This window comes from Gossypium hirsutum, chromosome A12 (assembly GCF_007990345.1).
Source record: "Gossypium hirsutum isolate 1008001.06 chromosome A12, Gossypium_hirsutum_v2.1, whole genome shotgun sequence".
NCBI classification, from domain to species: Eukaryota; Viridiplantae; Streptophyta; class Magnoliopsida; order Malvales; family Malvaceae; genus Gossypium; species Gossypium hirsutum.
Genome location: NC_053435.1, coordinates 5,724,087 through 5,796,175, shown reverse-complemented (window position 1 = coordinate 5,796,175; position 72,089 = coordinate 5,724,087). Strand labels below are relative to the sequence as shown.

General features: G+C 36.3%; 4 protein-coding genes, 2 long non-coding RNA genes and 2 other non-coding genes across 8 annotated transcripts; 3 read left to right on the top strand and 5 right to left on the bottom strand.

Annotated features, from left to right (window-relative positions):
* Nucleotides 1–12,839: 12,839 nt before the first annotated feature.
* On the top strand, nucleotides 12,840–14,539 carry LOC121211337 (uncharacterized). The gene is made up of 2 exons (XR_005906655.1): nucleotides 12,840–14,012; nucleotides 14,119–14,539. It is a non-coding gene; the product is annotated as an uncharacterized lncRNA (long non-coding RNA).
* Nucleotides 14,540–17,750: 3,211 nt separating this feature from the next.
* On the top strand, nucleotides 17,751–17,857 carry LOC121211521 (small nucleolar RNA R71). The gene has a single exon (XR_005906745.1). It is a non-coding gene; the product is annotated as a small nucleolar RNA R71 (small nucleolar RNA).
* Nucleotides 17,858–27,208: 9,351 nt separating this feature from the next.
* LOC121211355 (uncharacterized) lies at nucleotides 27,209–49,261 on the bottom strand. Its single transcript, XM_041084108.1, has 2 exons — nucleotides 48,827–49,261; nucleotides 27,209–27,592 (listed from the first exon to the last, which is right to left on the bottom strand). Exons 1-2 carry the CDS (start codon nucleotides 49,259–49,261, stop codon nucleotides 27,209–27,211), a joined length of 819 nt encoding a protein of 272 aa, XP_040940042.1.
* LOC121211335 (uncharacterized) lies at nucleotides 35,935–38,575 on the bottom strand. Its single transcript, XR_005906651.1, has 3 exons — nucleotides 38,282–38,575; nucleotides 37,731–37,814; nucleotides 35,935–36,339 (listed from the first exon to the last, which is right to left on the bottom strand). It is a non-coding gene; the product is annotated as an uncharacterized lncRNA (long non-coding RNA).
* A 977-nt stretch (nucleotides 49,262–50,238) lies between the features above and the next one.
* On the bottom strand, nucleotides 50,239–51,081 carry LOC107921297 (uncharacterized). Its single transcript, XM_041084107.1, has one exon. It carries the CDS (start codon nucleotides 51,079–51,081, stop codon nucleotides 50,239–50,241), a length of 843 nt encoding a protein of 280 aa, XP_040940041.1.
* Nucleotides 51,082–54,760: 3,679 nt separating this feature from the next.
* On the top strand, nucleotides 54,761–54,867 carry LOC121211520 (small nucleolar RNA R71). Its single transcript, XR_005906744.1, has one exon. It is a non-coding gene; the product is annotated as a small nucleolar RNA R71 (small nucleolar RNA).
* A 9,463-nt stretch (nucleotides 54,868–64,330) lies between these two features.
* On the bottom strand, nucleotides 64,331–65,149 carry LOC107888102 (uncharacterized). The gene has a single exon (XM_016812255.2). The coding sequence runs from the start codon at nucleotides 65,147–65,149 to the stop codon at nucleotides 64,331–64,333; it is 819 nt and encodes a 272-aa protein (XP_016667744.2).
* A 5,796-nt stretch (nucleotides 65,150–70,945) lies between these two features.
* LOC107888100 (uncharacterized) lies at nucleotides 70,946–71,590 on the bottom strand. The gene has a single exon (XM_016812253.2). It carries the CDS (start codon nucleotides 71,588–71,590, stop codon nucleotides 70,946–70,948), a length of 645 nt encoding a protein of 214 aa, XP_016667742.2.
* Nucleotides 71,591–72,089: the final 499 nt, after the last annotated feature.

Genomic DNA, 72,089 nt, shown 5'->3' with positions numbered 1-72,089 from the left:
CAATTAATTTAGCTATTTTCAATGTAATAGAGTGGGGTTAGGTATGTGATTTGGTAGTCATTTTGACTTGTACACTTCATCTTTAGTTTTCATATGTAATGGCAATATGCTGATGATGACTTATGAAATACATATCATTTTTCATCAAGTTTTTCAACTAATTCCATTGCTTCTTCTTCCGTTTTCTTTCTTCTTCTTTTCTTTTTGCTCGATTTCTTCTTGCTTGTTCAGCAAGAATCGTGACTTGCTGCTAAAGCTAAAGCAGGACCAGTTCCTTGCACGCTCATTGACACTAACAATTGGTATCAGAGCCTTTGTCTTAGAAGACCTGTGGTGTGTAAACCATAACTTAAATGGTTTCCTCAAGTTTTTCTCCTGTACGTCCACCAGTCTTTAATAGAGAAGGCTTCCATATTTGGCTGGTCAAGATGAAAACATACCTTCAGGCGTTCGATCTGTGGGAAGTGGTGAACTCGGATGCTGAGCTTGCTCCACTGAGGGCCAATCCCACTGTGGCTCAGATGAGGCAACATGCAGATGAGAGGACCAAGAGGCACAAGGCCATGTCATTCAGAACTGTGTTTTTGATGTGATCTTCACTAGGATCATGGCATGTGAGACCCCGAAGCAGGCTTGGGACAAGCTGAAGGAGGAGTTCCAAGGCACTGAGAGGACTAGGTAGCAGTAGATTCTAAATTTGAGAAGGGATTTCGAGAATTTGAAAATGAAAGAAGAGGAAACTGTCAAGCAATACTCTGATAAGATAATGGCTGTTGTAAACAGTATAAGGCTCCTTGGTGAGCAGTTTGATGAAGCAAGGATAGTTGAGAAGGTTTTCTTTACTTTACCAGAGAGATATGAAGCAAAGATATCCTCCTTAGAGGACTCGAGGGACTTGGCAAGGATCTCCCTGACTGAGCTTATCAATGCTTTCTATGCTCAAGAGCAAAGAAGAGCCAGCAGGATAGAGGAGCATCAGGAGAGTGCATTTCAGGCCAAAGTCAAGCCTAACTTGAGTAATGCTGCATATAAAGGCAAGAAGAAAATGAGGGATAAGTCCAAAACAGATGCTCCAAGAAAATGGGATAGACTGTGCAGGCATTGCAAGAAGCCTGGTCATCTAAAGGAAAAATGCTGGTTCAAGCCAGATACCATATGTCAACATTGCAAGAAAAGAGGCCATGTTGAAAAGGTTTGCAAAGAAAAAGATAGACCTGGGCAGAATCAACCACAACATAAGGGTGCTGAGGCTCGTGTAGCTGAACAAGGCAGTGATATTGAAGAACAAGTGTTTGCAGTCTCATGTTTAGCTGCAAAAGGGAAGATTAAAAAAGGGTGGCTCATTGACAATGGCTGCACCAACCACATGTCACCAGATGCATCTATCTTCAAATCTCTAGACAGAAGCTGTAAGACTAGAGTAAAAATTGGAAATAGACACTGTATTCAGGCAGAGGGCAAAGGTAATGTGATGATATGCACTCCATCAGGTAACAAACTCATCTCAGATGTATTGTTTGTACCTGAAATCGATAGAAATTTGTTGAGCATAGCTCAACTGTTTGAGAGAGGATATACAGTGCTCTTTAAAGGAAATGAGTGCCAGATTAGTGACCAAAAAGGGTCCATACTCATGACAGTAGCCATGACTGACAAGAGTTTTGTTGTGGACTGGAACAAGGGTCTAGATAGTGCCTATGCTACTTCCATAGAAGAATCCAAGCTTTGGCATCAAAGGCTTGGTCATGCCAACTTTAAATCAATGGCTCGAATGATCAGCAAGGATATGGCTAAAAATTTCATCAAATCAGTCCAAAATGAAGATGTTTGTGAAGTTTGTCAGTTGGGAAAACAAGCCATGCTTCCATTTTCTACAAGCACAGCTTGGAGAGCCTCAGAGAAGCTTCAATTAGTGCACATAGATGTGTGTGGCCCCATAAGACCGAGTCTAAAGTAGTTCAAGCCTTCCTGAAGTTCAAAACAGCAGCTGAGACAGAGACTGGCTGTACACTAAAGTCAATAAGATCAGACAATGGGACTGAATATACTTCAGCTCAGTTCCAAGACATTTGTGCAAGAGCTGGCATCAAATATCAACTAACAAATGTGTATACACATCAACAAAATGGGGTAAGTGAAAGAAAAAATAGAAGGCTACTAGATATGGCTAAATGCATGATATTTGAGAAGAATTTGCCCAAAAACTTGTGGGCTGAGGCAATTAACACTGTTGTTTATGTTCAAAACAGACTTCCAACTAAAGCCTTTGAGCAAAAGACTCCATTTGAGGCCTGGTTTGGATTCAAGCCATCACTGGCGTTTATGCTTTTCACAAATACCAGCTGTTAAAAGAAGTAAGTTAGACAAAAGAGCACAAGCAGGCATCTTAGTAGGCTATAGCTCAGAGAAAAAGGGCTACAGGATTTTGGATCCTTCAACGAACAAGGTATTTGCAAGTAGAGATGTTATGTTCAATGAAAGAGCAAGCTGGAATTGGGACAAGAATAAACCTGAGGCTGTCTCTGAAGAACTTGTATTTGAACAGACTAAGCCAGAACAAAATGATCCAGATATGGACTTTGATGATGTACCAATCAGAGGTACCCGATCTTTGGCTGAAATCTATGAGAGGGCACATGTAGCCTTAGTAGAGCCAACCTGTTTTGAAGAGGCTGCAATGCATGAAGGATGGAAACAGGCAATGGCAAATGAAATTGCCATGATCGAGAAGAACCAAACTTGGGAGCTGGTTGAGAAGCCTGCTAATAGGAAGATTATTGGAGTAAAATGGGTCTACAAGGCAAAGCAGAATGCTGATGGAAGTTTGAAAAAACTGAAGGCTAGGCTGGTGGTAAAAGGATTCAGTCAAAAATATGGACTGGATTACTTTGAAACATATGCTCCTGTTTCCAGACTAGATACGATCAGGCTGATTGTTGGGTTTGCAGCTCAAATGAACTGGAATATACATCAGCTCGATGTAAAATCAGTTTTTCTAAATGGAATCCTTGAAGAGGAGATTTATGTCGAGCAACCAGAGGGATTTAAAGTACCTGGCAAGGAAGACTTGGTTTACAGACTAAGGAAGGCCTTATATGGCCTAAAACAAGCCCCCAGAGCATGGTATGCTTGAATTGACTCTTATCTGCTCAGTTTGAAGTTCGAAAGAAGTGCTAGTGAGCCAACGTTGTATGTCAAGAAAAACAAAACTGAAACTCAGCTTGTGGTGTCATTGTATGTTGATGACTTATTGGTGACAAGAGGAGATGAAGTTGATTTGGCAGATTTTAAGACAAAGATGAAGCAGATGTTCGAATGACTGACCTGGGACTGATGACATACTTCCTAGGAATGAAAGTAAGCCAGAAACAAGGAAGAATCTTCTTGAATCAGAAATCATTTGCCTTGAAAGTGTTGACAAAGTTTTCAATGCTGAATTGCAAGCCAACTCCTACACCTATTGTAGCTGGGTTAAAATTATCAAGCTAAGAGGCTCATGAAGAAGGTTGTGAAACTACCTATAGAAGCTTGATTGGTTGTCTCTTATACTTGACTGCAACGAGACCAGACATCATGTATGCAGTAAGTTTACTTTCTAGATTCATGCACTGCTACAATGTACAACATTTTCAAGCTGCAAAACGAGTACTGAGATACATTAAAGGTACTCTAAGTCATGGTCTCTTATTTAGCAAGGCTGAAGAACTGAAATTGAAAGGCTATACAAATAGTGATTGGGCTGGTTCCAAAGACGATATGAAAAGTACATCAGGGTATGCCTTCATATTGGGGTCAGCAATGGTCTGTTGGAGTTCAAAAAAGCAGTCTTTAGTGGCTCAATCGACAGTTGAGGCTGAATATATAGCTGCTGCTAGTGTAGTAAATCAAGCCATCTGGCTAAGGAAAATCTTAACAGATTTGAACCTATTTCAAGAAGAAGCAACAGAGATACTTTGTAACAACAAGTCTGCTGTTGCAATTGCAAAGAACCCTGCCTTCCATGGCAAAACTAAGCACATTGACATAAAGTTGCACGTGATAAGGGAGATGGAGCAAGCTTGTGAAATAAAGCTAGTTCATTGCAATTCGGAGGATCAAATCGCTGACATTTTGACCAAGGGTCTTTGTGCATCAAAATTTAACAAGCTAAGAAGACTTATGGGAGTTTGCAGCATGGAGCTCAAGGAGGAGTGTTGAAGCTGATCTCCATGCAGCTGGTATGAAGCAAGTGCAGCTGGAAGTTGGCCATGCAAGCTCGTGACAAGCATGCAGCAACTTTGGTTTCTTGTTGCTGTTGGATTTGAACTAATGTTTTGTTATTTTGTAATCAAGTTTGTTTCTTCAACTTAGTTGGTAATATTTTTGATGTAATCCATTGATTGATTGACTGAAATTTCAGCAATACAACCTGGACAATTAATTTAGCTATTTTCAATGTAATAGAGTGGGGTTAGGTATGTGATTTGGTAGTCATTTTGACTTGTACACTTCATCTTTAGTTTTCATATGTAATGGCAATATGCTGATGATGATTTATGAAATACATATCATTTTTCATCAAGTTTTTTAACTACTTCTATTGCTTCTTCTTTCGTTTTCTTTCTTCTTCTTTTCTTTTTGCTCGATTTCTTCTTGCTTGTTCAGCAAGAATCGTGACTTACTGTTAAAGCTAAAGCAGGACCAGTTGCTTGCACGCTCGTTGACACCAACACGGGAGTTGGTGACATTTTTCAAATATATTAAGGAAAAACAGACAACCAATTCATTATTTCCACGTGTGTGTTAGCACTTACCATTATTTTTCATGCAATTTGATAACCAAGTAAAGAAGGGTCTGAAGTTGAACAAGATCCACTTTCTGATGCTTGCTTCCTTTTCCCCTAACATAAGAAAATTTTATGATTAACATTGAAAGATTTCAAGAGAGCTTTGAATAAAATTGTACTTCTCTTATTAACTAAAGAATTGAACTTAAATAGAGGAAAAAAAAGTCCTAATCCTAATTGGGAAAATAGTTCTCTTATTCTAATAAACTACTAAAACATAAAAAGAAAATAGTTCCCTTATTCTAGTAAACTACTAAAAGATAAAATAAAAATATTTCTAGAATATGAATAAAATTTATCTATGCAAATAAGATTTATCTACCTAAATAAATTTAAAATATATACATATTTCAACACCCTCCCTCAAGTTGGTGCATATATATCAATCATGCCCAACTTGCTTACAAGAAAATCAAAGCTTGTCTTAGAGAGTGCTTTGGAGAGTATGTCAGCAATCTGTTGTTTTGAAGGAACAAACGACATGCACACTTGGCCTTCTTCAATCTTTTCCTTGATAAAGTGTCTATCAATCTCAACATGTTTAGTTCTGTCATGTTGGACTGGGTTGTGAGCAATGCTAATGGCAGCTTTGCTATCACAGTACAACTTCATTGGTGAAGTTATTGGTTTCCTCAGCTCTTCCATAATTCTTTTTAACCACACCATTTCACAAATTCCTTGAGCCATTGATCTAAACTCAGCCTCTGCACTACTTCTTGCTACAACAGTTTGTTTTTTTCTTCGCCAAGTCACAAGGTTTCCCCAAACAAATGTACAGTATCCTGATGTAGATCTTCTGTCTGTTATTGAGCCTGCCCAATCTGCATCTGTATAAGCTTCAATTCCTCTTTGTTTGGATTTCTTAAAGAATAAGCCCTTTTCCGGTGAACTCTTCAAGTATCTTAGAATTCGAAACACTGCTTCTTCATGTTCCTCTATTGGGGAGTGCATAAATTGACTCACTAAGCTTACTGCAAAAGCTATGTCTGGCCTTGTATGTGATAAGTAAATTAACTTACCAACTAATCTTTGGTACTGCCCTTTATCAACTAATCGACCTTCTTTATTTTCAAATTTTACATTTGGATCAATTGGTGTGTCAGCTGGGTGGCAACCACTCATCCCAGCCTCTTTTAAAAGATCAATCACATATTTTTTCTGAGCGACCACAAGACCCTTCTTTGATCGAGCAACTTCCATTCCAAGAAAGTATTTCAAAGGACCCAAGTCTTTGATCTCAAACTCCAATGCTAGATGCTCCTTGAGACGTCTTATTTCATCCACATCATCTCCTGTAAGAATGATATCATCGACATAAACTATAATAACAGCTATTCTACCTTTTTGTGAATGTCGATAGAACATTGTGTGATCAGCTTGCCCTTGTGAGTAACCTTGTTTTTTAACAACTTGAGTGAATCGTTCAAACCAAGCTCGAGGAGACTGCTTCAGACCGTATAAAGATTTCTTGAGTTTACATACTCGAGTTCCAAATTTTTCTTCAAAACCTGGAGGAGGATCCATGCAAACTTCTTCTTCAAGTTTTCCATTTAGGAAAGCATTCTTCACATCTAGCTGCTGTAAAGACCAATCTAGATTAACAGCAATTGATAAAAGAACTCTGACGGAATTTAATTTGGCCACTGGAGCAAATGTTTCAAGATAATCTATCCCGTATGTTTGAGTGTACCCTTTTGCTACCAACCGGGCTTTGTATCTATCTAAAGATCCATCTGGTTTGAATTTGGTTGTGAACACCCATTTACAGCCCACTGTTTTTTTCCCTATAGGTAATTCCATTGTTTTCCATGTACTTGTTTTTTCAAGAGCACGCATCTCCTCTAAAATAGCCTCCTTCCACTTAGGAACCTGTAAAGCATCTTTCACATTTTTTGGTATTTGGACAGTATCGAGACACGAAACAAAGGTTGAGAATGTCGAAGATAAGGCTTTATAGGATACAAAGTTAGACATGGGATATTTGACAATATTTCTAGCACCTTTTCTTTTGGCAATTGGAATATCTAAATCAGAAAATTCATTGGCTGGATTATGAGCTTTACCTGGGCTTTTGACAGGATCTTGCGGGTCGGATTCTTGGTGATGAATCTGGTGGATTCCACTTTCTTGATTTCGATTTCTTCTTGAGTAAACAATTAACTCCTTTGTTTGTTCTTTATTTTCATGATCAGACTCTACACCTTCATCCTCCTTTTCATTAACATTAACATCATTAATTTTTGTGTTAATTATAAATTCGCCTTCCTTATTATTAGAATCCCTATGTTGTATATTCCTAGTCTCTTCTTGATCAATTATAGAATCTTCTTTAGTATAATTCCCTCCCTGAAGATTAGAATGAAAATAATATTGTGTTTCAACAAATGTGACATCCATGGTAACTATAATCTTCCTATCAATTGGATCATAACATTTGTAACCCTTTTTATTAGAAGCATAACCAACAAAGACACATTTTTTTGCTCTAGAATCTAGTTTACCTTGGTTGTGAAGATGAACAAAAACACTACACCCAAAAACTCGAAGGGATAAATCTGTAATCAATTTAGAGTTAGGAAAGTTATCTTTAAAGAGACTAAAAGGAGTTCTATAATTTAGAATTTTACTGGGCATTCTATTAATAAGATATGTAGCTGTTAACAAGGCTTCGCCCCAAAGATAACGTGGTACTTGACTAGTGAACATCAAGGCTCTAGTTACTTCCAAAAGATGTCAGTTTTTTCTTTCTGCAATCCCATTTTGTTATGGTGTATTTGTACAAGAACTTTGGTGGATTATTCCATGTTTGGTTAAGAAAATACCTAATTGGTTGCTAAAAAATCCCCCACCATTGTCAGTTCGAAATACTTCTATTTTCACACCAAATTGTGTTTTCACCATAGCATAAAAAGACTGAAACACATTTTTAACTTCGGACTTATCTTTTAATAAAAACACCCAACAAAGTCGAGTATGATCATCAATAAATGTGACAAACCAACATTTTCCTGAAAAATTCGAGACTCTTGAAGGTCCCCAAACATCACTATGAATTAACGAAAAAGGTTTGGAGGCTTTATATCTTTGAGGTGGAAAGAATGACCGATGATGTTTAGCCAATTCACAAAATTCACAATGATATGAAGAAGGACTTTTATTTTTAAATAGATTAGGTAACAAATATCTTAAATAATAAAAATTAGGATGTCCAAGCCTATAATGCCAAATCATAACCTTATCAAAATTAGAAACAGAATTTAAACATAAAGTAGTTGTTGGTTGACTTAGATGGTCGTCTTCAAGAAAGTAAATTCCACCAAATTCTTTAGCATTGCCAATCATCCTCCTCGAGACCATGTCCTGAAACTTACACATAGAGGAGTCAAATATAACATGACAATTTGAGGACTGGGATAATTTACTGACCGATATGAGATTACAAGCTAGATTTGGCACATGTAAAATGTAATATCCTGAATTAGGGCTTAATCAGAATAGTGGTTTCGTGACCACAAATCCGAGATAAAAATAATTATTTTACAATGATTTTGATGTTTATGATATGATTGCATGATTGTGTGAAAATTTTGTGATGAAATTCTATGCCTAAAGTGCTTAAATTGAAAGTAGGGACTAAATCGAATAAGTTGCAAAACTTGCATTCTAGAAGTTTTTAGTATGAAATTGTTTTGGAATATTAATGAGGAGGTCTTAAATAGCAATTTGACCAATTTTAAGTTCATGGACAAAATTAGGACATGGAAGGAATTTTTGGAAAGTTTAGTAGTAAGGGTATTTTGGTCATTTAGTTATTAAAATGAATTAAAAACAAAATTAAAAGCCAATTTTTGTCCATCTTCTTCATTAGGCCGAAATTTCAAGGGTTCTCCATAGCTAGGGTTTGTTTCAAGCTTCCAAGCTCCATAGTAAGTGATTCCAAGCCCCGTTTTTAATGTTATTTACGTTTTTGGAATCCCGGAAGCTCGATTAAGCTCATGCTAGCAATAATTCAACCTAGGGTTTATATTTGGAAAAATACCCATAGGTGAAATTTGTGTATTTTGATGTTTTATGATAGAATATGGGGTTTTAAATTATGTTAGACAACTTGTGCTGCTCGGTTTTTAGTGAAAACGAGTAAAAAGGCTTAATCGGCAAAAATACCTAATAGTCACAAGTATATGTTAGAGAGAGAATTTGATGTTGCCATAGAAGGGAAAAGTGATCAGCATGTTATAAAACATAAGAATAAGGAATAAAGTTTAATTCCCGAGCCTAGGGGTAAAAGTGTAATTATGCAAAAGTTTAGGGGCAAAAGTGTAATTTTTTAAAGTTCGTATTAAATGCTATTTTGATGAATGTATGTATTAAATAAGATTAATTTGGTATTATAGATCAAGAAAAACGAGATTCAAGTCGTGATCGAGGAAAAGAAAAGATTGTGGACTAAATTGCAAAATCTTTATATTTTGGTACCAAGGTAAGTTCATGTGTAAAAAATGTAGCATAAATGTTATTTTTAAGTTATTAATGTTAATTATATGATATGCTGATTTTTAATCATGAAATATTATGCTTTGTGGTTAATGTTGAGTAATATGCAAATTATGTTTACTACTTGATAAATATGAATTGCTACCGAGTATCGGTTCTGATATTCCATGGAAGACGGCAAATGTGAGATCGAGGGAAAAAGCCCATTTGAACCTTAGGAATAGATTAGGATACAAGTGACATGTCACTAGGATGGTTGAGCATCCGAACTCGTTGAGTTGAGTCCGAGTTCACTTATGGATGCAAATGTCCGAACTCGTTGAGTTGAGTCCGAGTTCGTGAGATGTAACTAGGCATCCGAACTCGTTGAGTTGAGTCCGAGTTCATTTATGGATGTGAATGCCCGGGCTCGTTGAGTTGAGTCTGAGTTCACTTAGGGGCGGGTTACATGATTTCTTGATTACATATGTGGCACTTATGTGCAAATTATCCATGTATCCGAGTTATATTCCGATGTGTTCAACGGGTGAAATTTCTAGTTTAATGGAAGAGCACTTAAGATATAAGTGACGTTTTGGGTAAGTGTTGTGCAATGGACACTTTGGACAGGTATGTTCTTAACCCTCAGGTTGAAAATAGATACAACAACGATAAGGTGGTAAGATGATGAATGATGTTTAAAGATGTGATATATGTTTTGGTGGTACCATGCTAAAGTTGTTTGGTATATTTGTATTGTTATGTTATTTGTTATTTACATATGAACTTACTAAGCATTTATGCTTACTCCTTCCTTTTCATTCACTGTAGTTTTGAACAAGCCGGCTCAGGAATCGGGACAGGTCGAAAGTTCGATCACACGATCCAAAGGACTTTTATCTTGGTAAATGGCTTGTACAACTACTTAAGTATGGCATGTATAGCAACATACTTATTTTGTGTAAATAGTTTTATGATATGGCCATGTTTGGTTGAGAAAATGTTTGATATTGATAAGTCATGGTGATGGCTAATTTAGATCATGTTTGATATCATGGAAGTTTAATAGGTTATCTAGTTCATAAAAATTCATGGAAAGATGAAACTTGCCTTAAAACAGAATATTGCTGCAGCAATGACATGAATTTGAAAAATCACTAAAAATAGTATAAATGGAAATAAATGATGAGTAAGTTATGAAATTGAATCTTAATGAGTCTATTTTCATATGGATTGAACAAAACAGGAATATAAATTATATTTTATGAGATATTTAAACTTTTGCGAAACAGGGCCAGAGTGATTTCTGGATCCCCTGTTCTGACTTTAAAAACTCATAATAAATTTTACTAAAATAATTAGAAGTTGTTATTTATATTTACAGATTCCTTATTGAGTCTAGTTTTAATATAAACAAACCTCATAGTCATTGAAATTTTGTATAGAGATATATCTGATTCGTAATACACAGAGGTCAGAGCAGTCGAACCCCGAAATAGGGGATACTTTAATTAATAAACTGTACTAATTGGCCCAATAAAAAAAATTGTAGAAAAATATTAGTAAATAGATATATGAGTATAGATTCAGGTAAAATTTACGGATCTTGATTTCGAGTTTCGTAACTCGAGATATGATTTTTCTTGTAACTGTGACGCGAGTAGCTAGAAAGCTGTGAATGTAGAAACAAATGATTTGAAGTTCTTAAATTGATAAATTATGTTCGGTAACCCCTCAAGCTCGACTCCGGTGATGGTCTCAAGCATGGGGGCATTACATAAAACATCATGTAAAACCAAGGAAGATGAAATTTTAATAGTGCCTTTCCCGACTATTGCCGAGAAGGACCCATCTGCTACTTTGATCTTTTTGTTTCCTGCGCAAGGTGTGTAAGTTGAAAAAGAAAATGACTGCTAGTCATGTGATCACTAGCTCCAGAATCAACGATCCATGTGTTTGTTTTACAAGGCTTGACACTGAAAAAAACAGAAAAATCAGTACCTGATTGGGCAAAAGAGGAAGAAGGATTATTGGATGAGTTAGGAATAGAAGAATTCATCCGAAATTGTGGTGATTGAAAAAACTTGTGTAGATGCTCTAATTGTTCCTTAGTGAATGGAGACCCTTCAAGAGAACTTTGGCCCTCATAATTTCCATTATTTATTTGGAAAGCTCTGCTATCCCCTGATTGTGAACTACGACCATTGCCATTCTTTTTCCTTCCATTTGTCGGTTTCCCATGGAGCTTCCAACACGTTTCACGAGTGTGCCAATATTTTTTGCAGTGATCGCACCAAGGTTTTTTCTTTTTTTCACTATCATCATTATTTTTAATAGTTACAAGAGCAGAATTATCATCATTAGCTTCAAACCCTGGCTTTAACATTACTTTTCTCCTTGTCTCCTCTCTTCTAACCTCAGAAAAAATCTCACGAAGTTTTGGAAGCGGTTTTTTCCCTAGGATCCGAGATCTCACTTCATCAAATTCTTTATTTAAACCAGCCAGAAACAAATAAGCTCTTTCATTCTCTTCTTTTTTCATAGCTTTTACACCATCTCCGGGACACTCCCATTCATCATTATAACACTGATCCAGTTCTTGCCAAAGAGACATCATCTCATTATAATAAAGAGTAACTTCTTTTTCCCCTTGCCTAGCTTTCCGCAGTTTTATTTTTAACTCAAAAATCTGTGAAGCGTTTTCTAAATTTGAATAGGTGTCTTTCACAGCGTCCCAAACATCTTTAGCAGTTGGGAGAAAAAGAAAAGGTTTACCTATGGAAGCTTCCATGGAATTAATAAGCCACGCAATTACTATAGAACTTTCTGACCTCCACTAGCTCATCTTTGGATCACCCACCTGTGGCTGCTCAACGTCTCCATTTAAATGACCTAGCTTGTTGCGCCCATCAATTGCTAATTTTACGGATTGCGACCATTCCAGATAATTCTTGCCATTCAACTTGTGAGATGTCAGTTGAAAAGAAAGGTGAGACGCCTCTGTCCCTTGAGTCATTGTACTCTCGGTAGTTGTTTCAACTGTAGAACTTTTTTCCTCTGTTTAATTGCTGGATCTCTTATCTCCAGTGAAGGCTGTTTTAACCATGATGTTACTAGAGATTTTAACATAACTCAGATGCCATGAAAGATTTCAAGAGAGCTTTGAATAAAATTGTACTTCTCTTATTAACTAAAGAATTGAACTTAAATAGAGGGAAAAAAAGTCCTAATCCTAATTGAGAAAATAGTTCCCTTATTCTAATAAACTATTAAAACATAAAAAGAAAATAGTTCCCTTATTCTAGTAAACTACTAAAAGATAAAATAAAAATATTTCTACAATATGAATAAAATTTATCTATCCAAATAAAATTTATCTACCTAAATAAATTTAAAATATATACATATTTCAACAAACATAATATCCAATTAGCATCTTTTCATTGCCATCTTCCATGTGATAAACTGACGGGCATGGAGTTTTAATTTTTAGCAAGTCTTCCATTGTCTTCAGTGGGACAAGAGGAATCGTGGCAGGTCACATATTCATAGAAATGTTTCCTGAGATATTCCAAGATACCAGTAGTGATGACGAGGCTCAATAATTCAACTTGGGAAAATTAAAGGTAGGTTTAAGTTACTGGGATTGGGGTGTAAGTTTTGGATATTAGCATGTGCTGGATAAAAGTATTTTTCAAGTTTTTTCTTGCTCGTGGTTGAATATGCTTGAAGTAAAAAATTACTGCAACCATTTTGGAAATATAACTAAATGATTTCACAAGAGGTAGAATTTTGAGAAAGAAGATTGTATAATCTTTGTATTTCTTTTCTATTGTATAACCTCCGTAAAATTACAGTATATATGTGCAACTGCGATGCCAATATTTAACAGCTGATGATATTAAGAACAGTAACTCTAGTTTTGATCATACGCCTGGAGAGGGTTTCAAGGCCTTCTTCAAGATCTTGGATGCTCAACTCTGAGCTTTGAAGCTCCTTTTGCACGTTCTCGACATGCTTCATGTTTTCAGATTTGGTGCAGGAACGCACTGCAGCTTCAGCACTCAAAATTTCATTTGCTTTCTGTTCTTCCTCGCACATTACTTTCTTCTGGTGCATTAGCTTCGAAACCAGCGGCCAACGGCACGATTTTGATTCTGCCTCTGGCCCTGAAATAAAGGACAATACGGATTCTAGCACGCTGATGGTAACTGCTTCTACATCTCTTAAGACGCTAATCACAGCTCCATTCTCGCCAGGAGTACTGAGTTTATTCTGTATATGCTTCAAGTTCTTTAACGCCTTTCAGATTTCCTTTTTCATGGCTTTCCTAGATGTCAAGTATTTCCTAAAATCATTAGCAAGCCCTTCGGCTCCACGTCTTCTGCGCAAAATTGATTGAAGCTCTCGTGTGCATTCCTTTGTCTGCAACAAGGCATCCTTAGCAGTGGTACATAAATCCAAGAGCATGAGAGATCCATCCAAAAGCTCTTCAACCATTTCCCTTCGCTTCTCTTGGTCGAGAGCTTGTTGGGTGAGGGGAAATTGAAGCAATACATCAACACATTCATGCAAATCCTGAAGACCACATAGATTGTGGCCTATGGATGATGATGTGGAGGCTGATTGAGATGCCCTCAATCGATTCAAGTTCTCGTCGATTTGTGAAACGATGGGGTGTTGCCTTGAGGGCAAGCTGTTTGATCGAGCATGGTAAGAGGCTGCCATTTTCTTGTTATGCAAAAGCGATATGTGTTTTCAACTCTGCTTAGCTATTTGCTGTAGTCCCCTTACCATCTGCTCAACATATATATTACAGGTTGAGGGCAGACACGAGGAATCTCAACCATTTTAAATATCAATTGGAAGCAAGCAACATGAACTAACATGATCTCGATCCCCATAACTATCGCCAAAATGTTTCTGCTGTGTCTCCTCTCCACAATCACAACAACTCATCACCCTTCGGTAGCAACAAACACTACTAGTTTTCAATGCCATAATATCCATATATACAAATATTATATAATAATGCGCACGGTGGTACTACATTCAATGCCTTGTATTAATGAATCATTTGCTTTTAACTTGTCTCGTCTTCTTCTTGTTATTGCTGTCTTGTTGATTAGGTTCTGCAAGGGGGCAAGATCCGCTTGCTTCTAACAATTTATTTTTTTTATGCAGCAACACATGTATGGGAATGAAATTATTTCTTTATTATTATTACTACTGTTTTTTTAGCCAATGCGAGTCCTTTAGCTGGTTTTGCAACTCAACATGATGTGTTCATCTCCTGACCCACAACCAGCATCAACATTTTCAAATTCATTAATGTCTCTTCCTGTTTGCTATTCGATTCTGGAAACTAACAACCAGCTGGTCTTCTTTCATTGTTGTTTTGGCCCTGAGATAAGGGACAACAAATTCTCAAACATGGAACAAGTCACGGTTTCAATCTCCCTTACCAAGTTAACCATGGCCTTGCTATCATCATCATCTCAACAAGAGAAAAAAATGTTCTGTTTCCGAGCCCATTACATTTTTCAATGAATTTTGGATATGGATTCTACCAAATTTGGTGCTCCATTGTTGATCTATCTTTTACTATATATACAAGTACCAATTCTCTATATATAAATGTAAGTCCCATTACGTACCTGACGTGATATCGGGTACGTCATGTGATTCGATTAAAAGAATCTGAAATTAGGCATCGGGTACGTCATGTGATTCGATTAAAAGAATCTGAAATTGGGCTAAGATAGAAGGGCCTAAATGCAAGATGAGATTGTTTAATTTCATGCAAAATTTTGCATGTGGAGATTGGAAGCCAATGATTCATTTTAATTTAGTAATTTAATTCTATAGCTTTTTTTGAAATTAAGTTTATTTATTATTTTGTCTTTAGTATGTGTTATAATTGTGTCATTGTTATTACATGGTTTTAATGTGTCTTAGAGTGGAGAGTCTTAAATATGTCTTTTAATTTTATGTCTTTTTATTGCATGTTTATTTAAGCGTGTTTAATGTGTTTTAAAAGTGTGTTAAATTATGTCCAAATATACTATAGCTTTATTGTTGCATTTATGGTGTCCTAATGAGCAACCACCAACATTATTTCTAGTGCATAGATGGAAGCTTGAACATCTTTATTCTTAGCTAAGCATGGATGAACGAATTTATGAAACTCCCTTAGATGTTTGATGAAGAGTACCAATTTAATAACTTTAGGAATATTCTAGAACAATATTAATGGTTGATTTGTGGTCGTTCGCGTTACCTTTGTTTGCCTATAAATAGTTTAGTTTAAACTTTGTAATGGTTAGACGCTGTATGATAACTATTCATTTTAGTAAAGCTCTCTGTTCTTTAAGAACTTACTGAACTTATTAAGAAATTCCTTTCTTCTGGCGTTCACCAACCTTATCTTATCACTTTCTTCTCCATCCCAAAGTGTGGGGGTCAAACTTATCCACCAAAACTTTTGAGTGTTAACAACAATATAGAAAACGGGTCGCGTTGTTATATAGCGTCAGTTCTTTTCTGGTTGTCTATATTCACAAGTTATATCCAAGTTTATCCTTCGTTTATTTATTTTCATCATATTTTCCATTAGTAACCGAGCAAGTATCTATTTGGACGAACAAGACACTTAAATCGTGAATCAACTCGTAGCCGAGTTCACGTTAGTCCCAACTTTTATTCCTTATTTCGTTTGTAATTTTCTTTTGTTATTATTTTATTATGTCTAGTTAAATTTCAATCTAGACCAAGGCTAACAAAAATTTTGTGTTTGAACTTTGAGACCTAAAACCGTAATTCATTTCATGTTTTCCTTTATATTCGCTTCTTTCTCTAAATTACAAGAAAGATAAAGATCGTCTCTTAGTATCGCTTTTGGCTTCATTTTGATAAAGGCTCATTGTTCGATGCTTTGAACAATACACGATTGTTAAATTTAACTCTATTTATAATTGTTATTTTGTTTTATTGAAGAACAAATTGTCTTGGTCTAATTGGGTGTGAAATTGGATGATGTCAAGGGAGCTAGCCATCTAATTTAAATGATCTGTGCAATTGAGAGTGTTAATTAGAGTCAGGTTTTTCTCGTTCGCAAGGCTATCGAATAATTTAAATGGTCTTGGCATCTTAAAAACCTTGACAGAAATGAGAAACAATCATTTGATTTTTTTCGATGGAGGAGTGGAAACGATCTGGTCATACTACGTTTACCGGAATCACAGAGCTTCGATTTGGCCTGTTTCTTTTTGTTGCACATGTCATCCATCTTCTGTGCTCTTTCAGATAAAACCACAAAATTTTTCAATTCAAGTGCTACCACTAACATTTGTATATCTTCATTCAGACCCCACATGAAATAGGTGCACATTTTAGCTTCTATTGGCACAGTGGAAAATTCGTCTAACTCCCTTTTTTTTATTAACACCTCCTTTAAAAATTTCGTATAATTAGGCATCTGCGAAAGGACTTCAACAAAAGGTAAGTTAGTATGTAAAATTTTCAAAAGTTTAAGAAATTTACCATATTGTTCATCAATGCAGTTTTTCTTCACTTTTTTGGATTAAAATTGGTGGTTTGTACTATCTAACCACTGGCTTATGGTCTTTCTTGTAACCTTCAACCCCATCAATTTTCTCATTAGCGTCTACATTCAGCTTCTTTGAAGGCTCGACTAACCCTTTCATGCTTCGTACAGTGACTACGTGAACTTGATCTTTTAGGGTGGTTTCAGTGTTACTAGGTAAACTAACTTGTTGTCTCTTCGAAATCAACTTAGCATGCTAACTAATCTGATTCTCAAGGCCCTGAATAGATGTTTGCTGATTCCTCAATGCCATTTCAATGTTTTGGAATTAGTTTCTGACACTAAAATGAATTTAGTCAACATCTCTTCCAGATTTGGCTTCTTTTCTCGCTGATAAGGTTACCGAAAACCCGGAGGGGGTTGTGACCTTTGATTTCCTTGACCCCCTAAGAAACAATTGGATGATTCCTCCATCCTGGATTTTAATTATTGCTATAGGGGTTATTCTGAATTCTAGAATTGTTACCCATAAAGTCAACTTGCTCAAACTCCATGTTAGAACTAAAGGGTAAACATTCCGGATTGATCATCCCCATTCTTGTCGCATCAAGTTGCATTACTAGATTCATCTATTTATTCTTACTCAAACCATCAATTTTCTTACTCAGACCTTCCACCTAACTTGCTAACAAAGCAACTGCATCTATATTAAAAACACTGGTTGCCTTAGTAGGCTTCATTCTCATAACTTGCCACTGATAGTTATTCAGTGTCGTCTATTCAATAATTTATTGGGCTACCTCAGGTGTCTTGTTATTTAATGTTCTGCCAACTGCCGCATCAATGATCTATTTGGTCAGGGGTTCAAACCATTGTAAAAAGTTTTAACTTGGAGCCACAAATGTAGTCCATGATGAGGAAACTTTCTCAACAAATCCTTAAATCTCTCCCATGTATCGTAAAGCGTCTCAATGTCAAATTGAACAAAAGAAAAGATGTCATTCCTCAACTTAGTTGTTTTAGCCAGGGTGCAAAATATTTCAACAAAAACTTCTTAGTCATCTGAGCCCAAGTAGTGATGAAACCCCGTGGAAGTAAATTCAACCATTAATTTTGTCTTCCTCCTCATAGAGAATGGGAACAACTGTAAACGTATGACATCACCTTGCAACCCATGAAACTAAACATACTGCTGCAGGATCTGAATTATATTCATATTAATCTCAAAATTATTTGCAGCAATAATTGGTCTGAGAATACTCAATTCACGAGGAGTAGGAGCTATAAAAGGCTGCTGATTACTTGGATTATTATCCATCTCAACGGTAATGTCCTTTTGCTCTTGATCGTCTATTAAAATCTGTTGACATTGCCTTGCTTCTCTAACTTCTCTTCGATTTCTGCGAGTAGTTTTTTCAATCTCATTGTAAAAAATTAATGGTTCCAACGGGTTGCCTTTAGTCATAAACCAAATCAACCTATAAGAATCAAACAAAAGAAAAAATAATAGAAGATAAAAATCAAAGTAAAAAAAAACTAAAATTAAAATAAAATGGCTAAATTAGTAGAAACAAATTTTTCCTACTATTCTAGTCCTCGACAACGATGCCAAAATTTGATGTCCATGGAACTAGCTAAAAATTTGATTAAGGCAAGTGCACCTATCAATTAATAGTATAGATATGGTGAGCAAAGATATCGTTCCTAAAAAGATTAAAAGTACAAGTTAATATTAACTAAATTAATTAACTAACAAACACATCAAAGAAAAAACTAAGAAAATAATCGACTAACAACCAAGAAGCGAAACAATACCTAGGAAACAATCTGCCTAGATTTCATCAGTCATTATAAATCTAAATTATGCAATTTCTTCACTTAGCACTTTGATCCGTAGAAATCTCTAAATTATGCAAATATCACTAGAAATATCAAAATAAGAATTAAGCATACATAATTGAGAACAAGAAACTAAGTATTTATTACGTAAAATAAAAATCAAATGTTAAAATCCATCATAGGGTTTATCTTCCTAAGTATTTAAAAAATTAGATCATTTTTTAAAATAAAAAGATCCAAGAGATAATAGAACCGAAAGACTCATCATAATCTCCTAAGAATTCAAATGAGAATCTTTAATCTTGATGGAAACTTGCTTCAGAATTGACTTCAATGATGTTTTTCAAGTTGATTTCTTAATTATTATATGACAATTCACTCAATCTTCTTATTTTGGTCAACCATACGTCTTAGAATGCCCGAAAAACCTATAAATAGTGATTTTTCGAAGTTGGGTGTGAAATCTCGTGAAAACGAGATGACCTACCACGTGTCTATGTGGGTCACATGACCATATGGCTGGTTTGTGTGCAATGGGTCAGCTCGTGTGGCCCTTGTAGCTTGCTCCAATTTTTCGATATTTGCTCATTTTTCGCTCTCAAGTGCTCTATTAAGTATCAAAACATGCATTTAAAGGATTAGGAGCATAAAATTCACAATTAACATCGAATAATCACCCAAAAACGCATTAAGAATGAGGTTGAAACATGTTACTTTTAGAACTTATCAATAATCAAATTGCAAACATTTATAATTCCGTTCATAAGAATTCTTTTCAATCATTTTGTTACCATTTAATACCGTTTTCATTTCTATTTTCATCTAGAGAATTATAATAAATTGAAATTGGATACATGATACTGATTTGCTCACACAAGCTTCAAACTAAAGTTGCTCTCACAAGCTTCAGAGAATCTGCAATAGATGCTGGATCTCAATTCATCGTATTAATCCTTAATCAAACACTTGTTTTCCTTTTTGGGGCCCTAATGGTAAGTTATTCGTAACCTAATTGATTACTAAGTTCACATGGGCACTGTTACAGTTTTTGTATCATTCCAATCCTTGTAATAGTGTCATATACATATCATCTAATCATATAACATTTCACACCCATTCCATACCATGCACCTATTCGTATTTTTCATATATTTCATATTTTAAGATTTAGGCCATTAGATGCCAAAAGACATTATATTCATAACAATTCAAACTAGAAAGCAAAAAAATAAAAATAAAAAAATCATGAATTAATAAAGTAAGTCCCGTATGAATTTACTTGGTCGAAACAACAACAAATAAGATGTCGATGACTAATACATAATTTTGCGTTTTCCTCAATGATCCTTTGATTGATTCAATTCCCGATCTATACGATAATTCATTTCAATTTATCAATTCCAAATACCTTTTTTCATCTTATTATAAAAATAAGTCACTTCAATTTCACTTTTCAAATATTTCCTAAAGTTTTGAATTTGATTCATTTTAGTCCCTAAAATTGAGATTTCCATAACTTTCAAATTTGAGCTTCGATTTTGAAACCAATCTCAGTTTCATCCTTTTATAACCCTATATTATACAAAATTGTAGAAATATTATACCATTTTCTAAATTAATGCATTTTAGCCCTTATTTTAAAAAACTAGCAATTAAACTTTACAAACTTGTCATTTTTCACTTCTAAGCTTAAAATCAAACAATTTAGCACCAAAAACTTCAAGAAATCAAAAATGAAAAATTTTGAAAACTTTAAAGGTTTTACAAATTGGTGCACAAGTTAGCTAAATCAAGCTTCTAGGACCTCAGAAATATAAAAATTACAATAAACAGACTTAAAGTCACTTACCAATTTAGGGACCAAAGTTTGAAAGCTTTGAAACCCTTTTTCTTCTTCTTAGATACGATGGGGAGAAGATGAACATGAAAAGTGACTATTTTTTTCTTTGATTTATTTTTTATACTAAGATTAAACTTTAATTAATTATAATTAACTTAACTAATTAATAATTAACTAATGTTAACCTTAATTAGCCAATTAGGTGGATGATAGTTGTCCATCACCATCATTCACTATATTAAAAAGGGCTCAATTGATCAAGTGGTCTTCAATTAATTAAAAATTCATAGCGATAAAATTTTACCACTTTTAGAATTTAGTTCTTATACCATAATTAACTATATATCCAATTGAAAAATTAATGGATCAAACTTTAATTAAATTTTATAGTAACCACATGAATGTTAAATAATAATATTGAAGGACTCTTAAAAATGGGGTTCCGAAACCACCGTTTCTTGCATCACTAAAAAATGGGTTGTTATAGGCTCTGCCACCAGTTGCATGCTTTCGCTTTTATTCACCATCTCCCGCGGGTCTTGGCCTTGCAAGTACGACGTTATACATGCTTACCAAGTGTTGTAGTTCTTATTTTTGAGTTTCTTAACTCCACCGATGGCATGAAGGCTGCTGATTTTGCCAAGAAGAGACACAACAAACAATATAAAACCTGGCTCAGATACCAAAATGAGGAACACACAGCAGATAATAGAGGAAAAAAATAAAAAATAAAGGAAGCTGAACTAAACTGATAGATAATTTCTGAAATCAACTGAGTGCCTTATATAGGCTTACACCTTATTACACACTACTACCCTTAAAACTAGGGACATATCCCACGACAACCCACCGTGATAGAAAACAAGAATAACTGATTAAATTAAACATTGACTAAAGAATCAATTAACAAATCAACAGAAAACAATTAATCAGACCAATAGACCAAACATAAGCAACATAAACAATGTTGGTATTGCTACTTTAACACGATATAATGATTCAAAACCATCATTGTTAGGCCGCTTAAGATGATAGAATATGCAAATATTCAAAGCCATCATTGTTGGGCAACTCGGGATGGTAGAATATGCAAACAGTAAAAATCATCATTGTTGGGTCATCCGGATGGTTGAATGTGCAAGTTCTACATGGAATGTTGATGAAATTGGTATATTGTGATAATTAGTTGTGTATAAATTTACATCTAGAAGTTAAGTTCTTTTTTTGATTTGAGTTGTGTGAAATAATAAAATAAAATAAAGAACACAAAAATTTTTACGTGAAAACCCTTTCGGAAAAAAACCACAGGTAGAGGAGAAGAAAATGCACTATGTCGAATTTGAATTATTACAAGTGGAATAGACTATGTCTATTTATAGGCTTGTGAAGCCATATTCTAGTAAGACTGAAGCACCTTATTCTAATCAATATCAAATAGATAGAATTTAATAAGGTTTAAAAAACCTTATTCTAAAATAAAATCAAAGAAGTGTAATTCTATATGGATTCTTCTTTTATTTTATTTTACCACTGTATTTTATTTAAGTAAGGATTCGAGTCACTTAATTCTAACAATCTCCACCTTGACACGAATTCTCAATGAACAAGTTCTTCATCACGAACTCTCAACGAACAAGTTCTCCACCTCTTCCATAAAACCCCTTAAGGGTTTAACTTCAGCAATGAACACCTACCAAGTCTAAGAATGCTCAAACTTGGTTATAGGAAGTGACTTAGTCATCATATCTGTAGGATTTTCATGAGTACTAATTTTGCTCACAACAATATCGCCACGAGCAATAATATCACAAACAAAATGATACCGAACATCAATGTATTTTGTTCTCTCATGAAACATTTGATCTTTTGTAAGAAAGATGACACTCTGACTGCCACAAAATACTGTGCTGATTTGAAGGTCTTCATTGAGTTCACTAAAGAGTCCCTTCAACCAAATGACTTCTTTACAAGCCTTAGTAATCACCATGTACTCAGCTTCAGTGGTAGACAAAGTGACTATAGTTTGCAAAGTGGCTTTCCAACTGATTGAACAACCTTCGATTGTAAAGACATAACCTATGAGAGATCTTCTTCTATCAAGGTCTCTAGCAAAATCAACATCAACATACCTAATGACTCCATCTCTAGTTCTTCCAAAATATAAGCAAACATCAGTAGTGCATATTGAACAAACCTTAGCATACATGAGAGATCTCATTGCACTAGAGTTTGGAACATGTGACATGTACTCAATCTCATCATCTGATTATGGAAACAAAGCAGATGAAAGTCTGAAATGGGCTGCTAAAGGAGTACTAACAGGCTTAGCAATCTGCATATTGAACCTGCAAAGAACTTTCTCAATGTACCCCTTCTGACTTAGGTATAATTTACTTGCTTTTCTATCTTTGAGAATCTTTATACCAAGTATCTTCTTTGCTGGTCCCAAATCTTTCATCTCAAATTCTTCACTTAGTTGGACTTTAACCTTTCGTTTCTCTCATTTATCTTTTGTTGCTATCAACATGTCATCAACATAAAGAAGTAGATACACAAAAGAACCATCACTATTTTTCTTAAAGTAAATACAACTTTCAAAACTACTCAATCATGAGAAGTCATAAAGGAATCAAACCTCTTGTACCACTACCTTGGTGATTTTTCAAACCGTAAATGGACTTTTTCAGCAAGCAAACATAGCCCTCTTTTTCTGAGACTGTAAAACCCTCTAGTTGTTGCATGTAAATATCCTCTTAAAATTCTCCACGCAAAAATGTAGTTTTTGTTTTTGTGAAGTGATTCCATTTTTTGTTTTTGTAAAGTGATTCCATCTCCTCTTGCATAGCAAACATCCATTTTTCTAAGTCTTCACAGCTAACCGCCTCAGAGTAATTAGATGGCTCTTGGTTTGCATCTATATCTTCAACCACATTTAAAGCATAAGCAACTAGATCAGCCTCGGCATACTTATTTGGAGGTTTAATTTCTCTTCTAGTTCTGTTTTTGGCGATAGAGTATTGTGGTGAAGAAGCAACTCTATTCTCAATTTTTGTACTAGCTTGAGGAGTCGACTCTGTATTGATCTGATGCTCCACCTGCTTTTGATTTTCTTTATTGGAAGAGTCTTTAAGAGATAAGTTGGGCAGCATAGTAGTTTCATCAAAAACGACATCTCTGCTAATCACAATTTTTCTATTTTTAGGACACCATAACTTATACCCTTTTACACCAGCTTTATAACCAAGAAAAACACATTTAATGGATGTCGGTTCCAATTTTCCATTATCAACATGAGCATACCCAGGACACCCAAAGATCTTTAAATCAGAATAATTTACAAGATTACCAGACCATACCTCTTGTGGGGTCTTTTTCTCAATGGTAACGGATAGGGATCGGTTGATCAAAAAGCATGCAGTAGAGGCTGCTTCGGCCCAAAACGACTTTGGTAAGTTGGCTTTTGAAAACATACATTGAACCTTCTCCATGATCATTCTGTTCATTTGTTCTGCAATTCCATTTTGCTGCGGAGTATGACGAACTGTCAAGTGTCTCACGATCCCTTCTGACTTGTACAATTTATTAAACTCATTAGAACAGAACTCTAAGACATTGTCTGTGCGGAGGTATTTTATTTGCTTTCCCGTCTATTTTTCAATCATAATTTTCCAAGACTTAAATGTGGAAAACACATCGCCTTTCTACTTTAAGAAGAATGCCCAAAATTTTTTGGAAAAATTATCAATATAGGTTAGCATATAATTAGCTCCACCTCTCGAAGGCACTCTGGATGGCCCCTACAGATCAGAATGAATATACTCCAATGTTTCCTTCGTGTTATGGATTCCTCTGGTGAATCAAACTCTCTTTTGCTTCCCAAAAACACAGTGCTCACAGAAATTCAGTTTACAAATTCCTTACCCATCAAGAAGTCCTCTTTTGCTCAATTCTGACGTGCCATTCTCACTCATATGCCCTAGGCGCATATGCCAAAGTTTAGTAATATCATCATCTGACAAGGAAGAGGAAGCGACAACTGCATCACCAGTAACAATAGAACCCTGCAAAACATATAACTTGGCAGTCTTTCTCTGCCTTTTCATCACAACAAGGGAACCTTTGGAAATCTTTAAAACCCCACTTTCAGTTGTGTATCTGTACCCTTTTGAATCAAGAGTACTCAATGAAATTAAATTTCTTTTCAATTCTGGAAGATTTCGTACGTCACTAAGTGTTCTGACAACTCCATCAAACATTTTAACTTTAATTGTTCCAACACCTGCGATTTTACACGAAGCATTATTTCCCATCAAAACAACACCTTTAAACACTGTTTTGTAAGTTGTAAACCAATCCCGATTGGGACTCATGTGGAAGGTGCAGCCTGAATCAAGTATCCACTCCTCGCTCACTTTAGAATTGTTGACTAAAGTGACTAGAAGTTCACCATCGCTGTAATCTTCTACAACATCAGCTTCACCGAAATTTTCTGGTTGTTTTCCATTTTGATTTGCAGCCTCACTTTTAGTCTTGTTTTGTAGCTTATAGCACTCAGATTTAATGTACCCTTTCTTCTTGCAGAAGTTACAAGTTTTACCTCTGTTTGAAGACTTTGATCTACCTTTAGATTTACCGCGAGGATTCCGTTCCTGTGTCCTTTCACGATTATCATCAGCATTCCTATCTTGTCTCCCACGAACAATGAGACCCTCTCCCTAAGAGTCGGGTTTAACCATAAGATGCTTCATCTTATCATACGAGGTGAAAGAATCATAAACCTTATCAACTATGAGAGACTCGATGCTATATAAAATCGTGTCTCTAAAGGTTGAATAAGACGGGGGCAACGAACAAAGTAGAATCAACCCTAGATCTTCCTTATCAGACTGAACGTCCATGGCCTCCAAGTTTGAGAGAATTTCTTTAAACACTGTTAACTATTCGTGTACAGACGCACCTTCCTCCAAACGATGAGCATAAAGACGCTGCTTTATATGCAACTTGCTTGTTAGAGTTTTCGACATACATATTTGTTCTAGCCTCTTCCATAATGCAGCGGTGGTCTTCTCTTTCATCACATCCTGCAAAATTTTGTTGGACAAATGCAGATGTAATTGTGTTAACGCATTTCTATCCTTACGCTTCTTCTCTTCATCTATTAATGTCGAAGGCATCTTATCTATCCCTAACAGGGCATTCTCCATATCCATCTGCGCAAGAACTGCTTCCATCTTAATCTGCCACAATGCAAATCTGGTGCTGCGATCCAACAGCGGAATTTCATACCTCAAAGACGCCATTACCATGATCGAGATGAACAACTCGGAAGCTCTGATACCAATTTGTGAAAAAATAAAATAAAATAAAATAAAATAAAGAACACACCAATTTTTACGTGAAAACCCTTTCGGGAAAAAAACCACGGGCAGAGGAGAAGAAAATTCACTAAGTTTAATTCGAATTATTACAAGAGGAATAGACTATGTCTATTTATAGGCTTGTGAAGCCATATTCTAATAAGACTGAAACACCTTATTCTAATAAATATCAAATAGATAAAATTTAATAAGGTTTAATAAAACTTTATTCTAAAATAAAATAAAAGAAGTGTAATTCTATATGGATTCTGCTTTTATTTTATTTTACCAGTGTATTTTATTTAAATAAGGATTCGAATCACTTAATTCTAACAAGTTGTTTAGGTGTTTAGATCTTACTTAAATTTGATAAAATTTAGGCCCTTTATATTTATTTATTTTTTAGGTTTTAATTAGAATTTTAGGTATTTAGCAAATTTAAATTTAACTTTAGACTAAGTTTTATATATTTTTTTTGGTTTATTGATTTCGCAATTTAGGTCTTTTTGCGACAACTGTTTCACCATGCTTCTGCATATTTCAACAACAGTGCAGTTCTTGCATTTTGCTACGTGATTTTTCTTGGATGTATAAGATGCTGTGAACTCTTTGTTTGTTCCATTTGCTTCACGAAAGGTGTTAAATTCAGTTGACATAAACTCACCTCCCTTATCTATTTGGAGAATTGTTTTGTTCCTACAACAATTCAACTATTTGTAAAAACAAGTGATTTGCATGCAATAGGTGCATGTTGCACATGTTGGCAACAAACAGAAAAATGGGTGGAGTTTATTATACGATTATCTTGTTGTGGCAGAGGGAGGCAATATCTGCATGTAAACTTAATAATTTCTACACATATTACCAACAAATAGAAAAAAAGAGTGCAGTTTAATGGTTGATATTTGGTAATAAGCTGGCCTCACCATTTTTCATCAATTGAAACGAGTGATAGATTTGAATATAAGCTTGCTGTTATCACTATTAATGCATGCATCCATGTGAATGGATTGATTGTTGTTTAATTTAGAGACAAAAGGAACCCTACCAGCCTCAAACTTGATAAATTAATTGCATCATATTTAAGAAGAAAGTAATATACAAAAACCCAAGGTTAACTTTGTTTCATTACTATCTAGTTACTGTTTTATGCAACTTATTTGTTTTCTCTAGAAGAAAAGAAGGTTAAAACAAATGCTACTGAGAGAGGAAAAACAATAGGGAGCTTTTGTCGTATGGAAATGGAAAAGAGTATTTCATTTATATGTATGTATGTATGTATATTTGATTTCTATACATGATGTAATCCAAAATTGGGTTTGGTTTTTTACAGGGTAAGGATGTTAAGAAACGAGACTCTTGCTTTGATCATACACCTGAAGAGGCATTCAAGTCCATCTTCAAGATCCTGAATAAATAGCTCCAAATCTTTTAGCTGGTTTTGCATCTCAAGATTTATGATATCAGATTTGGTTATTCCGAAGGATTTCAAAGCAACATCAACCTTTTCGAATTCATTCACGTTCCTTCCAGCATCTTCGCACGCTATTCTTCTTTGATGCAATAGTTTTGAAACTGATAACCAACTTCCAGGCTTTGGTCCGGAGATGAGAGATAACAAATCCTCAAACTTAGAACAAGTCACTGCTTCAATCTCCTTCAGCATGCTAACAGTTTCTGAAGGCGAGACTGTGTTTTTCCTTTGTATGACCTGTCGTAACCATTTTTTTGAAAAAACGGGTATCGATTTGGAGAAAAAAACGAAAACAGGAGTCGCCTCCAATCTTTTTAGGTGTGATCGGATCACCTTAAATTAATCATTTTAATAAAAGTTAAGATTTACAAAAACGATAATTTTTGGTCTATGAATATCAGAAAATGAGTTCGGGAGTCGGTTACGCATGAGGAAGGATTAGCACCCTCGATACGCCCAAAATTGGTACCTAGTTGATTAATTAGTGTCTTAGTGTCGAAAATTTGAAAACTTGAAAGAATTTAAAATACGATCCCTCTTTGTAAAGAAAATGCTCAAATGTTAAGGACCTTCTCGTCTCACAATATAAAATGTCACATCCAGTAAGTTAGGACACGACATCTTGAATTTTCGAGAGCGAGCTTGCCTTTTATATAAAAGTTCGTGTATTTCAAAAGGTTATTCAGTTAGTTAAGGTGAACGAGGAAAATCGAAACCCAGTAAGTTAAGGCACGTTTCCTCGAATTCCCGAACACCGAATATTGCCTTTACTTGCAAAAATCTTATTTCGAGGTAACAAAATGCCATACCCAGTAAGTTAGGGCACAACACCTCGTATCTCCGAGAATAAGCATTTTTCAAAACTCATGTCGCGATTTAATAGAGTATTCCGTTATTTAGGTTAAAGGAGAAAAATCGAAACCCAGTAAGTTAGGGCACGATTGTTTCGAATTACCAAATACGGAATATTACTTTTATGAAAGAATTATTATTGGGTTGGATATAATAATAATAAGAATAATATTAAAGTAAAGTAAATAATAATACTATATATAAATATATATGTATATAATAGAAATACACACTACTATATAATAATAATAATAAATATAGAAATACAAAAAGCAAATATAATAAAAATATTAAATTAAAGTAATAAAAACAATACTATATATAAATATATATATACATAAAAATATACACTAATATATAATAATAATAGTAATAGCAAAAATAATGAAAATATGAGTAATATTAATAATATATTAGAATACAAAAGTAAAGTAATAACAATAGGGGTGATAATAATAATAATACTAATACAAACAATAATACATATATATATAATAATAATAGTAGTCAGAAATAAAAAATAATAGAAGTAACAATAATGATAGTAATAATATAAATAAATATGGAGAGGGCATATATAATATAATAATATAAATAATAATATATACATGATAAATAATAATATAAATAATAGTAAAAATAATAAAATAAAAAAATAAAACAAAGCTCTCAACTCTCTTTCTCCCTCTTTTCTAAATCCGGCTGGTGGTCCGGCTTTGCTTTGGTCATGGACCCCCACGGGCCGCCATCGACGCCACCGTGCACGGCGGCCGGACCTTAAAAAAAACCTTTTTCGGTAATGAAAATATGGGTAAGCTTCCTACTTTTATTTTTACTTTCGTATAAAAAAAATTGAAAGGAAAACAATAAACAAACAAAGAACTTAAGATGAGAATAGACAAAAGAAACCTCTTTTGCTTTGATCTTTGATTAATCTCCAAAAACTAGCCTTTCCAAAAAACAAAAAACAACCTTCTAACATAGTCTTGAATGGCTTTTATAGCCAAATTTTACAAATAAATTTTTTGTAAGCAAGTGGAGTGGTTGGGGTGGTTTAGGTGGCCAACAAGGGTGGTGGAGTAGGTGGCCAAGGTGGGTGGCCAACAAGGGTGGTGGAGTAGGTGGGATTAGGGTTTTCTTTTTCTGATTTTTTTTTGGGTTGGGTTAGTGTTTTGGGCTAAGGGTTTTGGGTTTGTATTGGGTTTTAATTGGGTAGTTGGGTTATGTTTATTTGGGCCCAAAATTGGGCTTGTACAGCTGCCCTTCTTTGCTTGTTGTCATGTAACGAGAACAGAGCAAAGACTTAAGAAAGACCAATTTTTCTCAGTTTCACTGTGTCTGGACTTGTTTAGCGCTCCTTTTCTCCAGGTAGTTTTATTCCAATCTTGTTGCTTCGCTTCGCTTCCCTGCTCTACTGCAACTTCAAGAAGGTAAGGTTTGTTTTGATCTGCTCCACTGCAACTCCATAGAGATAAGACACGTGACTTCAATCAATTCCATTGAAACTTCAAGGAGATCTGTTGTGGCTTTTAGCCGCTCCAACGCCATATCAGGGAGAAGAGATCCACTGAAACTTCAAGGAGATCTGCTGTGGCTTTTAGCCACTCCAACGCCATTTCAGGGAAAAGAGATCCACTGAAACTTCAAGGAGATCTACTGTGGCTTTTAGCCGCTCCAACGCCATTTCAGGGAGAAGATATTTGATTGTCAACCTGTTACCCTACTGCTCAGGGGGTTAAGGCTTGTCATCATTGATCTGTTTCCCTACTGCTTAGGTGTTTAGATCTGTAAACTCAACCTGTTACCCTACTTCTTAGGGGTTTAAGGCAATAATATCTATAAACTTCAGCTTGTTACCCTACTGCTTAGGGGGTTAAAGCTTGGTTGTTTTGAATCTGCTTCACTGCATTCGAGGAGGCAAAATTCGATGTATTTGATCTGCTCCACTGCAACTTCAGGGAGGCAAGATCTATGATTTTCAGCCTATTACCCTACTGCTTAGGGGGTTAAGGCCCATCGTCTTTGATCTGTTTTCCTACTGCTTAGGGTGATAAGATCTGCAAGTTCGGCTTGTTACCCTACTGCTTAGGGGGTTAAAGCCCTTTGAATTCAATCTGTTACCCTACTACTTAGGGGTTTAAGGTCTGTACATTTAGCCTGCTCCACTGTGACTTCAAGGAGATGAGACTTGTAATCTTCAGTCTGCTCCACTGCATTTCAGGGAGATAAGGCTAATGACTTCAATCTGCTTTGCTGAGGCTTCAGGGAGACAGAATTCGCTGGATTTGATCTGTTCCACTGCAACTTCAGGGAGACGAGATTTGTAATTTTCAGCCTATTACCCTACTACTTAGGGGGGTTAAGGTCTGGTGAATTCACTGATTCTAGGAACATGACCTGTAGAATCAGTTCTATGTATTTATGCTTATGCCAACGAATTAGGATGCTATGATCAAAATGAATCAAATGCTCCTAATCAGATGCGTTATGAATGATCTATGAATGTATAGGTGCAACATGTTGTGAGAGAGAATCCCTTTTAATGTTTAGGTTGCCATTGCTCTTTGTTCATCAAGGTTCTTTCACTGAAATGGTACCCAGTCTTCTTGTTTAGCTCAAATTTTGAACAGAAAACCCGAAGAGGTAGTCCCAATTTAAACTCTTTCTTCTCAGATACTTCCAATCTTTGAGTTTGGTTAGTTCTAAAAAAAAAGTCCTGTTTCAGGTTCCTGTACTATTTAGAAACTTTCAGAGTAATATGCAGAACTCTTTTTGCAAAAATGTCTTTAGTCCATTAATCATCATTTCAATGCAAAATGCTTGAAAAAGATCATAGTAATGATGGAATTGAAATTTATCAGAAACAAAATTTGAAGGGAATGGATTTATCACGGTCAACAAACATTGCTGGAATACAAAATGAATAAGAAGGGAATAGGTGCCCTAGATATCGCAACGTGAGCTTCTCTACACTTGTTTCTTGAGGACTCCTTTTTGCCCAATATGTGTTTAGAGGATCTAGACTACTCTTGTAGATGCCCCAAAACGTAACATCTCTCTTCCTTGTTAATTTTAGGTATCATAAGACCATCGCATGCCCCACCTTCGATCAAAATTTGAATCGCCCTTTACGGCTTTTCAATTCAAAATCCCTTTGGTCTCAAGGTGCTCTTTGCGAGTTTTCACCCTAGCCTCTCCTTTTTTTTAGGCGAAGTATTTCTTAACCAAATCCGAATTCACAGGATTGGATAATGTCTTGCCATCCATTTCAGCCAATATCAATGCTCCGCTAGAAAAGGCTTTCTTCACCACATAAGGCCCTTCCCAATTCGACATCCATTTTCCTCTGAAGTCTTTTTGTATGGGCAGGATTTTTTTCAGTACTAGGTCTCCCTTGTGGAACTCTCTGGGACGAACCTTTTTGTTGTAAGCTCGCATCATACGCTTTTGGTACATCTGACCATGGCGAATAGCCCGCAGCCTCTTTTCTTCAATCAAATTTAGCTGATTGTATCGGGACTGGATCCATTCTCCTTCATCCATCTTTACTTCTGACAAAAATTTGAGGAAGGAATCTCGACCTCGATAGGTAAAACTGCCTCCATTCCATAGACTAATGAGAAAGGCGTTGCCCCAGTAGAAGTTCTGATAGACGTTCGATAAGCATAGAGGGCGAATGGTAGCTTCTCATGCCAATCTTTATAAGTTTCTGTCATCTTTCCTACAATCTTCTTGATGTTCTTATTGGCTGCTTCGACTGCTCCGTTCATCTTCGGGCGATACGGTGACAAGTTGTGGTGTCTGACCTTGAACTGACTGCAGACATCCGCCATCGTGCTGTTGTTCAAATTTAATGCATTGTCAGATATGATCCTTTTCGGCATTCCATATCGACAGATGATTTCCTTTTTCAGGAACTTGCTAACTGCTGATTTAGTGACATTGGCATATGAAGCGTCCTCCACCCATTTGGTGAAATAATCGATGACCACAAAGATGAAACGATGCCCATTTGAAGCTTTTGGCAAAATTGGCCTAATAACATCCATGCCCCACATCGAGAAAGGCCATGGCGAAGTCATGACATGCAGAGGTGAGGGAGGTACATTAATCTTGTCTCCATAGATTTGGCACTTATGACATCTTTTAGCGTAGTTAATACAGTCTCCTTCCATGGTGGACCAACAATAACCGAACCTCATAATTTGCCTGGCCATTGTAAAACCATTAGCATGTGTCTCGCAGACGCCCTCGTGGACTTCTTCTAAGATTTTCTTAGCCTCAATGGCGTCTACACATCTTAATAGTACCTGATCCTTCCTTCTTTTGTATAGGATCTCCCCATCTAAGACATAGTCACTGGCCAGTCTTCTCAACGTTCTCTTGTCGTTCTCAGTAGCTTGGTCGGGGTACTCACAATTCTTCACATATCGTAGGATATCATGGTACCAAGGGCAATCATCATTTTCCTCTTCTTCTTCGAGGTTGTAACAATGAGCCGGGGCCTTGTAAATGCTCATTTAGATTGGTTTCACATCCTCTGGTTGGTTCACCTTAATCATAGAAGCTAAAGTTGCTAGAGCATCAGCCATCTGATTTTCTTCTCGTGGGAGGTAGTAGAAGACAATATTATCAAACTCTTTAATTAACTCAAGGATCAACCTCCGGTAATTGATCAATTTGGGGTCTCTTGTCTCCCATTCACCTTTGAGTTGATAAATCACTAGGGCAGAATCTCCATATACCTTTAACATCTTGATTTTACGTTCTATGGCCGCACGTATTCCCATGAGCATGCTTCATATTCTACCATATTGTTCATGCAGTCAAAATCCAATTTACTAGTGAAGGGATAATGATCTCCGCTCGGGGATACCAGGACTGCCCCGATTCTATTGCCCACGGCATTCGATGCTCCGTCAAAGTTTAGCTTCCAAGGATGACCTTCTTGAGGGTCTTCTTCAGTGGTTGCTACGTACATTAGATCTTCATTTGGGAAGTCAAAGTTTAGAGGCTCGTAGTCCTCTAGGGATCTGCTGGCTAGGAAATCTGCTATCGCACTCCCTTTTACGGCCTTCTGGTTCACGTAGACTATATCAAATTCAGAAAGTAAAATTTGCCATCGGGCCATTCTCCTGTTCAAGGCAGTCGACTCTATCAAGTACTTCAGAGGGTCCATTTTAGAGATTAGCCAAGTTGTGTGATACAACATGTATTGTCTCAGTCTTCGGGTTGTCCAGATCAAGGCACAGCACAACTTTTCAATGAACGAGTATCTCGTCTCACACTTAGTAAACTTTTTACTGAGGTAATATATCGCTCTTTCTTTCCTTCCCGATTCATCGTGTTGGCCAAGCATGCATCCTATAGAATTTTCAAATACTGTCAAATACAGTATCAGTGGCTTATCTGGATTAGGAGGTGTCAACACTGGGGCATTAGACAAATATTGCTTAACTTTGTCGAAAGTCTTCTGGCATTCCTCGTCCCAACCACCAGGGTTGTGTTTCTTAAGGAGACGGAATATGGGGTCACATTTCTCGGTTAGTTGTGAAATAAACCGAGCGATGTAATTTAGTCTTCCTAGGAATCCTCGAACTTCTTTCTGAGTACATGGTGGAGGTAACTCTTGTATGGCTTTGACTTTATCTGGGTCAATCTCAATCCCTTTTCCACTGACCACGAATCCTAGCAGTTTACCTGACCTGGCTCCGAAGGTACATTTTGCGGGATTGAGTTTCAATTGGAATTTTCTCAACCTCAAAAATAATTTCCTCAAGACTTGCACATGCTCTTCTTCAGTCCGAGATTTGGCGATCATGTCGTCGACATAGACTTCAATTTCTTTATGCATCATATCATGAAATAGGGTTACCATGGCTCTCTGATATGTTGCTCCCGCATTTTTCAATCCGAACGACATTACTTTATAGCAAAGGTTCCCCACATGGTCACAAATGTGGTTTTATTCATGTCTTCAGGATGCATCTTGATCTGATTGTACCCCGAGAAACCATCCATGAAGGAGAAGAGTGAGTAACCTGCCGTGTTGTCCACTAAGGTGTCGATATGAGGCAACGGGAAATTATCTTTCGGGCTGGCCTTGTTTAAGTCTTTGTAGTCTACACACATTCGTACCTTTCCATCTTTTTTAGGGACGGGGAAGATGTTGGCTACCCATTCTGAGTACTTAACTACTTGTAAGAAACCAGTATCAAATTGCTTCTTGACCTCCTCTTTTATTTTCAATAGAACATCGGGCCGCATCCTTCGAAGCTTTTGCTGAACTGGCTTGCATTCTTCTTTGATGGGGAGCCTGTGTACCACAAGGTCAGTACTTAGCCCAGGCATATCCTGATATGACCATGCAAAGACATCCTTGAACTCTTGGTGTAACTCAATAAGGTCCCACTTTGTCTCTGTGGTGATGCAAGCTCCGATCTTTACTTCTCTCCTTTCTAGTTCATCTCCCAAGTTCACGACTTCTACGGTCTCTTTGTGGGGTAGAATCTATTTCTCCTCGTGTTCTACCATCCTTAACAAATCAGGGGATAAGTTACAGTCTCCGTCATCCTCAAAGTCTTGGGATCCCTCCAGACACATATCTCGCTCAAAAGGAGATTCTGAATTAGTAGCAACGTCACTCGCGTCATTGATATCTGGAGACCTGTGGTAGGTGTGAAGGAAGATGCAAAGAACAAGAGAATCTAAGAACAATGATATGTGTGGTATGATCATGAATGAAAGAATAAAAGAATATTTGTACGGAATAAGTCAAAAGGATGCATTTCATTGAAATAACGATTTCGAACATAAGCCTATTTCTCAAAAGGACACTTGTTACTCCTAGGCCTAGAGCAATAAGTGTGTTTTGGACATTACTCTGAGTTAGTTCTAAAGACTACAGGAATCTCTTCTGCAGTCCAATTATTCAGAACACTTCCCGGCTCATAGGGGCGAATGCCTGATAAATTCTCTACCCCCGTCCCTTCTTCATATGTGGTGTTGATGTCCAAACTCTCCATCATTCCTTCCAAGATTTCCTTTCCCGACGTCTTCCGCTCGGAGTGAATGACCCCTCCAGACACAAAAGTCTTCGATATATAGGGGAAGATCATTGGTTCCCATTCGCTTTCTCCCCCGTTCAATCGCGCTCTCCTTCTTTCTTGCTTCTTCTCAAGTTCTTTCTTTCTTTGTTTCATGTCCGGCTTAAAGCCTAACCCAAAATGGTCTTGTTTGTCCTTCATCATTGGTACATTAATCCTTCCTTGGAGGTATCTCCTGAGTCCTTGTAACACCCCTCGCCTGCATCCGACGCCGGGACGGGGTTCGAGGTGCTACCTGACTTTTACTAACATTTTCATACTAAATAGGGCCATAAAATCTCAAATAGTTAAAAACTTTTCTTTTCACATGCAATTTGTTCCTTATGCGAGCTTACGAGGCCCAATACATGCATTCGGGGCGGTTCGGGACCCAATCGAAAACTCATGAAAAACTTAGAAAAATCTCTTGCGTTAAGGCTTCACACGCCCATGTGCTCAGGCCGTGTGGCCAGAAATAGGCTAATTATCAAGCCTTTTGTCACTCTCACACCACATGCATAGATACATACTTATCCAATAACAAACAACGTGGCATAAATGAGCTCTTAAACATCTACAAACATGTTATGCTCAAGTTATTTTCTTATGCAATAAATATTATAGAATTTGCCCATATCATTACCACATACTAGACATAACTATCATTACATCACAAACCATTCATGAAGCATTATTAACTATTTACCAATCACTTAATCCTGCATTAGTTACTAGCTCATCAATGAATCTCAATTCAATCTCCAGGCATACATGTTGTAAGCCACATCACAAGAGATAATAACATACATGCATAAGAATAATCATATAGGCCCATAATGTCATTAGCCAACATAGGCCAATTTACATGACTAATACTACCTTAATAACAAGCCAATGCCTTTGGCTAAATCATAATATTACATACTCACATTAAAACCCTATACATGCCATAGACTCAAATCACTTGAGTTTACTTACTCAGATAACGTTAACTCGATAGGGTGATAATATCTCTGACGGCCTCCAACCCGAGCTAACCTGGAAACTCTAGAAAACATGGGAAAGAAGGGGGGTAAGCTTTCGCTTAGTAAGTTCATATGAAAACAATAAGCAACTCATTAACTTGTTTTATCAATGTTTACAACATATTCTCAAGTTCACTACAAGCTGTCTTCCTGCTCAACAGTCACTAAAATATTTATATCTGGAGCTACGAAACTCAAAATTAAGTTCCGTTAATTTTACCTGAAACTAGACTCATTTATCTTTCTTTCATAAAATTTCCAGAATTTTTGACTTAGCCAATTAGTACATTTTATTCCTCAAGTTTGCTCCTGATTCACTGTCTGACAATTTCAACCCTTCTGCACTAAAGTTCAATTATCTCATAGTACAGGATTCGAATAATGTTCTCGTCTATTTCTCTTGAAACTAGACTCATATTTCTACTTACTAATTTTTTTCTAGAATTTTTGGTAAATCCATTTAGTACATTTTATTAGTTAAATTTTCCCCTGTTTCAGGGTATGACTACTCTGACCCCTATGCACTACGAATCAAATTTCTCCATGTACAGAATTCCAATGACCATGCTGTTTGTTGCCCTTAAAAATAGACTCAATAAGGAATCTATGCAGGTAAGGTATGACTCTTAATAATTTTTTGCACAATTTACGGTGAATTTATAAAATCAAAACAGGGGATCTCAAATTCATTCAGACCCTGTTTCACAAGAATTTAAATATCACACAATATAGAATTCTTTTTCTTCCTCTATTTCTTTCATGTGAAAATAGACTCATTAAGCTTTAATCCCATATTTTATTCTGCCTCTAACTCATTTTCCACTATTTTTAGTGTATTTTCAAAATTACACTACTGCAATAACTCAAATCTGTTAAGGCTAAGTTACTCATTCATGGTCATCGTTCATAATATTAATACAACACCATTTTATCCATCATGGTAAGAACACATATTATGCATCATAGATCATCACATATCAAGGCGTTCTCATAGGATTAGTATACATACTTGCACAACTCGTAACATAGCTCGAGTGCATACTCACCAATGACTTACCTCATTGGGACCATCATCAACTCTTTCCTTGGATTGCCCGTTGAACACTTGGAATACTAATTGGATACTCGGAAAAGCCTTTGCACATAAGTGCCTCAATTGTAGCTAAAGCTACCTCATATCTCATTACATTTCAATGCTCACTCTCGAGCTAGTCATATAGACTCATAATTCCTAGTGACATGTCACTCGTATCCTATTCTATTCCTAAGGTTCAAACGGGATTTTTCCTCGTCTATTAAGGCTTTGTCTTATCATATTTCTATTAATCACATACACCTTAATATCTGTACAATTCATGTAATGATAACATTTAAATACATGTATAGCATGGTATTGTTTACATACGAACTTACCTCAATACCACAAAGGTGAAAAGGACATACTCGTCCATAAATCGATTTCTTTCCGTTCTAGGTCCAAGTCTCAATTTTCATCATCTATAACATCACATTTAGCCCACCAATCAGTCACAATATTCATATGGGTCTAAAAATCATATTTTTACAAATTTTCATTTTGACCCCTAAACTTTTGCATATTTGCACTTTTGCCCCAATGCTCGTAAATTAATTTTTATTCAATTTCTATAAGGTTTAAGACATGCTGAACATTTTTCTCTTCTATGGCAACTCCAAATTTTCACTAATTCACACACTTATGACCAATTTATAACTTTTACAATTTAACCCCTTTTTGATATTTTTACCGAAATTCATTGAATAAAACTCATATTTAACACATCAAACATTCATTATCCACTATAAATCATCAAAACACAACCATATCATGAATGGGTAAATTTTTAAACTCTAATTTCTTTTCAATCAATTGGTAGAAATAGAAAATTTAAGCTTCAGGGATCTCAAAAATACGAAAATCATTAAAAACGAGACAAAAACCGTACCTATATAAGCCATAGAAGCTTGGCCGAATGGAGCTCATCCATGGCTGCCATTTTCAGTTCTTTCCCACGGTTGAAGAAGAAAGAATGGAAAAAAAATGATAGCTTTTATCATTTTTGTCTTATTAGGTTATTTTAATTAATTTACAAAATTACCCTTTTTATTTCAACCAAATATCAAAAATACCAAACAAATATCCATTCACTAACTTATTAAAGGAATAATTATCACATAAGGACTTTCAATTTAAAACTCATAACAATTAGGCACCTCATATATAAAGAACTCAACTTTTGCACTTTTTACAATTTAGTCCTTTTGACTAAATTGAGTGCTCAAACGTCAAAATTTTCGAATGAAATTTTTACGAAATATTTTCATAAATTTATAGACTATAAAAATATAATAAAAATAAAATTTTTTTTCTCGTCGGGTTTGTGGTCCCGAAACCACTGTTCTGACTAGACCCAAAATCGGGCTGTTACAGTCCTCTTCCGGGTAGAGCCCCTTTTCCAATAGTTAGCCGTAGTCCCATTCTTGTAGTCTCAGATAACCTGGGCATTGGAATCTTATTTCCTTCGATGATGAACGTCGCGTTCACAAACTCCAAAGATCGAAAAGAGCACTCGATTGCTTCATCATTGGCCTCCAGATATGGGGCATCACTGGTTATTGCCGCAATGATGTCCTCTTCAGCATTGATTGTTACTAACTGACCTTCGGTCACTAATTTCAACTTTTGATGCAGCGATGAAGGGACTGCCCCCGCCGAGTGTATCCACGGTCTCCCCAATAGGCAATTATACGAAGGCTTAATGTCCATGACCAAGAAATCTACCTCGTATGTGCTCGGCCCGATTAAGAGGGGTACTTCAATTCTCCCCATTACCTTCCTTTCCATGCCATCAAATGCTCTCACTACATTTTGGCATGTCTTCATATGGGAACTATCCACTGGTAACCTACTCAGCGTAGATAGGGGTAGGACATTCAGTGCAGACCCATTGTCAATCAATACCCCCGGTAACATGTACCCTTTACAGCGAGTCGTGATGTGCAAAGCTTTAGTTGATCGTCGGCCTCCTGGCGGTACCTCATCGTCATTGAAGAATATAAAGTTGTCGGCACTTATATTGTTGACTAAGCGGTCCAGTTTGTTTACAGAGATATCGTTAGCAACATAAGTTTCATTCAGCACCTTCATCAATGCGCTGCGATGGGTTTCAGAACTTAAAAGTAAGGTCAGTACCGATATACGCGCTGGCTGTTTGTACAAATATTCTACGACACTATATTCACTGTGCTTTAGGAATTTTAAGAATTCCTTGGCTTCTTTTTCAGTCACTGATTCATTAACAGTTGGTTCAGGCCCCGGCGGCTTCTCTTTCTTTTGCTCAATTGCTAATGATTTTTATTTAACTTGTTCGACTTTTATATTTGGGGTATAACGCCTTCCGCTGCGCGTATAAAAACCTTCGCCTTGAACTTTCTCTGAAGCATTGATCGGGGTCTCCTCTCCCGGGAATGTCACATTGCAGCTATAGTTCCACGGTGCCCTTTTGCTATCTTTATAAGGAAAAGCAACGGGCTATCACGACTTTTAGCGCAACTTGTGCCCCGGCTTCATTCATTCTCGGACGTGATATGATAACCACTGGGTGGTTGACTTTGTAAACGTCCTTCGTCGACCCCTCTTCAGAGGCACACACATCTGCTTCTTCCAGGCTCCCGACATATTCGAAGAATTCCAGCTCCTTATTATCCATCAATCCTTGTACTAAAGCCCTGAATTGGCTGCATTTCTGAATCTCATGATCCTCTTGATCGTGGAACTCACAATAATTCTTCGCTTCTCGAGGTCTGACCCTTGAATTCTGTGCTATCAACCCTCTTTCCACCATTTTCTTCCAAACTTCCTCCAACGGGGTATTCACTTCTGCAATACTCATCTTAATTTCTTTCCCCGAACTCTCGATTATCACATTTATTCCCTTATCCCCATGGTTAGGTAATGGGCTCTCTGTATTGGATGCATCATCAAATTTCACAATCCCCATGTTGATGAGTCTTTCAACCAATTTCTTAAAAGTGGTGCAGTTTTCTATCGAGTGTCCTGTGGCTCCCGCATGGTATTCACATTGGGCATTTGCATCATACCATTTGGGGTATGGAGGTTGCATTGGCTTTAGATAGAAGGGAGACACGACATGTGCATCAAATAAACTCTGGTATAACTCCTTGTACGTCATTGGAATGGGCGTAAATTGAAGTTTCTCCCTATTTTGTTTTATGTTGGGCTCTTGTCTGGGTGGGCCCTGCTGTCCAGTAGGTGTCGACCTTGGTTGGATTACGGTGATCGATTTCGAATATGAGCTCACATTATTCACCTCGTGCTCTTTCTTTCTCGGCGCTAGCCTCTTAGCGTTTTCCCCAGCCTCTATTTTCCCACATCTTATGGCATTTTCTATCATTTCTCCAGACATTACTATGTCCGAAAAACTCTTGGTTGCGCTACCCAGCATGTGGTTAATAAAAGGTGCCTTCAGGGTATTGATGAAGAGCATAGTGGTTTCCTTTTCCAACAGAGGGGGTTGGACCTGTGTGGCCATTTCTCTCCATCGCTGGGCGTACTGCCTAAAGCTCTCATTATGCTTCTCCTCCATATTCTGTAAAGTGATTCTATCAGGGGCTATGTCTACCACATGACCGTACTGCTTCATGAAGGCTTGTGCTAAATCTTTCCATGAACTGATCTGGGCGCGACTCAGCTGGTTGTACCATCTAGAAGCGGCCCCAACCAGACTTTCTTAGAAGCAGTGAATTAATAGTTGGTCATTATTGACATGGCCTGCCATTCGTCTGCAGAACATAGTGATGTGAGCTTCGGGACAACTAGTCCCGTTGTATTTATCAAATTTCGGAGTTTTGAACTTGGGAGGGATTATCAAGTCCGGAACCAAACTTAATTCCTTAGCATCGATTCCACCACGATAGTCGGTGCTTTCCATTTCTTTAAATTTTTCTTCCAACCATCTACACCTTTCTTCAAGCTCTCTCGGGAGTTCTACCCTTGTCTTTTCTGCTTCTGTTACTTCATCGAGATTGAGGACCACAGGACTGGTCGGGTTATCCCCTGGATTAGAGCCCGAGCCGGCCTAATAATTTATCGGTGCTGAAACACCGGCCTGAAATAGTTGGGGCCTAATTGTGACCGATGGCCTTCTTGGGTACATGTCAGGTTGTGTCTGAACGTCTACTGGGGCAAAACCTGGAGGGTAGGTAGGATCTTCATTATCTTCTCCCGCATTGATCAAAGGGCTTTTCCTTTTTTCTAATCCGCCAACCAATAGATGAGTTAATTGGTCCATCATGCTTTTCTGGGACTCCAACATATGGTCCCTCATATCTTGCTGTATCTTAGCCAGTTACTCTTGCATCTGCGCTTGTAATTGTTCTTGTATCTCCCTTTGCATTTGTTCTATCATTTCTAATCTCTGGTCCATTGCTTTGGTTTTACGGCGGGTATAGTGGCTGTGTTCAGTTGCTTGATTCTCATTGGTTTCCAGATTAACTGAAATAATTTTTTTTAATCAGGGTTCTTTAGTGAAAGTTTAATGCAAATGTTTCAATGTAATGCAAATGTATAGAACGAATACAAAAGAAAGGAAGATGTTGATCTTGAATTCAATTCCATTAGAATAACTTTTCTAGAAAACATATTTCTTTACATGAAAATAGATTACATATGCGGTATTGCCCTTCATAGTCCAAGTAAACGCTGATCTTTTCTTCATGGTCGAATCCTGTAAATTCTCCAAGAGATGCCTTTGCTAGTTCCTTGCTACTTAATCTGAGCCTCGATCTCTTGCTCGCTTATCTCCATGATACTCATCAAAAAGTGCCGGCTCTTGGATAATCTTCGTCGACAATTAAATCAAGTCATGTATTCCTTCGTAGACTTCTGGCTTTCTCTCGTCATGCTCTTGGATAACTTTTGTTGGCTTGAATCTCCGGCAATTACATCATGCATTCCTCCGTGGACATCAGCTTTCTCTCGTCGTGTTTATTTAGACTATATTCAGACGACCACACTATAATCCACTTTATCAAGAAATTTGTTTCCTTATGACAAACTATTCTATTTAGGAATCGAATTTCGAATCAACACATTCTTTTCTTTGATGTAATGTAATGCAAATGCATGAACGCAAAAAAAAAGGAAGGCATTGATTCTAAATTTAATTTCATTAGAACAACTTTTCTAGAAAGCAAATTCCTTTACATAAAACGGACTACATATACGGCTTTTCTCTTGTATTCCAAGTGAAGACACCTATCTTCCTCTTCATATCCGGATCTTATGGTCGAGTTTGACGAATTCTCCAAGAGATGTCTATATTAACTCCTTTTTTGCTCGATCCAGGCTGTGACTCGTTGCTCACTTATTACTGTGATACTTGTCAGCTCCTTTAAGAAGGTCAAGATGTGACGGCTCTCGAATAATCTTTTTCAGTTTCTGTCTTCAGGTAATGAAGCAAAGTCTTGTATTTCTTCACGGGCTATCAGTCTTTTTTCATGTGTTCACTTAGACCATATTTAGACAACCGTATTATAATCCACTTTATCAAAAAATTCATTTTCTTATGACAAACTGTTCTATTTAGCAATCAAATATGAATCAACACCTCCTTCCTAGGATGATGTAATGTAATGCAATTATAAACAAAACAAAAATAAAACACGTTAGTGCAGGATAAATAAATAACAAATAAAGTAATTCGGGTGACCACTAGGGGTTCGGAGTGGCTCTACCTAGGGTAGGCTCCTAGGTCTCTCTATATGTGGTTTGGTTCTAGAGTAAGGGTACCTGAACCAGCAGATTCCTCGATCCTCACCCATTATAGGCTCATTTGAATCGAGTTCAATTCAGAAGAATACATTTCCCTATGGCTACACGGAGATGAAAATCTCACGAAACCATAGGTACGGATGTATTCCGAAAGTGATCCACTATCCTGCACGGAGGTGAAAACCCCACGAAGGCGTAGTTTCTCACTATCACTTAAGGGTGTGACCACAACGGTCATGCAATGCAATGCGAGAAGATATATGCATAAAAACTTGAAACGATTAAAGAAAATAGGAATAAAATGATGAAAATAGTACGAAAAACGGGTGAAACGTAATGAAGAGATCGTATATCAAAACCAAATTCTCAATTTTCGAAAAAAGACAAAAAGTTAATCAACTTGTGGCTTGACTCTCTTATAAAAGTCCCCAGTGGAGTCGCCAAGCTGTCGTAACCATTTTTTTGAAAAAACGGGTATCGACTTGGAGAAAAAAAACGAAAACAGAAGTTGCCACCAATCTTTTTAGGTGTGATCGGATCACCTTAAATTAATCATTTTAATAAAAGTTAAGATTTACTAAAACGATAATTTTTGGTCTACGAAAATCAGAAAATGAGTTCGGGAGTCGGTTATGCACGAGGAAGGATTAGCACCCTCGATACGCCCAAAATTGGTACCTAGTTGATTAATTAGTGTCTTAGTGTCGAAAATTTGAAAACTTGAAAGAATTTAAAATACGATCCCTCTTTGTAAAGAAAATGCTCAAATGTTAAGGACATTCTCGTCTCACAATATAAAATGTCACATCCAGTAAGTTAGGACGCGACATCTTGAATTTTCGAGAGCGAGTTTGCCTTTTATATAAAAGTTCATGTATTTCAAAAGGTTATTCAGTTAGTTAAGGTGAACGAGGAAAATCGAAACCCAGTAAGTTAGGGCACGTTTCCTCGAATTCCCGAACACTGAATATTGCCTTTACTTGTAAAAATCTTATTTCGAGGTAACTAAATGCCATACCCAGTGTGACAGCCCTAAAGTGACCCTAGTCAGAAAGTGGTTTCGGGACCGCTAAACCGAGTCACCAAATTATTTGAATATGATATTTATTGTCTAAAGTATGTGATTATGAATGTGTGAAAGTTTTAAGCTCCGATTTAGTAAATTGCATGTGAATTTAGTCAATAGGACTTAGGTGTGACACTTTTGAAATGTGATAGGTTAATCTATAAGGATCAATTAGTGCATGAAATCAAAGGGTGGACTTGTATGTCAATTTTCCCCCCTAATTAGTAGTGGTCGGCCATGAGCATGAGGGTGGACAAATTGTTATGGCTAAAACATGTCATAAACATGTTGGGTTTATGCATTATGTTAGGAATAATAAAATAAAGAACATGGGCAATAAAATATTAGTGTTAGTAGGAGGAGAAACAAAAAAAAATGTGTGTGGTTCTCCCCCCATTGTGCCGTACCTAGAAGAAAAAAAAAGAAAAAAAAAGCTCTCATGTTGTTCTTGGCCGAATAGAAGAAAGAAAAGAAGGAAAGGGAGCTTTGAGAAAAATCGGCTATGGTGGGTTGCTAGACTAAGGTATGTTTGATGTTGTCCATGAGATTCATGCATGTTTTTAGTTGTTAGTTTGAGTTCTACCTAGCCCATGGTTTAAATCTTTGCTATGAGATGGAGATGATATTCGGCCATGGGTGTTGTCTTCTTGGTTGATGTTTGATGTTGTGGTGATGAGGCATGAAGATGAGTTAAGTTTCGCCTAAGGTGGATTTGTGTTGATGTCATTTGCATGCTAAGTGTGAAGCTTTGTAATGATACATGTGATGGTGATTGATGACTCTTGGATTTTCTTTTTGGCATTTTTGAGTTAGACATTAAGTTATTTGTGTAACCCATGACCAAAATTGAATGGTATGGTGTCTTGATGCATTCGGCCATGGTAGAAAGTAGATGTGAAATGGTAGGTGAAGTGCAAAATGTTAGTATTTGATTACTAGTGTATATATGCGTATTAGCCGAGTTTTGAACTTGAAACAAGATGATATATAATCAATACAAGTAACGATACTTGTAGGAAGTATTAAGCATATAATCGGCCTACATAGACATGCATATTCGGCCATAGGAAGAAGATTGGTGTTGCATGTATTCGGTTAGAGGCAAGCATATCGATGCTTTTATCTTGGCATAGACAATCGGCTAAAAGGGAGTGTGGGTTAATATGTTGAGTTGATTCATGACTTCATATGTATGTGACTTTAATGTCTAATGTATATATATAGGCTAAGTACCTTGAGTTCCTCTTTTCGATGCTCAAATGATTAAATCAATTTATTTGTTAAATTAAGCTCAAGAGCAAAGGGGAACTAAATCCGATAAAGGGAAGGAAAAAGTGGTCGAATAGCCATCGAAATCGTTCGACAACATCCGAGGTAAGTTTTCGAGTAAAAAGACTTAGTTTACGATTTGATTAAGTCATGACGTATGAGCATAACAAATATACGGTAATGTGATGATTCTACTTGAATTATATGTTGAGTTAATTAGTCTATACGTATGACGGGTAGCCGTATGTGCATAGAGATCGTGTCATAAAGCAAACTAAACCATGCTATTTGTATGTGGCTAGTGAGCCGAAAATGGGATTGCTTAATACGTGACTTGTGTTTGAACTCTAATTATGAAAATGAAATTTAGATGTGTCATGATTTATTGATATGTGCATGAATATTTGGATGATAACCGGGCTAAGTCCCGAAGGCATTTGCGCTAGTGACTAGTTCCGGACTAAGTCCCGAAGGCATTTGTGTGAGTTACTATATCCGGGCTAAGTCCCGAAGGCATTTGTGCGAGTTACTATATCCGGGCTAAGTCCTGAAGGCATTTGTGCGAGTTGCTATATCCGGGCTAAGTCCCGAAGGCATTTGTGCGAGTTACTATATCCGGGCTATGTCCCGAAGGCATTCGAGCGAGTAGCTATATCCGGTTAAATCCCGAAGGTACTTGGCTTGGGAATGAGTGACCTTGCTGTAATAGTTTCAATTAATACGCTCATAAAATCCCAGCGATGAGGTATATTTCGTATATGCATTGAATTAGTTGATCCCTTACAAATGGTATTCGCTCAGTCGATAAATGAGCTACCGGCCTTTGGCTAAGTTGATCTTTTGTGTATGAATATAAGGATTGGTAATGTGAAGTAAGTATGATATTGAGAATTTGTGCATATGAAATTATGCGTTTAGCCATATGAATGCTACACTTTAGTTGTGTCTAATTTCATGGCTCAAAACTTACTAAGCATTTAATGCTTACTCCGTTTCTTTGAATCTCTGTTTTATAGATTTTGGTTCGTCAGCTATCGGACTCGGGATTTTCGAAGTTGAAGTCGTCCACACTATCAAAGCCCTTTTGGTACACTTTTGGTTGAACTCTGAAAATGGCATGTATAGGACTACCCTTTTTGTTGTTGGTCATGTACCCTATGGTTTTGTATAAATTTGGATAGCCATGCGAAAATGGCTTATATACGTATTTTGAGCATAATGTTATAATCATCTTGTATGTATATGGTCATTGGGAGGTGTGGACATGCTTGGCAATGATTGGCCATTGGAATGGTTAATCACAATCATATTTTGTGCTATATATGCTAAAGGGTTAGTTAAATCATGGAAACTATGTAATAGGTAAAGTCTACCCTAAAGGCAGATGCTGACAGCAGCAGTGGTGTGAATTTGAAAAATCACTAAAAATAGTAGGAATGGAGTTAAATAGTGAATAAATTATGTAATCGAACCTTGATGAATCTACTTTCATATGGAAGAAACGAAACGGTCATATGAGTCGGATTTTAAGAGATATTTAAGTTTTCGTGGAATAGGGCCAGAGCAATTTCTGGATCCCCTGATCTGACTTTGGAAATTCATTATAAATTAACCTGAGATAATTATAAGTCATGCCATATATGTATAGATTCCTTTTTGAGTATAGTTTCAATAGAAATAAACGGCTTAAGTATTGAAGCCCTGTACAGGGAGATATATAAGTCGTAATGCAAGAAGGTCAGAGCAGTCGAACCCTGTAACAGGGGAGACTTTAACTAATAAACTGTACTAATTGGATCGACCAAAAATTCTAGAAAAAATTTTTAGATGGATATATGAGTCTCGTTTCAGGAAAAATTTACGGAAATGGTTTTCGAGTTTTGGAACATGAGATATGATTTTTAAGGTGACAGTGACGCAGTTAGCCAGCTCGTCTGGAAATTTAAAATGGACTGTGCAAATAAGTGAATTAAGTCTGTTAACCCCTCGTGTCCGACTCCGGCAACGGTCTCGGGTACGGGGTGTTACACCCAGTAAGTTAGGGCACAGCACCTCGTATCTCCGAGAATAAGCATTTTTCAAAACTCATGTCGCGATTTAAAAGAGTATTCCGTTATTTAGGTTAAAGGAGAAAAATCGAAACCTAGTAAGTTAGGGCACGATTGTCTCGAATTACCAAATACGGAATATTACTTTTATGAAAGAATTATTATTGGGTTGGATATAATGATAATAAGAATAATATTAAAGTAAAGTAAATAATAATACTATATATAAATATATATATGTATATAATAGAAATACACACTACTATATAATAATAATAAATATAGAAATACAAAAAGCAAATATAATAAAAATATTAAATTAAAGTAATAAAAAACAATACTATATATAAATATATATATATATACATAAAAATATACACTAATATATAATAATAATAGTAATAGCAAAAATAATGAAAATATGAGTAATATTAATAATATATTAGAATACAAAAGTAAAGTAATAACAATAGGGGTGATAATAATAATAATATTAATACAAACAATAATACATATATATATAATAATAGTAGTCAGAAATAAAAAATAATAGAAGTAACAATAATGATAGTAATAATATAAATAAATATGGAGAGGGCATATATAATATAATAATATAAATAATAATATATACATGAGAAATAATAATAATAATATAAATAATAGTAAAAATAATAAAATAAAAAAATACAACAAAGCTCTCAACTCTCTTTCTCCCTCTTTTCTAAATCCGGCCGTTGGTCCGGCTTTGCTTCGGTCATGGACATCCACGGGCCGCCATCGGCGCCACCGTACACGGCGGCCGGACCTCAAAAAAAACTTTTTCCGGTAATGAAAATATGGGTAAGCTTCTTACTTTTATTTTTACTTTCATATAAAAAAACAAAATAAAATTGAAAGGAAAACAATAAACAAACAAAGAACTTAAGATGAGAATAGACAAAAGAAACCTCTTTTGCTTTGATATTTGATTAATCTCCAAAAACTAGCCTTTCCAAAAAACAAAAAATAACCTTCTAACATAGTCTTGAATGGCTTTTATAGCCAAATTTTATAAATAAATTTTTTGTAAGCAAGTGGAGTGGTTGGGGTGGTTTAGGTGGCCAAGGTGGGTGGCCAACAAGGGTGGTGGAGTAGGTGGCCAAGGTGGGTGACCAACAAAGGTGGTGGAATAGGTGGGATTAGGGTTTTCTTTTTCTGATTTTTTTTTTGGGTTGGGTTAGTGTTTTGGGCTAAGGATTTTGGGTTTATATTAGATTTTAATTGGGTAGTTAGGTTATGTTTATTTAGGCTCAAAATTAAGCTTGTACATGACCTTCACGTTTCCCAATGCCTTGTGGATAGTCTTTTTGGCAACTTTCCTGGAGCTCATGTATTTCCTCACTTCACTTACGATCTCGGCTTCACCGATTTTCCTTCGACGCAAAGCCGATTGAAGTTCACTTGCGTTTTCTTTTGTTTGCAGCACAATATCTTTAGCAGTGCTGCAAAGGTCGAGGAGTCTAAGAGAACCATCCAACAACTCATCAGCACATTCGTGGGCTAAAGCATGGTGGGACAGAGGCAACTGAAGAAACTTAACAACACAATCATACAAATCTTGAAAGCCATTTAGTTTATGGCTTATTGATGATGATGAAGTAGATGCCTCTTTAGAAGCCCTCAATCTATTCAAATGCTCATTAACTTCTGTTGCTAGTGGGTGTTGTCTAGATGAGCGGGGGAAACTGTTGGATCGAGTGGCTGCCATTTTTTTTTGTTCTGAGCAAAGAAGCCTATTTGTTGAATCAACGTTTCTTGCAATTTTCACAGAAATACTAGGCATCTGCTCCCAAGTTATATATATGTATATTCATATCAATTCACGGAGACAAAGGGAACCTCAAATGCTTCTTCTATCTGCTAATGTTGACATGATTAATTAAGATCTCGATAAAAGGGTGGCAGCAATGTTCATGAAATGTCTCCCCTCTACCATCTCTCCAGCTCACTATCCAAGCACTTTAATATATATATCCTTGCCATTTCTTTGCACACGTTGAAACCATCCTAGTTGCCAACGCACGGGAGTTGGTGACATTTTTCAAATATATTAAGGAAAAACAGACAACCAATTCATTATTTCCACGTGTGTATTAGCACTTACCATTATTTTTCATGCAATTTGATAACCAAGTAAAGAAGGGTCTGAAGTTGAACAAGATCCACTTTCTGATCCTTGCTTCCTTTTCCCCTAACATAAGAAAATTTTATGATTAACATAATATCCAATTAGCATCTTTACATTGCCATCTTCCATGTGATAAACTGACGGGCATGGAGTTTTTAATTTTTAGCAAGTGTTCCATTGTCTTCAGTGGGACAAGAGGAATCGTGGCAGGTCACATATTCATAGAAATGTTTCCTGAGATATTCCAAGATACCAGTAGTGATGACGAGGCTCAATAATTCAACTTGGGAAAATTAAAGGTAGGTTTAAGTTACTGGGATTGGGGTGTAAGTTTTGGATATTAGCATGTGCTGGATAAAAGTATTTTTCAAGTTTTTTCTTGCTCGTGGTTGAAATGTTTGAAGTAAAAAATTACTGCAACCATTTTGGAAATATAACTAAATGATTTCACAAGAGGTAGAATTTTGAGAAAGAAGATTGTATAATCTTTGTATTTCTTTTCTATTGTATAACCTCCGTAAAATTACAGTATATATGTACAACTGCGATGCCAATATTTAACAGCTGATGATATTAAGAACAGTAACTCTAGTTTTGATCATACGCCTGGAGAGGGTTTCAAGGCCTTCTTCAAGATCTTGGATGCTCAACTCTGAGCCTTGAAGCTCCTTTTGCACGTTCTCGACATGCTTCATGTTTTCAGATTTGGTGCAGGAACGCACTGCAGCTTCAGCACTCAAAATTTCATTTGCTTTCTGTTCTTCCTCGCACATTACTTTCTTCTGGTGCATTAGCTTCGAAACCAGCGGCCAACGGCTCGATTTTGATTCTGCCTCTGGCCCTGAAATAAAGGACAATACGGATTCTAGCACGCTGATGGTAACTGCTTCTACATCTCTTAAGACGCTAATCACAGCTACATTCTCGCCAGGAGTACTGAGTTTATTCTGTATATGCTTCAAGTTCTTTAACGCCTTGCAGATTTCCTTTTTCATGGCTTTCCTAGATGTCAAGTATTTCCTAAAATCATTAGCAAGCCCTTCGGCTCCACGTCTTCTGCGCAAAATTGATTGAAGCTCTTGTGTGCATTCCTTTGTCTGCAACAAGGCATCCTTAGCAGTGGTACATACATCCAAGAGCATGAGAGATCCATCCAAAAGCTCTTCAACCATTTCCCTTTGCTTCTCTTGGTCGAGAGCTTGTTGGGTGAGGGGAAATTGAAGCAATACATCAACACATTCATGCAAATCCTGAATACCACTTAGATTGTGGCCTATGGATGATGATGTGGAGGCTGATTGAGATGCCCTCAATCGGTTCAAGTTCTCGTCGATTTGTGAAACGATGGGGTGTTGCCTTGTGGGCAAGCTGTTTGATCGAGCATGGTAAGAGGCTGCCATTTTCTTGGTATGCAAAAGCGATATGTGTTTTCAACTCTGCTTAGCTATTTGCTGTAGTCCCCTTACCATCTGCTCAACATATATATTACAGGTTGAGGGCAGACACGAGGAATCTCAACCATTTTAAATATCAATTGGAAGCAAGCAACATGAGCTAACATGATCTCGATCCCCATAACTATCGCCAAAATGCTTCTGCTGTGTCTCCTCTCCACAATCACAACAACTCATCACCCTTCGGTAGCAACAAATTACACTACTAGTTTTCAATGCCATAATATCCATATATACAAATATTATATAATAATGCGCACGGTGGTACTACATTCAATGCCTTGTATTAATGAATCATTTGCTTTTAACTTGTCTCGTCTTCTTCTTGTTATTGCTGTCTTGTTGATTAGGTTCTGCAAGGAGGCAAGATCCGCTTGCTTCTAACAATTTATTTTTTTTATGCAGCAACACATGTATGGGAATGAAATTATTTCTTTATTATTATTACTACTGTTTTTTTAGCCAATGCGAGTCCTTTAGCTGGTTTTGCAACTCAACATGATGTGTTCATCTCCTGACCCACAACCAGCATCAACATTTTCAAATTCATTAATGTCTCTTCCTGTTTGCTATTCGATTCTGGAAACTAACAACCAGCTGGTCTTCTTTCATTGTTGTTTTGGCCCTGAGATAAGGGACAACAAATTCTCAAACATGGAACAAGTCACGGTTTCAATCTCCCTTACCAAGTTAACCATGGCCTTGCTATCATCATCATCTCAACAAGAGAAAAAAATGTTCTGTTTCCGAGCCCATTACACTTTTCAATGAATTTTGGATATGGATTCTACCAAATTTGGTGCTCCATTGTTGATCTATCTTTTACTATATATACAAGTACCAATTCTCTATATATAAATGTAAGTCCCATTACGTACCTGACGTGATATCGGGTACGTCATTTGATTCGATTAAAAGAATCTGAAATTGGGCTAAGATAGAAGGGCCTAAATGCAAGATGAGATTGTTTAATTTCATGCAAAATTTTGCATGTGGAGGTTGGAAGCCAATGATTCATTTTACTTTAGTAATTTAATTCTATAGCTTTTTTTGAAATTAAGTTTATTTATTATTTTGTCTTTAATATGTGCTATAATTGTGTCATTGTTATTACATGGTTTTAATGTGTCTTAGAGTGGAGAGTCTTAAATATGTCTTTTAATTTTATGTCTTTTTATTGCATGTTTATTTAAGTGTGTTTAATGTGTCTTAAAAGTGTGTTAAATTATGTCCAAATATACTATAGCTTTATTGTTGCATTTATGGTGTCCTAATGAGCAACCACCAACATTATTTCTAGTGCATAGATGGAAGCTTGAACATCTTTATTCTTAGCTAAGCATGGATGAACGAATTTATGAAACTCCCTTAGATGTTCGATGAAGAGAACCAATTTAATAACTTTAGGAATATTCTAGAACAATATTAATGGTTGATTTGTGGTCGTTCGCGTTACCTTTGTTTGCCTATAAATAGTTTAGTTTAAACTTTGTAATGGTTAGACGCTGTATGATAACTATTCATTTTAGTAAAGCTCTTTGTTCTTTAAGAACTTACTGAACTTATTAAGAAATTCCTTTCTTGTGGCGTTCACCAACCCTATCTTATCACTTTGTTCTCCATCCCAAAGTGTGGGGGTCAAACTTATCCACCAAAACTTTTGAGTGTTAACAACAATATAGAAAACGGGTCGCGTTGTTATATAGCGTTAGTTCTTTTCTGGCTGTCTATATTCACAAGTTATATCCAAGTTTATCCTTTGTTTATTTATTTTCATCATATTTTCTATTAGTAACCGAGCAAGTATCTATTTGGACGAACGAGACACTTAAATCGTGAATCAACTCGTAGCCGAGTTCACGCCAGTCCCAACTTTTATTCCTTATTTCATTTGTAATTTTTTTGTTATTATTTTATTATGTCTAGTTAAATTTCAATCTAGACCAAGGCTAACAAAAATTTTGTGTTTGAACTTGGAGACCTAAAACTGCAATTCATTTCATGTTTTCCTTTATATTCACTTTTTTCTCTAAATTACGAGAAAGATAAAGATTGTCTCGTAGTATTGCTTTTGGCTTCATTTTGATAAAGGCTCATTGTTCGCTGCTTTGAACAATACACGATTGTTAAGTTTAACTCTATTCATAATTGTTATTTTTTTTATTGAAGAACAAATTGTCTTGGTCTAATTGGGTGTGAAATTGGATGATGTCAAGGGAGCTAGCCATCTAATTTAAATGATCTGCGCAATTGAGAGTGTTAATTAGAGTCAGGTTTTTCTCGTTCGCAAGGCTATCGAATAATTTAAATGGTCTTGGCGTCTTAAAAACCTTGACAGAAATGAGAAACAATCATTTGATTTTTTTCGATGGAGGAGTGGAAACGATCTGGTCATACTACGTTTACCGGAATCTCAGAGCTTCGATTTGGCCTGTTTCTTTTTGTTGCACATGTCATCCATCTTCTGTGCTCTTTCAGATAAAACCACAAACTTTTTCAATTCAAGTGCTACCACCAACATTCGTATATCTTCATTCAGACCCCACATGAAATAGGTGCACATTTTAGCTTCTATTGGCACAGTGGAAAATTCGTCTAACTCCCTTTTATTTATTAGCACCTCCTTTAAGAATTTTGTATAATTAGGTATCTGCGAAAAGACTTCAACAAAAGGTAAGTTAGTATGTAAAATTTTCAAAAGTTTAAGAAATTTACCATATTGTTCATCAATGCAGTTTTTCTTCACTTTTTTTGGATTAAAATTGGTGGTTTGTACTATCTAACCACTAGCTTATGGTCTTTCTTATAACCTTCAACCCCATCAATTTTCTCATTAGCGTTTAGATTCAGCTTCTTTGAAGGCTCGACTAACCCTTTCATGCTTCGTACAGTGACTACGTGAACTTGCTCTTTTAGGGTGGTTTCAGTGTTACTAGGTAAACTAACTTGTTGTCTCTCCGAAATCAACTGAGCATGCTAACTAATCTTATTCTCGAGGCCCTGAATAGATGTTTACTGATTCCTCAAAGTCGTTTCAATGTTTTGGAATTAGTTTCTGACACTAAAATGAATTTAGTCAACATCTCTTCCAGATTCGGCTTCTTTTCTCGTTGATAAGGTTACCGAAAACCCGGAGGGGGTTGTGACCTTTGATTTCCTTGACCCCCTAAGAAACATTTGGATGATTCCTCCATCCTGGATTTTAATTATTGCTATAGGGGTTATTCTGAGTTCTAAAATTGTTACCCATAAAGTCAACTTGCTCAAACTCCATGTTAGAACTAAAGGGTAAACATTTCGGATTGATCATCCCCATTCTTGTCGCATCAAGTTGCATTACTGGATTCATCTATTTATTCTTACTCAAACCATCAATTTTCTTACTCAGACCTTCCACCTAACTCGCTAACATAGCAACTGCATCTATATTAAAAACACTGGTTGCCTTAGTAGGCTTCGTTCTCATAACTTACCACTAATAGTTATTCAGTGTCGTCTATTCAATAATTTATTGGGCTACCTCAGGTGTCTTGTTATTCAATGTTCTGCCAACTGCCGCATCAATCATCTGTTTGGTCAGGGGTTCAAACCATTTTAAAAAGTTTTAACTTGGAGCCACAAATGTAGTCCATGATGAGGAAACTTTCTCAACAAATCCTTAAATCTCTCCCATGTATCGTAAAGCGTCTCAATGTCAAATTGAACAAAAGAAAAGATGTCATTCCTCAACTTACTTTTTTTAGCTAGGGTGCAAAATATTTCAACAAAAACTTCTTAGCCATCTGAGCCCAAGTAGTGATGAAACCCCGTGGAAGTAAATTCAACCATTAATTTTGTCTTCCTCCTCATAGAGAATGGGAACAACTGTAAACGTATGACATCACCTTGCAACCCATGAAACTAAACATACTGCTGCACCATCTGAATTATATTCAGATTAATCTCAAAATTATTTGCAACAATAGTTGGTCTGAGAATACTCGATTCACGAGGAGCAGGAGCTACAAGAGGTTGCTGATTACTTGGATTATTATCCATCTCAACGGTAATGTCCTTTTACTCTTGATCGTCTATTAAAATCTGTTGACATTGCCTTGCTTCTCTAACTTCTCTTCGATTTCTGCGAGTAGTTTTTTCAATCTCATTGTAAAAAATTAATGATTCCAACGGGTTGCCTTTAGTCATAAACCAAAACAACCTATAAGAATCAAACAAAAGAAAAAATAATAGAAGATAAAAATCAAAGTAAAAAAAACTAAAATTAAAATAAAATGGCTAAATTAGTATAAACAAATTTTTCCTACTATTCTAGTCCTCGACAACGACGCCAAAATTTGATGTCCATGGAACTAGCTAAAATTTCACTAAGGCAGGTTCACCTATCAATTAATAGTATAGATATGGTGAGCAAATATATCGTTCCTACAAAGATTAAAAGTACAAGTTAAAATGAACTAAATTAATTAACTAACAAACACATCAAAGAAAAAACCAAGAAAATAATCGATTAACAACCAAGAAGCGAAACAATACCTAGGAAAGAATCTGCCTAGATTTCATCAGTCACTATCAATCTAAATTATGCTATTTCTTCACTTAGCACTTTGATCCGTAGAAATCTCTAAATTATGCAAATATCACTAGAAATATGAAAATAAGAATTAAGCACACATAATTGAAAACAAGAAACTAAGTATTTATTACGTAAAATAAAAAGCAAATGTTAAAATCCATCATAGGGTTTATCTTCCTAAGTATTTAAAAAATTAGATCATTTTTTAAAATAAAAAGATCCAAGAGATAACAGAACCGAAAGACTCATCATAATCTCCTAAGAATTCAAATGAGAATCTTTAATCTTGATGGAAACCTGCTTCAGAATTGACTTCAATGATGTTTTTCAAGTTGATTTCTTAATTATTATATGACAATTCACTCAATCTTCTTATTTTGGTCAACCATACGTCTTAGAATGCCCGAAAAACCTATAAATAGTGATTTTTCAAAGTTGAGTGTGAAATCTCGTGAAAACGAGATGACCTACCACGTGTCTATGTGGGTCACACGACCATGTGGCTGGTTTGTGTGCAATGGGTCAGCTCGTGTGGACCTTGTAGCTTGCTCCAATTTTTCGATATTTGCTCATTTTTCGCTCTCAAGTGCTCTATTAAGCATCAAAACATGTATTTAAAGGATTAGGAGCATAAAATTCACAATTAACATCGAATAATCACCCAAAAACGCATTAAGAATGAGGTTGAAACATGTTACTTTTAGAACTTATCAATAATCAAATTGCAAACATGTATAATTCCGTTCATAAGAATTCTTTTCAATCATTTTGTTACCATTTAATACCGTTTTCATTTCTATTTTCGTCTAGAGAATTATAATAAATTGAAATCGGATACATGATACTGATTTGCTCACACAAGCTTCAAACTAAAGTTGCTCTCACAAGCTTCAGAGAATCTGCAATAGATGCTGGATCTCAATTCATCATATTAATCCTTAATCAAACACTTGTTTTCCTTTTTGGGACCCTAATGGTAAGTTATTCGTATCCTAATTGATTACTAAGTTCACATGGGCACTGTTACAGTTTTTGTATCATTCCAATCCTTGTAATAGCGTCATATACATATCATCTAATCATATAACATTTCACATCCATTCCATACCATGCACCTATTCGTATTTTTCATATATTTCATTTTTTAAGATTTAGGCCATTAAATGCCAAAAGACATTATATTCATTACAATTCAAACTAGAAAGCAAAAAAATAAAAATAAAAAAATCATGAATTAATAAAGTACGTCCCATATGAATTTACTTGGCCGAAACAACAACAAATAAGATGTCAATGACTAATACATAATTTTGCGTTTTCCTCAATGATCCTTTGATTGATTCAATTCCCGATCTATACGATAATTCATTTCAATTTATCAATTCCAAATACCTTATTTCATCTTATTATAAAAATAAGTCACTTCAATTTCACTTTTCAAATATTTCCTTAAGTTTTGAATTTGATTCAATTTAGTCCCTAAAATTGAGATTTCCATAACTTTCAAATTTGAGCTTCGATTTTGAAACCAATCTCAGTTTCATCCTTTTATAACCCTATATTATACAAAATTGTAGAAATATTATACCATTTTCTAAATTAATGCATTTTAGTCCTTATTTTAAAAACTAGCAATTAAACTTTACAAACTTGTCATTTTTCACCTCTAAGCTTAAAATCAAACAATTTAGCACCAAAAACTTCAAGAAATCAAAAATGAAAAATTTTGAAAACTTTAAAGGTTTTACAAATTGGTGCACAAGTTAGCTAAATCAAGCTTCTAGGACCTCAGAAATATAAAAATTACAATAAACAGACTTAAAGTCACTTACCAATTTAGGGACCAAAGTTTGAAAGCTTTGAAACCCTTTTTCTTCTTCTTAGGTACGATGGGGAGAAGATGAACATGAAAAGTGACTATTTTTTTCTTTGATTTATCTTTTATACTAAGATTAAACTTTAATTAATTATAATTAACTTAACTAATTAATAATTAACTAATGTTAACCTTAATTAGCCAATTAGGTGGATGATAGTTGTCCATCACCACCATTCACTATATTAAAAAGGGCTCAATTGATCAAGCGGTCTTCAATTAATTAAAAATTCATAGCGATAAAATTTTACCACTTTTAGAATTTAGTTCTTGTACCATAATTAACTATATATCCAATTGAAAAATTAATGGATCAAACTTTAATTAAATTTTATAGTAACCTCATAAATGTTAAATAATAATATTGAAGGACTCGAATATCAAAAATGGGGTTTCGAAACCACCGTTTCTTGCATCACTAAAAAATGGGTTGTTATAGGCTCTGCCACCAGTTGCATGCTTTCGCTTTCATTCACCATCTCCCGCGGGTCTTGGCCTTGCAAGTACGACGTTATACATGCATACCAAGTGTTGTAGTTCTTATTTTTGAGTTTCTTAACTCCACCGATGGCATGAAGGCTGCTGATTTTGCCAAGAAGAGACACAATAAACAATATAAAACCTGGCTCAGATACCAAAATGAGGAACACACAGCAGATAATAGAGGAAAAAATAAAAACAAAGAAACTGAACTAAACTGATAGATAATTTCTGAAATCAACTGAGTGCCTTATATAGGCTTACACCCCATTACACACTACTACCCTTAAAATTAGGGACATATCCCACGACAACCGACTGTGCTAGAAAACAAGAATAACTGATTAAATTAAACATTGACTAAAGAATCAATTAACAAATCAACAGAAAACAATTAATCAGACCAATAGACCAAACATAAGCAACATAAACAATGTTGGTGTTGCTACTTTAACACGAAATAATGATTCAAAACCATCATTGTTAGGCCGCTCAAGATGATAGAATATGCAAATATTCAAAGCCATCATTGTTGGGCCACTTGGGATGGTAGAATATGCAAACAGTAAAAGTCATCATTGTTGGGTCATTCGGATGGTTGAATGTACAAGTTCTACATGGAATGTTGATGAAATTGGTATATTGTGATAATTAGTTGTGTATAAATTTACATCTAGAAGTTAAGTTCTTTTTTTTAATTGAGTTGTGTGAAATAATAAAATAAAATAAAATAAAGAACACAAAAATTTTTACGTGGAAACCCTTTTGGGAAAAAAACCACAGGTAGAGGAGAAGAAAATGCACTATGTCGAATTTGAATTATTACAAGTGGAATAGACTATGTCTATTTATAGGCTTGTGAAGCCATATTCTAGTAAGACTGAAGAACCTTATTCTAATAAATATCAAATAGATAGAATTTAATAATGTTTAAAAAACCTTATTCTAAAATAAAATCAAAGAAGTGTAATTCTATATGAATTATTCTTTTATTTTATTTTACCACTGTATTTTATTTAAATAAGGATTCGAGTCACTTAATTCTAACAATCTCCACCTTGACACGAATTCTCAATGAACAAGTTCTTCATCGCGAACTCTCAACGAACAAGTTCTCCACCTCTTCCATAAAACCCCTTAAGGGTTTAACTTCAACAATAAACACCAACCAAGTCTAAGCAATGCTCAAACTTGGTTATAGGAAGTGACTTAGTCATCATATCTGTAGGATTTTCATGAGTACTAATTTTGCTCACAACAATATCACCACGAGCAATAATATCACAAACAAAATGATACCGAACATCAATGTGTTTTGTTCTCTCATGAAACATTTGATCTTTTGTAAGAAAGATGGCACTCTGACTGCCACAAAATACTGTGCTAATTTGAAGGTCTTCATTGAGTTCACTAAAGAGTCCCTTTAACCAAATGACTTCTTTACAAGCCTCAGTAATCATCATGTACTCAGCTTCAGTGGTAGACAAAGTGACTGTAGTTTACAAAGTGGCTTTCCAACTGATTGCACAACCTCCGATTGTAAAGACATAACCTATGAGAGATCTTCTTCTATCAAGGTCTCTAGCAAAATCAACATCAACATACCTAATGACTCCATCTCTAGTTCTTCCAAAATGTAAGCAAACATCAGTAGTACCTCGTAAGTATCTTAAAATCCACTGAACTGCTTTCTAATGTTCTTTACCAGGATTCGCCATATATCTGCTAACAGCAGTAATTGCATATGATAAATCTGGACGTGAACAAACCTTAGCATACATGAGAGATCCCATTGCACTAGAGTATGGAACATGTGACATGTACTCAATCTCATCATCTGATTGTGGAAACAAAGCAAATGAAAGTCTGAAATGGGCTGCTAAAGGAGTACTAACAGGCTTAGCAATCTGCATATTGAACTTGCAAAGAACTTTCTCAATGTACCCCTTCTGACTTAGGTACAATTTACTTGCTTTTCTATCTTTGAGAATCTTATACCAAGTATCTTCTTTGCTGGTCCCAAATCTTTCATCTCAAATTCTTCACTTAGTTGGGCTTTAACCTTTCTTTTCTCTCATTTATCTTTTGTTGCTATCAACATGTCATCAACATAAAGAAGTAGATACACAAAAGAACCATCACTATTTTTCTTAAAGTAAACACAACTGTCAAAACTACTTCTTTTAAAATCATGAGAAGTCATAAAGGAATCAAACCTCTTGTACCACTGCCTCGGTGATTTTTCAAATCGTAAAGGGACTTTTTCAGCAAGCAAACATAGCCCTCTTTTTCTGAGACTGTAAAACCATCTGGTTGTTGCATGTAAATATCCTCTTCAAGTTCTCTATGCAAAAATGCAGTTTTTGTTTTTGTGAAGTAATTCCATTTTTTATTTTTGCAAAGTGATTCCATCTCCTCTTGCATAGCAAACATCCATTTTTCTGAGTCTTCATAGCTAACCGCCTTAGAGTAATTAGATGGCTCTTGGTTTGCATCTATATCTTCAACCACATTTAAAGCATAAGCAACTAGATCAGCCTCGGCATACTTATTTGGAGGTTTAATTTCTCTTCTAGTTCTATTTTTGGCGATAGAGTATTGTGGTGAAGAAGCAACTCTATTATCAATTTTTGTACTAGCTTAAGGAGTCGACTCTGTATTGATCTGATGCTCCACCTGCTTTTGATTTTCTTTATTGGAAGAGTCTTTAAGAGATAAGTTGGGCAGCATAGCAGTTTCATCAAAAACAATATCTCTGCTAATCACAATTTTTCTATTTTTAGGACACCATAACTTATACCCTTTTACACCAGCTTTATAACCAAGAAAAGCACATTTAATGGATGTCGGTTCCAATTTTCCATTATCAACATGAGCATACACAGGACACCCAAAGATCTTTAAATCAGAATAATTTGCAAGATTACCAGACCATACCTCTTGTGAAGTCTTTTTCTCAATGGTAACGGATGGGGATCGGTTGATCAAAAAGCATGCAGTAGAGGCTGCTTCGGCCCAAAATGACTTTGGGTAAGTTGGCATTTGAAAACATACATTGAACCTTCTCCATGATCATTCTATTCATTCGTTCTGCAATTCCATTTTGTTGCGGAGTATGACGAACTGTCAAGTGTCTCACGATCCCTTCTGACTTGTACAATTTATTAAACTCATTAGAACAGAACTCTAAGACATTGTCTGTGTGGAGGTATTTTATTTGTTTTCCCTTTTATTTTTCAATCATAATTTTCCAAGACTTAAATGCGGAAAACACATCGTTTTTCTACTTTAAGAAGAATGCCCAAAATTTTTTGGAAAAATTATCAATAAAGGTTAGCATATAATTAGCTCCACCTCACGAAGGCACTCTGGATGGCCCCCACAGATCAGAATGAATATACTCCAATGTTTCCTTCGTGTTATGGATTCCTCTGTTGAATCAAACTCTCTTTTGCTTCCCAAAAACACAGTGCTCACAGAAATTCAGTTTACAAATTCCTTACCCATCAAGAAGTCCTCTTTTGCTCAATTCTGCCTTGCCATTCTCACTCATATGCCCTAGGCGCATATGCCAAAGTTTAGTAATATCATCATCTGACAAGGAAAAGGAAGCGACAACTGCATCACCAGTAACAATAGAACCTTGCAAAACATATAACTTGGCAGTCTTTCTCTGCCCTTTCATCACAACAAGGGAACCTTTTGAAATCTTTAAAACCCCACTTTCAGTTGTGTATCTGTACCCTTTTGAATCAAGAGTACTCAATGAAATTAAATTTCTTTTCAATTCTGGAAGATTTCGTACGTCACTAAGTGTTCTGACAACTCCATCAAACATCTTAACTTTAATTGTTCCAACACCTACGATTTTACACGAAGCATTATTTCCCATCAAAACAACACCTTTAGACATTGTTTCGTAAGTTGTAAACCAACCCCGATTGGGACTCATGTGGAAGGTGCAGCCTGAATCAAGTATCCACTCCTCGCTCACTTTAGAATTGTTGACTAAAGTGACTAGAAGTTCACCATCGCTGTAGTCTTCTACAACATCAGCTTCACCGAAATTTTCTGGTTGTTTTCCATTTTGATTTGCAGCCTCACTTTTAGTCTTGTTTTGTAGCTTATAGCACTCAAATTTAATGTGCCCTTTCCTCTTGCAGAAGTTACAAGTTTTACTTCTGTTTGAAGACTTTGATCTACCTTTAAATTTACCGCGAGGATTTCGTTCCTGTGTCCTTTCACAATCATCATCAGCATTCTTATCTTGTCTCCCATAAACAATGAGACCCTCTCCCTAAGAGTCGGGTTTAACCACAAGATGCTTCATCTTATCATACGAGGTCAAAGAATCATAAACCTCATCAACTATGAGAGACTCGCGGCTATATAAAATCGTGTCTCTAAAGGTTGAATAAGACGGGGGCAACGAACAAAGTAGAATCAACCCTAGATCTTCCTTATCATACTGAACCTCCATGGCCTCCAAGTTTGAGAGAATTTCTTTAAACACTGTTAACTGTTCGTGTACAGATGCACCTTCCTCCAAACGATGAGCATAAAGACGCTGTTTTATATGCAACTTGCTTGTTAAAGTTTTCGACATACATATTTGTTCTAGCCTCTTCCATAATGCAGTGGTGGTCTTCTCTTTCATCACATCCTGCAAAATTTCGTTGGACAAATGCAGATGCAATTGTGTTAACGCATTTCTATCCTTACGTTTCTTCTCTTCATCTATTAATGTCGAAGGCATCTTATCTATCCCTAGCAGGGCATTCTCCATATCCATCTGCGCAAGAACTGCTTGCATCTTAATCTGCCACAATGTAAATCTGGTGTTGCGATCCAACAACGGAATTTCATACTTCAAAGACACCATTACCATGATCGAGATGAACAACTCGGAAGCTCTGATACTAATTTGTGAAAAAATAAAATAAAATAAAATAAAATAAAGAACACACAAATTTTTACGTAAAAACCCTTTCGGGAAAAAAATCACGGGCAGAGGAGAAGAAAATTCACTAAGTTGAATTCGAATTATTACAAGAGGAATAGACTATGTCTATTTATAGGCTTGTGAAGCCATATTCTAATAAGACTGAAACACTTTATTCTAATAAATATCAAATAGATAGAATTTAATAAGGATTAATAAAACCTTATTCTAAAATAAAATAAAAGAAGTGTAATTCTATATGGATTCTGCTTTTATTTTATTTTACCAGTGTATTTTATTTAAATAAGGATTCGGATATCTTAATTCTAACAAGTTGCTTAGGTGTTTAGATCTTACTTAAATTTGATAAAATTTAGGCCCTTTATATTTATTTATTTTTTAGGTTTTAATTAGAATTTTATGTATTTAGCAAATTTAAATTTAAATTTAGACTAAGTTTTATATATTTTTTTTGGTTTATTGATTTCGCAATTTAGGTCTTTTTGCGACAACTGTTTCACCATGCTTCTGCATATTTCAACAACAGTGCAGTTCTTGCATTTTGCTACGCGATTTTGCTTAGATGTATAAGATGTTGTGAACTCTTTGTTTGTTCCATTTGCTTCACGAAAGGTGTTAAATTCAGTTGACATAAACTCACCTCCCTTATCTATTTGGAGAGTTGTTTTGTTCCTACAACAATTCAACTATTTGTAAAAACAAGTGATTTGCATGCAATAGGTGCATGTTGCACATGTTGGCAACAAACAGAAAAATGGGTGGAGTTTATTATACGATTATCTTGTTGTGGCAGAGGGAGGCAATATCTGCATGCAAGCTTAATAATTTCTACACATATTGCCAACAAATAGAAAAAAAGAGTGCAGTTTAATGGTTGATATTTGGTAATAAGCTGGCCTCACCATTTTTCATCAATTGAAACGAGTGATAGATTTGAATATAAGCTTGCTGTTATCACTATTAATGCATGCATCCATGTGAATGGATTGATTGTTGTTTAATTTAGAGACAAAAGGAATCCTACCAGCCTCAAACTTGATAAATTAATTGCATCATATTTAAGAAGAAAGTAATATACAAAAACCCAAGGTTAACTTTGTTTCATTACTATCTAGTTACTGTTTTACGTAACTTTTTTGTTTTCTCTGGAAGAAAAGAAGGTTAAAACAAATGCTACTGAGAGAGGAAAAATAACAGGGAGCTTTTTTCGTATGGAAATGGAAAAGAGTATTTCATTTATATGTATGTATGTATGTATATTTGATTTCTATACATGATGTAATCCAAAATTGGGTTTGGTTTTTTACAGGGTAAGGATGTTAAGAAACGAGACTCTTGCTTTGATCATACACCTGAAGAGGCATTCAAGTCCATCTTCAAGATCCTGAATAAACAGCTCCAAGTCTTTTAGCTGGTTTTGCATCTCAAGATTTATGATCTCAGATTTGGTTATTCCGAAGGATTTCAAAGCAACATCAACCTTTTCGAATTCATTCACGTTCCTTCCAGCATCTTCGCACGCTATTCTTCTTTGATGCAATAGTTTCGAAACTGATAACCAACTTCTAGGCTTTGGTCCGGAGATGAGAGATAACAAATCCTCAAACATAGAACAAGTCACTGCTTCAATCTCCTTCAGCATGCTAACAGTTTCTGAAGGCGAGACTGTGTTTTTCCTTTGTATGACCTTCACGTTTCCCAATGCCTTGTGGATAGTCTTTTTGGCAACTTTCCTGGAGCTCATGTATTTCCTCACTTCACTTACGATCTCGGCTTCACCGATTTTCCTTCGACGCAAAGCCGATTGAAGTTCACTTGCGTTTTCTTTTGTTTGCAGCACAATATCTTTAGCAGTGCTGCAAAGGTCGAGGAGTCTAAGAGAACCATCCAACAACTCATCAGCACATTCGTGGGCTAAAGCATGGTGGGACAGAGGCAACTGAAGAAACTTAACAACACAATCATACAAATCTTGAAAGCCATTTAGTTTATGGCTTATTGATGATGATGAAGTAGATGCCTCTTTAGAAGCCCTCAATCTATTCAAATGCTCATTAACTTCTGTTGCTAGTGGGTGTTGTCTAGATGAGTGGGGGAAACTGTTGGATCGAGTGGCTGCCATTTTTTTTTGTTCTGAGCAAAGAAGCCTATTTGTTGAATCAACGTTTCTTGCAATTTTCACAGAAATACTAGGCATCTGCTCCCAAGTTATATATATGTATATTCATATCAATTCACGGAGACAAAGGGAACCTCAAATGCTTCTTCTATCTGCTAATGTTGACATGATTAATTAAGATCTCGATAAAAGGGTGGCAGCAATGTTCATGAAATGTCTCCCCTCTACCATCTCTCCAGCTCACTATCCAAGCACTTTAATATATATATCCTTGCCATTTCTTTGCACACGTTGAAACCATCCTAGTTGCCAACGCACGGGAGTTGGTGACATTTTTCAAATATATTAAGGAAAAACAGACAACCAATTCATTATTTCCACGTGTGTGTTAGCACTTACCATTATTTTTCATGCAATTTGATAACCAAGTAAAGAAGGGTCTGAAGTTGAACAAGATCCACTTTCTGATCCTTGCTTCCTTTTCCCCTAACATAAGAAAATTTTATGATTAACATAATATCCAATTAGCATCTTTTCATTGCCATCTTCCATGTGATAAACTGACGGGCATGGAGTTTTTAATTTTTAGCAAGTCTTCCATTGTCTTCAGTGGGACAAGAGGAATCGTGGCAGGTCACATATTCATAGAAATGTTTCCTGAGATATTCCAAGATACCAGTAGTGATGACGAGGCTCAATAATTCAACTTGGGAAAATTAAAGGTAGGTTTAAGTTACTGGGATTGGGGTGTAAGTTTTGGATATTAGCATGTGCTGGATAAAAGTATTTTTCAAGTTTTTTCTTGCTCGTGGTTGAATATGTTTGAAGTAAAAAATTACTGCAACCATTTTGGAAATATAACTAAATGATTTCACAAGAGGTAGAATTTTGAGAAAGAAGATTGTATAATCTTTGTATTTCTTTTCTATTGTATAACCTCCGTAAAATTACAGTATATATGTACAACTGCGTTGCCAATATTTTGTGGAAAATGTTCTCAATATAAAATTGTTCTCTCATATAAAATCAAAAGCTTAAAAACTATTTATAGGCTATAGTTTACCATTTAAAACAACAAAAATTGAAAATATTAAAATCTAATAATAACCATAAACCAATGACTCTTGACCTTTCATTTTCCTAAACAAAAAACTACTAATTTAAACCCATTAAAAAACAATATAACTCTTGACCTTTCAACTCTTGACCTTTCACTTACATGACTCTTAACTTTCATTTAAGTTTATTTAACAAAACTCCCCTGTAAACTTAAATGCTTCTGCCATCCTTCATGCCGATTAATTTCTTGTAGTTGTCGAAGAGTATCATCGGTAGCGGTTTTGTAAAGATATCCGCGACTTGGTCCCGACTTGCCACGTGCACTAATTTCACACTTCCTTCCTTTACATGATCTCGGATGAAATGAAAACGAATGTCAATGTGTTTGCTTCTCTCATGATTCACTGGGTTCCTTGCCAACTCAATCGCGGATTTATTGTCAACTCGTATCTCAGTTGCACCAAGTTGTTGTTGCTCCAACTCACCCAACAAATTTCTGAGCCATATAGCGTGACACACACACCAAGATGCTGCCACATATTCAGCTTCACATGTCGATAGTGTCACGATTGGTTGCTTCTTTGAAAGCCAAGCAAATGCTGTATTACCCATAAAGAACACATATCCCGATGTACTTTTCCGATCATCTAAGTCTCCGCACCAATCACTGTCGGAATACCCAATCAAGTTGTAATCTTCCATATTTGAATAAAATAACCCGTGTGACACCGTTCCTTGAATGTACCGTAGGATTCGCTTCAACGCCTTCCAATGTGAATAAACCGGCTCCTCCATGAACCGACTTACAATGCCAACACTTAGCGAAATGTCAGGCCTTGTGCAAGTGAGATAGCGAAGGCTTCCCACCAAACTTCGGTATTTACTTGCGTCGACTCGTTCTCCTCCATCGAATTTCGAGAGTTTTACACCTGGTTCCATTGGTGTTGATACCGAGTTGCAATGTGTCATCTTGTACTTCTTCAAAATTTCCTTTGCATATGCCTCCTGTGACACAAAAATACCTGTCCTTTCTTGTCGAACCTCCAAACCAAGGAAAAATTTCATTAAACCCAAATCTGTCATCTCGAATTCTTGTGTCATTTTGCTCTTAAAATCCAGTATCATCTTACCATTGTTCCCCATAAAAATGAGGTCATCGACATAAAGAGCAACAAATAACATATTACCTCCATTCTTCTTCACGTAGAGGGCATGTTCATAAGGACATTGTTTGAACCCATTCTCCTTGAAGTATGTATCGATACGAGTATTCCATGCCCGCGGTGCTTGCTTCAACCCATAAAGTGCCTTCTTTAATTTCAGCACCTTTTTCTCCTCTCCATTTTTCATGTACCCGGGTGGTTGTTCGATGTAGACTTCTTCTTCGAGCACACCATTCAAGAATGCCGACTTGACATCCATTTGAAATATTAGCCATTTAAATTGTGCCGCTTGTGCAATGAGCAGCCGGATTGTCTCCATTCTTACAACAGGAACAAATACCTCATCATAATCGATCCCCTCCTTTTGCTTATATCCCTTTGCAACAAGTCGCGCCTTGTACCGTTCTAACTCGCCTTGAGCATTCATCTTTCTTTTGAACACCCACTTCACACCAATGGGTTGACTTCCTTTCGGCAATTCTGTTAACTCCATGTGTTGTTGCGGTCAATTGCTTTAATCTCCTCATCCATAGCAGTTTGCCACTTCTTGTCCCGTGCAGCCTCTTCAAAACTTATAATCTCGGAATCTGCCAAAAGACATACAATATGTACCTCATTTGTTGAATCATACAAATCTTGCAAACTTCGCATTTTTGGTTGTTGCGGTTCATCTTCATCATCGGTAGTTTCAGGATTTGTCGGTATGATTGTTGGTGTAGCGATTGATGATCCTCCATCTTTGGTGATAACCTCCGTTGAGTTATTCCAATCCCACTCGCTTGCTTCATTGAATCGTACATCACGACTTACCACAACCTTCTTACTTATCGGGTCGAGTAGCTTGTATCCTTTTGTTTTCTCATCATATCCAATAAAAATAAACATTTTGCTTTTGTCTTCGAGCTTCGTTCTTCGCTGATCCGGCACATGTGCATAGGCCTTACTACCGAATACTTTAAGATGAGAAATTGATGGTTTTTGTCCGCTCCAAGCTTCTTGTGGTGTTTGATCATCCAACTTCGCATGTGGACATCGATTTTGCACATAGATGGCACATTGCACGGCTTCCGCCCAAAATTCCTTCGGCATCTTCTTGCTCTTGAGCATTGATCGAACCATGTCGAGAATAGTCCGATTCTTCCTCTCGGCCACACCATTTTGTTGGGGAGAATACGGTGCGGTTAGGAATCGTCTTATGCCTTGCTCCTCACAATACTCCATGAAAGCCGTCGAAGTATACTCGCCACCTCTATCAGATCGTACAGATTTGATGTGTCTACCAGTTGTTTTTTCCACCATCACTTTGAACTTTTTGAACACCTCCAATGCCTCGAATTTTTCTTTAAGAAAATAAACCCAAGTTTTTCATGAGAAATCATCGATAAAAGAAATGAAATACCTTTTACCGCTAAAAGATTCAGGGGTGATTGGTCCACATATGTCGGTATGAATCAATTCGAGAAGTTGCTTAGCCTGATATTCGGCCTTATTTTGAAACGAAGTTCTCGCATGCTTACCGAGCACACATTCTTCACAAAATTTTCCCTCATAGTCCATGTCTGGTAGCCCATGCACCAAATTCTTCTTTGCCAACTCGTTTAGACCACCATAATGTAGATGGCCAAAACGGAGATGCCATAGCAACGCCTTGTCTTCAACATCAACTCGCAAACATTTTCCTCGAACACTTCTCAGATTCAACCTGAACATGCGATTTCTCTCCATTTCAACTCGAGCGACCAAACACCCTTCCTTATCTTTCAAGTGTAACACCCGATCTTTCATAAGTACCGAATAACCTTTTTCCATGAGTTGCCCCATACTCAAAATGTTGCTCTTGAGGTCTGGTACGTAATACACATCATGGATTGACCCAATTAACCCATCATTTTGTAAATAACAAATGGTACCTTGGCCTTTTACCTCAACCTTCGACGCATCTCCAAATGACACATGTCCCGTTTCAACCTTTTGCATCTCTTTGAATAGGTGCTTGAGCCCACACATATGGTTGCTTGCACCCGTGTCAAGGTACCACACCATGTTGTTGTTGGTGTTGACTTCGTTGTGTGCCATCAAGAGAAAACCTTCTTTTGCCTCCTCATTTTCCGTGGTTAGGTTGGTTGTCTCTTCCACCTTTTTCGAGAAGCGACATTCTTTCGCGAAGTGTCCCGCCTTACCACAATTGTAACACTTATCAGAGTTACAATCCTTCGCATAGTGACCATATTTGCCACACTTGTAGCACTCGACATTGGAATAATTCGACCATCCGCCTCTTCCACGACCACGTCTTCTTCCCCGCCAATTTTGTTGGTTTGAATGCTCATTCTCTTCATAATTCCCTTCTTGACCACGACCTTTTCCACCACGACCATTTCCTCGATCTCCACGATCACGGCCTCTACCTCGAAAGCTTTGAGAATAGAGAACCTTTTCGTCTTTGATTGATGCCTTGGTTTGAAGTGCTTGCTCGAGTGTCTCCTCTTTCTTCTTCTTCTTACGTTGTTCATGTGCCTCGAGAGAACCGGCGAGTTCATCGACTGTAAGCGTTGCTAGATCTTTTGACTCTTCTATGGCACATACGACATTTTTGAAACTGTCAGTTAACGATCTCAAAATCTTCTCCACAACTCGTGCATCAGTTAACGCTTCTCCGTTTCGGTTGAGTTGGTTCACCACGGTTTGAACACGCGTGATGTAGTCGGAGACACCTTCTGATTCCTTCATCTTCATGCCTTCCAGCTCGCCACGAAGAGTTTGAAGTCGGACTTGTTTAACTCGGTCGGCTCCTTTGTACACCTTTACTAAAATGTCCCACGCTTCTTTTGAAGTTGTCGCACTTGCAATCTTCTCAAAGCCCGACTCATCAATGGCTCGAAATAACATGTACAATGCCGCCTTATCTTTCGACCGCATTTCTTTCAACGCCTTGTTTTGAGCCGCCGTATATCCCGCAGTAGTTGTCGGTTCTACGAAACCTTCTTGGACCACCTCCCAACCATCTTGAGACCCGAGAAGAGCTTTCATTTGGATGCTCCAATTCTCATAGTTCACCTTTGTTAGTCGAGGCAATGGCACATTACTAGTCACACTCTCCATAGCTCTGATACCAAATTGTGGAAAATGTTCTCAATATAAAATTGTTCTCTCATATAAAATCAAAAGCTTACAAACTATTTATAGCTATAGTTTACATAAAACATTGAAATATTAAAATCTAATAATAACCATAAACCAATGACTCTTGACCTTTTATTTTCCTAAACAAAAAACTACTAATTTAAACCCATTAAAAAACAATATAACTCTTGACCTTTCAACTCTTGACCTTTCACTTACATGACTCTTAACTTTCATTTAAGTTTATTTAACATATTTAACAGCTGATGATATTAAGAACAGTAACTCTAGTTTTGATCATACGCCTGGAGAGGGTTTCAAGGCCTTCTTCAAGATCTTGGATGCTCAACTCTGAGCCTTGAAGCTCCTTTTGCACGTTCTCGACATGCTTCATGTTTTCAGATTTGGTGCAGGAACGCACTGCAGCTTCAGCACTCAAAATTTCATTTGCTTTCTATTCTTCCTCGTACGTTACTTTCTTCTGGTGCATTAGCTTCGAAACCAGCGGCCAACGGCTCGATTTTGATTCTGCCTCTGGCCCTGAAATAAAGCACAATACGGATTCTAGCACGCTGATGGTAACTGCTTCTACATCTCTTAAGACGCTAATCACAGCTCCATTCTCGCCAGGAGTACTGAGTTTATTCTGTATATGCTTCAAGTTCTTTAACGCATTGCAGATTTCCTTTTTCATGGCTTTCCTAGATGTCAAGTATTTCCTAAAATCATTAGCAAGCCCTTCGGCTCCACGTCTTCTGCGCAAAATTGATTGAAGCTCTCGTGTGCATTCCTTTGTCTGCAACAAGGCATCCTTAGCAGTGGTACATACATCCAAGAGCATGAGAGATCCATCCAAAAGCTCTTCAACCATTTCCCTTTGCTTCTCTTGGTCGAGAGCTTGTTGGGTGAAGGGAAATTGAAGCAATACATCAACACATTCATGCAAATCCTGAAGACCACTTAGATTGTGGCCTATGGATGATGATGTGGAGGCTGATTGAGATGCCCTCAATCGGTTCAAGTTCTCGTCGATTTGTGAAACGATGGCGTGTTGCCTTGAGGGCAAGCTGTTTGATCGAGCATGGTAAGAGGCTGCCATTTTCTTGTTATGCAAAAGCGATATGTGTTTTCAACTCTGCTTAGCTATTTGCTGTAGTCCCCTTACCATCTGCTCAACATATATATTACAGGTTGAGGGCAGACACGAGGAATCTCAACCATTTTAAATATCAATTGGAAGCAAGCAACATGAACTAACATGATCTCGATCCCCATAACTATCGCCAAAATGTTTCTGCTGTGTCTCCTCTCCATAATCACAACAACTCATCACCCTTCGGTAGCAACAAACACTACTAGTTTTCAATGCCATAATATCCATATATACAAATATTATATAATAATGCGCATGGTGGTAGTACATTCAATGTCTTGTATTAATGAATCATTTGCTTTTAACTTGTCTCGTCTTCTTCTTGTTATTGCTGTCTTGTTGATTAGGTTCTGCAAGGAGGCAAGATCCGCTTGCTTCTAACAATTTATTTTTTTTATGCAGCAACACATGTATGGGAATGAAATTATTTCTTTATTATTATTAC

Excerpts from the sequence above, each read along its gene's own strand:
- LOC107888102 (XM_016812255.2), bottom strand. The coding sequence starts at position 65,149 with ATGGCAGCCACTCGATCCAACAGTTTCCCCCACTCATCTAGACAACAC.
- LOC107921297 (XM_041084107.1), bottom strand. The coding sequence starts at position 51,081 with ATGGCAGCCTCTTACCATGCTCGATCAAACAGCTTGCCCACAAGGCAA.
- LOC107888100 (XM_016812253.2), bottom strand. The coding sequence starts at position 71,590 with ATGGCAGCCTCTTACCATGCTCGATCAAACAGCTTGCCCTCAAGGCAA.
- LOC121211355 (XM_041084108.1), bottom strand. The coding sequence starts at position 49,261 with ATGGCAGCCACTCGATCCAACAGTTTCCCCCGCTCATCTAGACAACAC. Across the intron at positions 27,593-48,826 it reads AGGCATTGGGAAACGTGAAG|GTCATACAAAGGAAAAACAC; the intron begins GTCATGTACAAG and ends TGGTTACGACAG.